At 42.8% G+C, this 71,382-nt stretch overlaps 2 protein-coding genes across 4 annotated transcripts; one reads left to right on the forward strand and one right to left on the reverse strand.

Moving 5' to 3' along the window:
* Positions 1–2,524: 2,524 nt before the first annotated feature.
* On the reverse strand, positions 2,525–23,111 carry ZIC4 (Zic family member 4). 3 transcript variants are annotated; one of them, XM_054585169.1, is made up of 5 exons: positions 22,651–23,111; positions 18,942–19,020; positions 12,196–12,813; positions 7,292–7,610; positions 2,525–5,183 (listed from the first exon to the last, which is right to left on the reverse strand). In XM_054585169.1, coding segments are annotated over exons 2-5 (1,008 nt in total). In that variant the 5' UTR covers positions 19,012–19,020; positions 22,651–23,111; the 3' UTR covers positions 2,525–5,182. The 3 variants fall into 3 exon arrangements, with proteins under 3 accessions (XP_054441144.1, XP_054441145.1, XP_054441146.1); XM_054585170.1 differs by having other exon boundaries at positions 22,985–23,034; XM_054585171.1 differs by lacking the exons at positions 2,525–5,183; positions 7,292–7,610 and having other exon boundaries at positions 11,857–12,813.
* Positions 23,112–25,504: 2,393 nt separating this feature from the next.
* ZIC1 (Zic family member 1) lies at positions 25,505–30,446 on the forward strand. The gene is made up of 3 exons (XM_054585172.1): positions 25,505–27,465; positions 28,956–29,119; positions 29,807–30,446. The coding sequence occupies exons 1-3, from the start codon at positions 26,484–26,486 to the stop codon at positions 30,002–30,004; spliced, it is 1,344 nt and encodes a 447-aa protein (XP_054441147.1). The 5' UTR covers positions 25,505–26,483; the 3' UTR covers positions 30,005–30,446.
* The last annotated feature ends 40,936 nt before the right edge of the window (positions 30,447–71,382 follow it).

Here is a 71,382-nt window from a genome sequence, read left to right on the forward strand (position 1 = left end):
CACAGTAACCATAGAGAATTATAATAAAAATAAATCAACACCTGTGCTGACCAGGCCATTCTATTTACTGCAGTGCTAGTATTTTAACAAGTTGTGGGGGCTAGTGACATTAAAATAATCAGATTTCTCCAGCTTATTTCTGTATCCAAATACACTTGATTCCCTGCATTTTTTCTTGAATCTTTTAAAAATAAATTATTGTCTCTGCTTCAGTGCCCTGCTGCACAGTGATCTGAAACACTCCCAGAACATAAATTCATGCGGTTTCAGGACCCTCGGCTAGTTTCTGGGCTCCCTGGAGAAAAACACCCTGCTACCGCCTGAGATCCCTGGCAATGCCCCATTTTCTAGGAGGATCTGGAGATCTTATTCAGGAAGATGCTACGACATGTGTCTAAAAGATGGAGTCATGTAAATAACAACAACAACAACAAGCACTTAACATGTAGATTTTAAATGCTTCGAAGGTTATCTTATTTAACCCTCAAAACAAACTTTTAAATTCTATATTACTAGATAAGGACACAAACAAGATAAGGAATGTTTCGCACTTATTCTAGGGCACAGAGCCATAGGTGGACAGGCTTGAGAGACTGGCTTCTAGCCAAAGTCTTCCCACCATGCCAGCCTGCAGTTTTTACCTGGCACTCGTATTCTAAGTCAGGAAGAGGAAGGGCCCAGTAGAAATCCTTAGCAGGCTAAGATTTCCCTCCAATTGCCCTCGGGGCGGCCACTGCGGGGTGGAAGGTGTGTAACTTCCCCAGAAGACCAGGGAGTTTGTCTCTGGGGTAAGGCTAGCCAGGGGCACTTGGGAACTAGTGGATTCAGCTCCCTGTCAAAGATCACACCGTTCGAATCTCTGCCAAAAATAGTGGTTCAAAGGAAGCCTGAGCCCTCCCAGGGGCAGGGGCGCTGAGGTGTCCCAGGGCACTTCCTCTTCCTCTCTTCCCTAATCCCTTGATTCCACCGTCCGAACTCTGACTAGACCTGCCCATCTCCAAAACCCACACGGAGGCCCCGCAGCCTCCCTCCGCGGACTGTCTTTTCAGCCCACGTCCGGAAGTGGCCCGGCTCGCCACGCGCGGTGGCCCGGGCGGCAGTGCGCCGTCCTGGGCGGGACGGAGAGGGGCAGGTGGAAGGACGCGCCTGTAGCTCCTGGCGCGGCCCTGTGGACTCGAGGCAGCCGGGCCGCGACGCGGAGAGCCGAGCCGGGGCCTCGGAAGAGCCTTGGCCGGGAACGCCCGGGTCCCTTCCTAATTCCTACTTGCTCCCCACCGCACCGGCTCTGTCGGGGAAAGGGCCTTAAGGAGTGGTCTCTCGCCAAGAGGCCAAGTTGGGGAGACCCACGCAACAGGAGAGAATCCCTCAACTTGTCCCGGAGCCACAGGAGGGGGTGCCTGCAGCGAGAGGGGCCGAAGGGGACGCTGAGCCCAGAGCTAGCGCCCCAGTGACCTCCTCCCTCGAGGCTCCCACCGACCCGAGTGTCACGGCGGTCCCAACGGCCTTCCCCTGGCGGCCGCTTTTTTCACAGCCGCACGTCGCCCTTTCGTCTTTGCGCGCTGGGGTCCCTCCCCCAACCTTGTCTTCAGCCTTGGCACTAGGAGCTGGGTCTCCAACATGTTCTATAAGGACACCCCGCATTCTGAGCCCAAAGCGGCCATCCTTTCGCGAAATGCTGCCCGGACCGCAGCCAGGCCGGCGGGAACCTACCCCTCACGAGTTGAACAGGGGCCAGCCGAGCAGAACTCCGCGCCTGCGCAATGGGAGCGACGAAAGGGGGTACCTGGGGGCCTCAAGGCTCCCTCCCTGCCGGGAAGTGGAGGAATTTGGGGCTTCTGAAAAATCTGAGATCATTTCTCCAGTGGCAGTGCCAGATAAGAGAGCCCCTGCAACAGATGCTAAACCCCACGGAATCCAGGAAAGGGTCGTGAGGGCTGTAGCCACATAATCTGAGGGCTTGGCCCTTCGCAGTCCTTTGAATATCGCTCTTCCCGGAGGGAGTGGGATCCAGCTCGGACCCTGCAGCCAGTCGTGCCCCACATACCCCTTCAGAGGTTAGGCAGGATTGGAGCCAGCCTGCCTGTGTTTTTCTTGCCTGGTTTTTTTTATTCCTGTCAACTACTAGGCTTTTCTCTGGAAAGGTAGAGGTAGTTGGTGAGAGGTGAGAGGATGCCCGGGGAGGCAGGCCTTCCGGGAAGACACTGAGAGCATTCTACCTTTTTTTTTTTTTTTTTTTCCTGTAATGGAAATCTGTTGATGAGTGCCAATGTCACTGGGGTTAAAGTGAGGGTGGGAGAGGTCTCCTCCACGATGGCCATTTTGGTGGGTCTCTCCGATTTTCAATCCCAAACAATTGGACTTCAGATATGTTCCTGTGAAGCCGAGAGGGAAAGCAAGGGAGAGGACTGGATGATGAAGCAATAACAAGACACTCAGATTCAAAAGAGGAAGAAAAACATCACATTCTTTATTTCCAAAGAAAATAGCAAAATGGAGCTCCATGTACACAAAAGGCTTTGGAGGGAAAAGCATCACATTTTAATTTATTTTTACATATTTACAGCAAGATTAAGCCACTGCTTTCAACTGTGTTTTCATTTAACAATCATTTTCCGTCAAATACTATGTAACAACTTTTTTTCTTTGCAGTTAGTTCATAATTTAGGATGCTAAGGGGACAGATGATAAATCACAAACAGCATGGGTAGAGAGGGTACTAAACAGTCTAAGGTTTCAGTCAGGTCTTTGCGTGTGTGAATTATGATTACAAAACATTTGCCTGTCTGTATAATTCACATTTATTGTAATCATTACATTTTCCCATAAATTAGCAATATAAATAAACATATGGGGACCTCAAGTAAGAGACTAAAAATCAATGTAAGATACAACATTTTGCTGCCACTATTATAACAGCATGGGTTACAGCTCGGGGAAACTTCTTACAAATCATTTAGTCAGCACATGAAGTAGAAAGACCAGAACATCCTTGTTTATTTAAACCACCTCTAAAACCACATGAAGGGGGTTTGGGGAAAGATGGACCGGGTAAAAGTTTCTTTCCTGTGTACAATATAACTTGAAGAACTGCATATGTGGATGGGAGGGGACATTTGCATGCATTCTGGGGTCACTATCTTGTAAACTGAATCTTCTGAACTCCAATTGCCACGATTCTGAAGAAAACAGGAAATCATAAGAATGTCTCTCCCCCTCATGCCACTCTCCCTTCTATTAATGGCAGAAAAAGCTTGCTGATTGCTGCTAGTGAGGAAAAACAGAAAATCATTCTATTTTTAGCAGAGATTGTCTTTTAAGGAGTAGGAAATATTAACAATAACTTGGGCAGACTTAGGTTCCAAGGATCCTGGGCAAAAATACTGGGAGCTCAAGGAGGCCCCATAGGAGGCTCAGGTGAGCTGACTTGGACTGATTGAGTGCAAGCCAGAGCATACAGAAGCCTACTTGCATGTGTCAGATACTTTGCAAAGGGTCCCTCAACATCTGCACACCTCCACAGGCCTTGGACCTGACATCTCTGCATTACTTTTGTTTTACCCTTAGCAGGACTTAGTCCTAAGTTATCAGTTAGTGTGCATGTCTTTTTTTTTTTTTTTAAGAAGTTTGATTTTTATCTCTTTAGAAACGGTTTGAAACTAACAGGGCAGACGGAGTTTGACAGAGAGGAGAACAAATCGCTGACAAAGAACCTTTTACGTTTCATCAGCGTTGTTAGGACAACAGGCAGGAATGTCTCAGATAATAACTCCCACTTCAAAGATTTCTCAACTCAATAGAGAGCGGACCATCCTTTTTATTCAACCACAAGGACTGGCACTAAAGAAGACTCCACTGTTTGATTTTTTTTCCACCATGTTTATTTTTCCCCTATTCACTGGGGTACTTGGATAAAATAAACAACATGACAATTAAGGAAACATGGACTTCTAACTTTCCAGCTATCTTCCCTGTTCCCTTGGCCTTGTGCTCTTGAGCTCGTGCCCAGGGCCAGCCCAGGCCTGAGGGGTACCATACACACTACTATAGGGAGAAGTAAGTTTGGGGAGACACAGGAGACTTCTGGGATAGAGGAGATGAATGGGCCGTGCTGGGGGCCAAAGTGGAAATGTCCGAAAGCCACAGTCTGAACTTTCCAGACTCATCCAGGTGGCTCTCTTGACCTGCAAGTCCCATTCAAATTCATACCTCCACCTTGCTCAAGATGCAGAGAGGTGCTTTGCACAAAAACGAGCTGCGGGTGCTCATTTGTTCAGCTTCTGAGGTTGCCCTAAAGTTATTTACTCCTGACCTTGCAGCCTCTTAGAGGAGCAGCCAAGGTGTGCGGAGTCCGGCTCCGCCCTTTCCCGCAAGTGTCGCTGTCACCAAAGCGCCCACCTACATTCAAATGCAGGATGAACCCCTAAACATCGGCGAGGCAGGTCCTAAGGGGGAAGTATACACTGGAGAACATAGTGACAGTATTAAATGGCGTGAAAGCAAAGGTCAGCGCGAATGTATCTTAATAGAGTGTCTGCAGTGAAGTGTGCCGCCTTTGAAGCGGCCGCTCCCCGCGCGCATTTCCATAGCGAGCCTAACGCGGCATGCTGATGCACCGTCAAACTCACACTTTCAACCCCAAAACCCAACTCTTTGAACAACCCGAGCTTGATTAGACCTTTCTCCTTTTCTTTCCCCTCTTACAAACCATTTCCTCGCCTTTAGAAACTCGCCATCAAACCCAAATGCGCCCTCTGATCACCGCAGAAAGCAGAAACAAAGGGGGCTGAGCGGCGATTCAAGCGGCCTTTTTCTTCCCTCACATTATTATCCATTTTTATTATGATCGGGAACAAGTGCCCATTCGCGTGGGTTTTGTTTACCGGAAATTAAATGAAAATGATTTAGTCCGCGTCAAACAAAAATATATACTTGTATACACAAGAAAAAAGGCCTGTTAGACGTAAATATTATGTCCTTAATGAAAAGCCTGGACGGGCTCCAGGCTCGGCCTTTCAGGATTTCAGTGCGACTTGCCCATTGCCATAGAAATCCTAACTTACCATGAAGATGCACCGTGGCGAAGAAACATTGCTTTGTGCGCGGGCCCTTTGATGTCGCAAGCGTGAGATGCGGGCTCTCAGCTGCGCCGGGCGAGATTACCTTGCGAGCAACGAGGTGGACATCTGTAACAAGCAAATGAAAAATTAAAGGCGATTAGTGACCGACCATTTTTATTTTATTTTATTATTTTGGATTGGGGACGGAAAGGAAAATGGGGACTAGAAATAGAAGAGAAAGAAACGAATCCAATTTGGGGATGGGATAATTTTTAAACATTGTCAGAAGATGCAAATTCCCCAGATGCCCTCTGCACCATGGCTGGGGAACAAGGTTTGCTGCCCACCCAGCCCTTGACCATGCAGTCGCACGCTGAGCCCTATTGCAGTGGAGCAAAGAGGGGATTGTAGTCCCCCTCCCACAAGGACACTAAAGATGTGTTGGGAAGATTCTGGGTTTTATTTTTTTGGTTTTTGTTTTGTTTTTTTTAGGGAGGGGGATAATTAAAACAGTCCCACTACAGTTGGGACATTATTTACCTGATGGAACTGTGGGGCTGCTGGGCAGGAATGATATTTGTCTAACATATCTGAAGAGGAGCGAGCAGAAAATCCAGCAGAGTGGCCGGGCCAGGGCTAGTTTGCTGGGCTCAACTTTTAAAATTAAGCTCTTTAGGGGCTCTCCCTGGGTGAGAATATCATAACTCTATTTATATCCAAATTCTTAGGGGACTGAGATGGGTCTACTCATATTTTTTCCCCCTCTTCTTTCTTTTTTCCTCCAAATCTCAACAAGTCTTTCTGGGAACCCCCATCCTCCCCAAAGGTGGCAGACTGGAAAATAGGCTCAAATTTTTCATTCTTGGAAACGACTGCAAATGCTTTCATCTTCCCTGCCCCCAACATCTGGTTCTTTTTTTTTTTTTTTGGAGACTGAGTACCCAGCACATAAAATACACATTCAATCTAGACCCATTAGGTTTTTGCCTTTAAAACATTTATTATTGCAGTTCATTTCAAAACCCCCTTCTTCACTCTTAAAAAAAAAAAAAAAAGACCAATATTGTGCGATTTTTGACCATCACAGAACTGACGCGATTTATCCAGACACTGTCACCTAGGTCGGATCCCTTTGCAGTGGAGACCTCGGCTCAGTGACGTCATTGGCTCAGTGCACTCCCACCGCCAGGCAGCCACAAGATTCCACAAGCGGAGACCGGACAAGCGTGGGAGATGAGGAGAGGGTGATTGCTCTGCGGAAGCCTCAGAACGTGGAATCTTACAGCCCCTCTAGCAGTCTTTTGTCTGTATTTCCACCTCCTGCCCCAAGTATATAATGTATATACTAAACAGGCATACAAGTAGTCTCACATATCTGTGCTCTTGGGCCAGTTCATGGGGAAGGGGCACCAAGGGGTGATGCTGAAATCTTTTTATCTCCTTTATAGAAGTAATTGGAAACATTTGGATCTGAAACTTGCATATTTTTGTTTCAAAAGATAGCTGGGTGATGGGGAATTTTAAGGAAGCAAAAGAGGAAGGAAATAGGAGGTAGTGTATAAGTGATTCGAACTTTGGAGGAGGCTCCAACTGGAAGCTGGGAAAGGAGTGGGGCGTGGCAATCTCAGCGGCCCAGGCCTCAAGGAAAACAGTTCCCATTCTCTGAACTGCGCAAGGTCTTGGTGGTCTTAGTTTTGCCACCTGAACATTCCAAGATTGCACATGAACTCTCCTAATACATTTTTTTTCTTTCTTCCTGTCTTTACCCCAAACACTAGTTCCATGCTACCCAGTCATGGCAGTGTCTATGTGGGTGTGTGGGGGTGGCGGTACTGGGTGTGACTGTAGAAAACATATGAGTACTGTATTTACATTTAAAATAATGGACATTTACCAGCATCTTCAATGAGCTCTAATTATTAGTTGCTCCCTTCCTCCCTCCCTTCCCTTCCTCCCTCCCTCCCTCCCTTCCTCCCTTCCTTCCTTCCTTCCTTCTTTTCTTCCTTCCTTCCTTCTTTCCTTCCTTCCTTCCTTCCTTCCTTCCTTCCTCACCTTCTCTTCAAGCCTCAGAGACCGGGCCTAGACTAACACTCAGTGTACGCAGAGCAGCAACCACAGCAGCAGCCCTAACACCGGAGGCGGCGGCGGCGGCAGCGGCAGGGCCAGGTGCTGGCGCATGGCTTGAGGGTGCGGCGCGGGCAGTCGCTACCCGGCCAGCGCCTTGACACACGTACCATTCGCTCAGTTCCGCGCCACGCGCCGCCACCGCCGCCGAGGAGGCCACCGGGGGTTCACGGCCGAAGTCCGAGGAAGGAGACACCAGGGCGGACGGCGTGGCTGAGTCGAAGCCAGAGCTAGGAGGCGGCGGTGAGCGCCCGTGCACCTTCATGTGTTTACGAAGGGAGCTAGGGTGCGTGTAGCACTTGTCGCAGCCGCGCACTTTGCACGTGTATGGCTTGTCGCTCGTGTGCACGTGCGAGTGTTTCTTGCGGTCGCTGCTGTTGGCGAAGCGCCGCTCGCAGCCCTCGAACTCGCACCTGAAGGGCTTCTCCCCTGGTGGAGGCAACGCAGAGACATTAGTGCGTGTGAGCCGCGGCCGGGCTCGGCCTCACAAACCTCCCCCGATTTCTCTTCCATTATGTGGTAAAGAACCAGTAGAGATTTTCAGAAACCTTTGTGCCCGGCTCCTCAGGCCCGGCACCCCCTTCGCGGCTCGGAGGGCGCCTCCCGTGCGGCCTCCCGCAGACCTCAACCCCTCCCCCTCTCCTGCCTGGGCCTAGGGGAGGGTATGGAGGAGGAGCGAGAAAGACTCCATCTTAGTTGAGTTTTCACCCTGAGAAATCCCCATCTATTCCAATTGTTTTCCTCCAAATTTTCTCCACTCAGAGCCAGAAGCTCGTCTGTCCAGAGAATAGAGTTGACTAAGGAGCTCTCATCTGCTCAATTTAAAGTTGTTGTTCCAGCCAAACGTCTCTGTTTACTGCCCAGGGGTCCACCCCAACATACCCTATTCCTGGCCCAAATTGTTTCCTAAAGTAGGTTTTGTGTAAACGCCAAGGCGATGGGATGATTTAAGGATGCGCAGCCGATGCACACGGCATGTGCATAATGTGGATCGTGCTGTAGAGAAAGGTATTCTGAGCAATGATTCACTTCAGAGGAGATTTTTACAGGAAATGGAGCCCCCTCCCCCTTCCCTTCGACCCCCTGAGGGCAAACATTTAGCAGCATTCTTCAAATCTTGCCTGAACCGTCCGGGATCCCGCTACCTACGCGCGCCACCAATGCTATTTTATTACGCTGCTCCAGCGGCCTCCTGGAGAAGCCACCGTGAGAAGCCAGCTCTCCTAGTCCCACCTGACTAGGAGGTTGATTGGCCTCCCCGGACCAGCAGGTCCGGGAGTCTGGCCTCGCCGGCCTCAGTGGAGAGGCCGGTACGGCAGGATCTGGCCCGGACAAGCAGTGCTCCGCGGTGTATCAAGCAATCGCACCCTTGAGCATGGCGGCTTCGGTGTGACTGCAGATGTTGCGGTCAGGCCAGGCGCGTCCCTGCCGACCGCGCGAGGGCCAGCGGACAGCCAGGGTGCACCCGCGAGGGACTCTGCTCCCGGTGCGATGCCCTGTCGAGCCGCGGGAAGGCGCGAGCGCGCATTAGGGTGGAAATGCTGGCCGAGGACCGAGCTCCAATCCGGGAGCTCACCGCCGGCTGGATCCGCGGGCGAGAGGGGGAAGCAGGAACCCCGAGAGCCCGGAAGCCCCGGTTCCTGCTGGAGCCGCAGATGCTGCGGGATGGAGGGGAGGAAGTGTCTAGGCACGTTAAACAAGTGGATGTCGCCGGGAGCCCTGGGTAGAGGAAACCGCTACCGAGCTTCTGGCTGAGGAGAGAGAGGTGCACGGCTGGAGAACTGTTGCCTTTGTGGTTGCTTCTCCCGCGACTTCCAGGAAAGACGGGCGCTTTGGGGACAGGTTTGAACAAACAAAGCCACTATTCGCAAGTCCTGCCGATGCTCAGGGTGAGCCAGAGGTTTGCGCCCAACCCTCGCCTCCGCGCGGCCAAGGTTTGTGAGCCGGTCACTGCGCCCTCCTCCTGCAGGACTCTTTCTAGTACAGGGGAACACTGAGCGGTGCTGGAGCCTATTTCTGGGACACCGGTACCGTTAATAAATAAATAAATAAATAAATAAATAAATAAATAAATAAATAAATAAATAAAGAGACATGCAGATTAAATCAGTGTCTCTATTTGCCTCTTGTTTTCTTCCCTCTAATCCCTGTTACTATCTGCCAAACTAAAACTTTTCTTCCACCTTCTTTTCTTTTTTAAAATCCTACAAGAACCATGCAATTCAGGGCCTGCAAAAGAAAACAAGATTTGCTAAGAAAACAGAGGGGGAATGGAATTTAAGATTGATTGTGCCCCCTCCCCGGCAAATATTACCCCTAACAACTTATCCCACTTTGTTAGCGCCTCGTTGGACATTCACGTAAAACAAAAACAATAATTTCGTCCCAGACGAGAAGAGGCGGAAAAAGGCAGGGCACTGAAGGTAATTCAGGCAGCCTGGAAGTTCCGAGGCCCCTGGGAGGCCAAGTGAGGCTGCGTCCCCCCGCCCCCGCGGCCTGTCCCCAGTTGCTGGGGGTGCCCGGGTCTCCTTGTCTAACACTAACCCGCATACCTCCCCCCCAACACGCTGCTTCCCGCCCGCTCCCTCCCACTAAGTCTGGGCTCTGAGCCCTGTGGGTGGTTGTGGAGACGCAGGGTTGGTCCAGGGCCCTGCAGCCCGCCCCGAGCAGCCTGGGCTTGGGGCTGAGGGGTGAAAGGCCCGGAGTCTCCTCCCAGAAGCTTAACTACCGAGAGAGGCCCCTTCCCCAACCCCGAGCCAGTCCTGCCCGACAAAGTTCGGCGGCGGCGGAGCAGTTCGCTGGCGCCATTTTCTCTCACTTGTGGCTGAACCGGGTCGTCGCAGCGTCTCCGCCCCCGCGCGGTCTGTTCTCTACCTCGGATCCCCAGCCCTGCCTCTCTCTACGCACAGCCTCGTATGGTGGGGCGAGGCCGCAGCGCAGGGGTCCCGGGAAGGGCGCCAGGCGGTGGGGACGGCCAGAGCGCGGCTGCTGGCCCGGGTATCCCTCGCGGCAGCACCATTGTTCTGGGGTTGCTGTGACCGCCACAAAGTGAAACCTTACGGCGTGTGCTCGGGGCAGCCGCCTCCGAAGCCAGGCCGGGGATTCAGATCTGGAATAATTTTAACTCCGAGGATCATCAGCTCCTATTCGCCACTTCCGCGATTCGAGGAAATGAAACGCCATTAATATTTGAAAAGGCAATTATTTTCCTGTTGAATCGAGAACTGTCTTCATGAATAATTTGCAGTGAGGTCTATTGCCATTTGAGAAACATTTTGTTGGTTTTCTCCCCCCCCCCGCCCTTTTCATTATTTAGGGGAGGGGGGTTGAGAGAAACGCCTGAGTAGACCAAGAGAGGCTCTGTAGATTTTTTTTTTTTTTTAACTCCAGCGATAATGAATCAGGACTGCCAGTGGAAAAGACGCACTTAAAATTCTGTCCTGAATAGAAGTAAACCTGAGCCAGCCCGGGCACACTGAACTTGCTTCTCTGCTGTAGGTCGATTGCACTAAGAATTTAACCATTTTCTGCTTCACGGACTTCAAACAGTAGGCCGGCAAAGAGCAGTACAAGTTTGTTTGTTTAAAACTCCCCTGTCATTAAAAATGAGTTCCTTCTCTGGCTCAGGATTGCGTGTCTACCTCTGCGGTGCAGGACGCCAGGTTGTGGAGTAGCCGGCCTATGGGCAGTGATCAATTCCTCACCTCTTTCCGCCTCTCCCCTCCCCCGATGAAATTTTGAGGTGGGGGCGGAAGGGAAAAATGCTCGGGAGGGAGAGGCATCCTAGAAACAGCTCCGGAAAACCATACGTTTCCACACATGCTCCGGAAATAAACTGAGAGACGAAACGTGGACTTCGGTCTGGCCTCCTCGTGTGCTAAGGTCCTGGCCACCGACCTTCCCCAAGACTGCAGGGTTTGTAGGAGAATGCGGGATTTACCAAGCTTCTTTCCCAGTCATTTCCAGCCTGGGGGAGGTTTTTTTTTTTTTTTTTTTTTTTGGCTCTAATAATTGCCAATTATTTTCACCAATAATAGAGGTGAGTAAAGCAGAGGCCAGGGAGTATAAGTGGGGCACCAAGGTAGAACACCGGTCCCCTTACCCAGCCCCCATTCCCCCACTCCCAATGCAAAAAGAAAAAAAAAACAAAAAATCACAAAAACAAACAGAGGAAGGAGGATGATAACTTCTCAAACTTTGGGGGGGGGGGGCAAGAAAACCCTAGCTAAGTAGAGTACAAACATCTGGCTGCTAAACTAATTAATGTAACTTCACAGTCTGTTCTGGGAAGTGTGAAAACTTTCTCCTTGCAATTGCATTAATTAGAGATGCTTCTGGCCAGAGAAGTTCAACTTTGCAGTCGCTTGCCCTGGCTCCTTTTCTTTCTGTTAACTAGAACTAACAGATGTGGTTGACACATGTCCCCATTTCACTTAACAGCTCGGTAAATGACATTTAGGGCGATGAGTCTCCTTGGATCTCTGCTAAAGCAGAAGGGAGGGTTTCTCAAACGTCCCAAGTGTCGAGTCATCAAGGCTCCAAAACTGGGCCAAAGTCAGGGACGGACCCCAAATCCTAAAGAAGGCACGTAGGGCCTGAGGACCCTCAGTTCAGATGGCGATCAGGTTGTTAGGCTGGAGAAGTGCTCGCCAAAGAAACCAGGAAAAGTTAAATTGTTCCTATGTCTTTAAGACTTTGGGAAACAGTGCTATTTTAAATACCTTAAAATCAAACTCAACCAGCATTAAGCACACATTTGCACGCCCAGAAACCCAAGCACGTTCATCCTCACTCCCCAGAGCAGAAATACTATATTATCCTCTGCACTCTCAGCTTTGGGAACTTCTGTGATTCTAATAGAAGGGTGTAATTAATATTTTATGGACTTGGCTCATGGAAACACCGAAATATCCCCCCTCTCCCCAGATGGAACTTGAGGAAATCCAGCCCGAGGTCCCGGAAGAGGCCGCCTGATTCCCCAGAGGATTCTTCTGAGATAGTACCGAATACTGACCTGTGTGAGTTCTTTTGTGTATTTTGAGATTTTCTGATCTAGCAAAGACCTTCCCACACCCCGGGAAAGGACAGGGGAAGGGCTTCTCGCCCGTATGCACGCGGATGTGATTTACAAGTTTGTATTTGGCTTTAAAGGGCTTGCCCTGGCGCGGACACTCCTCCCAGAAGCAGATGTGGTTGGCCTGCTCCGGGCCGCCGACGTGCTCCACTGTGACGTGCGTGACCAGCTCGTGCATGGTGCTGAAAGTTTTGGAGCAGAGGAGCCGGGGCGCAGGGCCCTCCGCCGCCAGCCACTTGCAGATGAGCTCCTGTTTGATGGGCTGGCGCATGTAGCGGAAGAAGGCGCCGGGACCGTGGGGCGCGGCGAGGTTCATGGTCAGGTTCATGTTCCCGTAGCCGTGCAGGGCCGCGGCAGCTGCCAGGGCGTCGCTGCGGGCCACTGGTCCCGGCGCGAAGGGTTCGGGCCGGCCGTACATTTCTCCGGGGAGCCCCAGACGCAGAAGTCCATTCAAAGTGCCGCCGGCGGAGGCCTGGGGAGGCTGTTCTTGAAGGCCAGGGAACACCGAGGGGCTGGAGGCGGCAGCAAGTTGGGGGCCATGGTGTCCGAAGCTACTACCTGTTGTCGAGACAAATAGCGAGAGTGAGAACGGGTGCCTTGAGCCGAGCGTTCCACCTGGCCCGGGGGGCCGGCCCAGCCCAGCCACACCACGGCCTCTGCCTTCAGCGCGGAGACCTGGAGCCAGACAGCGGCGGCAGCAATCTGGGTAGATCGCGCGAGGCTGAGCGCCTCCGCAGAGACTGGGCTGGGTGGCTGCTGGGTAGAGCCCCCTGCCGCTCCATGAGCTTGAGAGGGATAGATGGTGGCGGCGCGGCAAGTAGAAGGGACGGTGGAACTCGCAGTGCTGAGTCTGTGGACTGTTGGGAGTCCCTGGGCTCTGCTCCAGAGAGGTCCAACCTGCCACCCAAGCACGCTTCGGCGACCAACTCCCTGGGGCGCTCGGGGTCCCAGCACCCTTCGCGGTAGTTGGGATGAGGGGAGTGAGGATGTTGTAGGTGGTGGTGGTGGTGGTGCTGAGGTGCCTGGGCCATATATACTAATTTCAGCGCCCAGCTCCGCTGGGAGTGGGCGGCCTGCTGCATCCGGGCTCACACTCCCCGGAGCTCTCTCTGTCGGCCAGTTCAGGCCACCGTCACCTGACAGTGTGGAGGGAAAGAACAACCACAAAAAAACTTCTGCAAAGTTTTTGGGTTTTTTCCCCCTTCAAGTTTTAGATTGTGACTCCCCCCCCGCCCCCCCCACTCTGTCGGTCTTGAAAGCGTACTTGAAACCCGTACACTACAGACGCTGCAGCGGGGCGCGTGAGGACATGAATAGAGATTCGGAGCTGCGGCCGGGGCCCGCGGAGAGGAACAATCGCCTAGGTCGCCCATTGGCCTGCCGCCCGGCCCGACGTCAGCGATGACAGGTCTCGCCGCGCGCGGACACAAACGCGCACACACACACACACACAACTGCTCCCGCTCCTCCTCCGGCCTGGCCCCCCATCGCCCCTCAGCATGTCCTGCTTCTACTGCTCATGCGCTCTGACCCGAGCACGGATTCTTTTCTCTCCTCCAGAGCCTCCTCCCCCTCCTCTCCCTAAAGCTGGGTGGATCTGCTCTTGGAAGTTAGTGGGTCTTGATTATGCCTCCGTTCTCCACGACTTTGGGGAGGGGATGTTGCGCTGCACACATCCTCTGGGCAGACTTAGTGTACCCAGCCTTGCCTGGGCTGATGGGCAGCGCCTGCTGCACAGGGAAGGTTTCGGCGGTTTGTTCCAGGAGCAAGGAGGAAAGGCAGTTGCACACTAGGCGGCCGGGAGCGAAAGAACTAGACTAGCAGCCCTTGAGCCTAATTTTATTTTCTTTCTCGAAATCTCTTTCTTTCTCACTCTCTCATATGCGCGAGCGCGCGCGCACACACACACACACAAACACACACACATACACACATACCCCTCTTCCAAAGCCCAGACCACATCACGCCTTCCAACTTGTATCTTTTCTTCTCCCCTCCCCCCTCCCCTTCTCTTCACTCCTTTGCTCCCGTTTAGTCTCTGCAGTGACTCTTCCAGGTGCCTGGCGCTCTCACGGAGGCTCGAACCCTAGAATCCCGCCCTGACCAGAGCCAGAAGTGGACCGGAGGAGGGGATGACCTGGAGAGCCTGTCTTCAATCCCACACTGGCCTCCAGAGAGGAGCTTAGAATCCCCCCAGCCACAAATCACACTGACCCGTAGACGGACTGGCCCAAGAAACAAAAGGGAAGGTAGCAAAAAGGGACACTTCCTCACTTCCCCGTCACTCTCCGTCAGGTCTCGAGCTCTGTAAAACCGTGCCGCCAGACGGAGCCTTTGGGAAGGGAGTCTTAGGGGGTCACTTACACTCTCAGCCCCCACCACTTGTTGCCCGTGGCCAGAGTCTCTGCCTCCCTCATGCTTGCTTTTAGGACTCTGAGCAGAGTGGAGGCCACCTTACCCTGCCCAGGCTGTAAAGAGGGACTGTTGGTTCATGGCCTCCTATGGCAGACGCCCTCTCAAGTTTCGGGTTCCACCGTCCTGGGGTGGGGGGTGGCAGGTCGGAAAAAAAACAACAACGTTCATTTCTGGTCCAGCTGAATGTGGCATAAAACGAGGAGGAGGGGTGAATCCTTTGTGCCCACCTGCTAGGGCCGGCTGCATCGCCTGGCAACTTGAAGGGCTGCTGGCCTTTGTCTTTAGCCAAAAATGCCAACTTAAGTATTTGGGCTTCTCTGGTGGCCATTGAAAGCATCCCAACTCAGAGAAAAGGTGTTTTAAGAGGTTTTAAGGCTTGAGTAAAAGACCTTGAACCCCTAGCCAAGGTGAAACATTTGGACAGATTACAGGGAACTCTGACTCAGGGTTCATTGAGCTGCCCCACCCACTCCCAGCAACAAGGTCTAGTTTTATACAGATAATGGCCAGTAAATAAATATTTCTTTTAATTTTAAAAAATAACTTATTTATAAAACTGTCAGATTCTTTGAGACTTTCTTCTTCTAATTCATTGTTTCCCTTTGGGGCACATTTTAGTGAGTGATTAACTTCTGCAACAATTTCCCCTAGCTTTGACAAATGCAGGTCTTTCAGCTCCTCTAGCCAGAGGAGTTTAAGGAATGCTACCAATAGATGCTGTGTTAGCATTAAAAAAAAAAAAAAAAAAAAAAAAAAAAGTTGAAGGAGAGCATTTGACAACCCAAACCTATCTGTTCTTGAAACCAAGGGCTTCCACAGCAGTGCTGAGGCTAGACTTTGAGGATTTGTCTGCTTTCCTGGCTTTTACCCTCTCCCACACAGTCATTTTCTGGGATTCACCCCTCTGCCTATAGGTACCTCCTCCCTTTGCCCTGCCCTGTTTTCCTCCTTTTTCCTCCTTCCTGCCCTGTTTTTTCCCCCTTCCTCTAAGCTGGGTCAGGCATGATCTCTATCTCTTGCGAGGTGTTCCTAATCTCAGTGACTGGTTTCAAGGCTTCCCACTGCGCAGGTGTCTGTTGAATGATGCAGTTTTCTAGGCCAGTAGGGGCTGAACCCATGCAGGGCTCCAAAAATAACAAAGATCAAAACTAAAGACCCAAACACGTGTGTTCCTCCCTGGGACCCCTTGCCCAGCTGTTTCTCCTAAGCATCCCTTAACACAGAGCTTAGTCATCTCCTCCTGTAGCATTCAGACTTAAGTGCAGGGCACATCTGCAGCAGTTGAGCAACTAAAATATTTTTTTTTCCCACCTGAACTTAGCTGATCTACAGCCTACTGTTTAGATGTTTGTCAAAGTCACCACCCATTTTGACTTCCATTAAAAATCTGGTTTGCACAAAAATGTATTTCTTAATATAAACACCGTCACCCCGCTTGCATCACAATCTTTGCATAACTGTACAGAACAAAGGTATTTAAGTCATTTTAGTCTGTCTACACTTTTTGAACCCTGGTGAGTCTAGTGAATTTTAATACTACTGTGTTTGTTGCCCACCTTCATAATACAACAAAATGATAACTTTCCATTAGAAAGTGGTGAAAATAAAGATGCTTTTTTTTTTCTCATCCAGGTTTGCAGACTCCTTGAATACTAAGCACTAACTCTGTGAACTCCAGGAATAAGAAGCAGGGTTTTTGTACACAGACACTGTTGGTACACTACACGCTCTCTCTCACCAACTTTACCTTGAAAAGCTTTGAACATGTGTATGGCTTTCTGTGCCAACAGCAAAAGGGCAGATACGTCTGATTCAGTCAAATTCACCAACAGTTACCTGGCCCCGTGGAACTCCCTCCCAGATGCAGCCTTCTCTTGAAGCACTGAAAACATCTGGACCCATCCTGGGCTGATGTTTCTTGAGTAGTCAGGGGGTCAGTCAACCTGCAGGTCAGTAAGGTTGCCTGATCCTTGCAAGTTCCTTGGAGCCGCAAGGTTCACTCCTTGTTTGGCTAAAGATAGCAATGGGACCAGGCATTCTCCAGCAGGGATATTTCCCGAGGGACAAAGATAGGGAGGGAAAAAGATCCATTTTACCCACTACTATTTATAAACAGGGAGCTTTGGGTGATGCCATAAAGGGTCTTCAAAGCTTATGTCTGGAATTAGCACCACAAAGCAGTATCCAGCTACCACAAAAGACAGGTGGGGCACCAAAGTCAGGGAGGCCTATTTTAGTTTTTAGAGACATTCCTTTTAGTCTCTCAGTGCCAGGTAGCAAGGAGTTCAGGTTTCACTGACAATTGCTTGGGCAGGCTGAGGAGTAGTATCTCCCTCGGTGGTGATCAGAATTTTCCTTTCAGAAAGTTATCTCACCACACTTACTCCCAATACCAAAGGTTTGGCTAGAGTATTCTTTTCCTTACCATTCTGGGGTTTATAGCATTACTGAATCCACTTTCCTGCTTGATTTGCAGAAAAAAGACATATTCTGCAGTCCAGAATCTTTCAGCAGAGGTCAAAGAAGTTCTGGAGCTTTCATGGGGACCTGTTTGAAGAACATTTCACCAACAGACCCTAAACATCCCCCCAGTGCCCAGAATCATGCCCTCACTACCCTTGTTTATCCCAGCCAGGCCAATGCAACAGCATCAACTAAGCTGATTTTCTAGTCCTGTTGTATAGAAATATGACATTTGATGGTGCTACCATCTGCCAGAGAGCTCCTCACATCAGTGGCTCAAATGAGAAAAATGCCTGACCTCTCCCTTGGAAATGAAAGAAATGAGGGAAATTTCAGATCCATAACTGGGCTATTTTTCAATTTTGCTCTCTTAAACAATGCTAAATGATGATTATCTGTGTTAGGTTATGCCCAACGCAGTATTCTATTAGCTAAGTGCTACTGCACAGAGCCTGGCCAAGCATAAGCCTTGTTGCATGGACGTTCTGTGTCTAGATCTGCAGTGATTTGTTCTATTTTTTGTTTGTTTGTTTGTTTCTGACCCCAAACTAGTTACCACCTTTTTACCACCACAAAACTAGTGCCAAATCTCTTCATCAGATTCCTTATTACCACCCCCAAATGTCTTCAGCTTTTCCTTGTTACCACCCCAAACTAGTGCCAAATCTCTTCATAGGCTATTATTCACAGACAGACTTCAGGATTCCTGCAGTGAGAGTTTGTCCCTATTCTTATGGGAAAGTAATTAAATAACTTGAGCCCTCAGAAGCCGCTGTATGTCCAGGCCCAGATTGTACAAAGGAGATGAGATCTATCAGAATTTTGGAGACATTCCTCCCCTTTGCTATGTAAGTTGGGGCTTTAATCATCATTAATGGAACGGACTATGCAAGAAAATATATTTGGATAGAATTTAATTTTCAAGCAATGATTCTGCAAAACATCTTTCAACAAAAGATTAAAAGCGTGGCTAAGAGATCTTTCAGAACAGCATTGAAGAATTAAAGTAACTGAATTTACATAATAGCCACACTTCTCTTGAGAATTCTGCCATCAAATCATCCCAAAATAATAGAAGAGAGCCATTTCCTGAGTTGTCATTTAACTTTTGTTAAGAAGGTTGCTTTTCCTACCAACAAAGAAGCATCTTGGGGGCAACCACCAGCTGGTGGTGTAGTTGAAATGAGGAAAACTAGATGCCTGGAAGGGGAAACACCCAACCCTAAATCATATGCTTATTCTAAATGGAATATTAAATTAAATTGTTCACAATGAAGGCATTCCTGACCAAGCGGCTGTCAGTCACTCCCTGTTCAGACACCACATTGTGGGAATGTCATCACCACCACATTGCAGAAGGCTGGTGTCCCTGGTAAAGATGATGCATATCATGTAAACCCCATCACCAAGATCAAAGTCTGCTTCTTTCATGGAAGCCAATACATGTCAAACCTCATTCCAATCAAATCGTCTGGAAATGAATTCAAGATGAATATGTCATAGAATAATGTGACAGTGGAACTGGAGAAGGTCAGGGGTGGTTGTTTCAATGAGAGAGTCATCAAATATTAATTCTAGAATGTCCAGATGAGTAGGCATTGAGGGAGGTTAGTCAGATACTGGTGGGATGTTGAGTAGCTGATTTGTGTGCAAATGCATGAAACACCAAGGTGGTGTTCGAAGTTTCATTTCAACTTAGGAAACATCCCCAAACACACAACCAGTATAAGCAAAAGATAAAACAAAACTTCTAACTTAAAAAAAAAATAACTTCAACAAAGCAGTATTGAAAAAAGATCTTAACTTACTTGAGTCTTTCAGAGCGTTTCGGTAAAGTCGTAATCGTTTCCTCATCACCAAAGAAGTCTTGAATCTCATTTTCTGAGCCTGTTAGGGGAAAAAAGAAAGAGGGACAGTCACTAGTTGAATAATTTTATATATGTTTGTAAGACAAAATTTTGTGGCCTCCATGTGTAATTGAAAGAAAGTGTTGGTTTGAAGAGTCTTTCAGTCTTTTTCGAACATTTTCAAATTTGGCAGTGAAAAAAAAAAGGGAGAACTTTGCTGGAAACTTCCTTTATTTATTACAAAACCATGTATCTTTGATAAAAATATTAAAGTCATCATCCCCCAATAAAATTTTTATCTGAAACACATTTGTTGATCTCCTTTGCAGGTACAATTAAGAACCTTTTCAGTCAGTCAGTCAGTGTTCAAACATCTCTAACTTTTAGAATTTGAATTTATTTAATGAGAAGCCTCCATTTTTTAAAAGTTTATTGAGTTTAGTGAGATGTAATGGAGAAGGCTGGGAGGCAAGCAGATTAAAAATTGAGTTGTAACTGTTGAAACTGGGAGGAAAGGAATTTCTTTGCAGATGTTGACGTCCTGTTCTGCCCTGGTGGTGCAGAATCCCTCATATGGCTGCTTCTCCCAGAAGCCATCTCTGGTTGATTTTTTTCAAAGTTAATATAAAATTCCCCAGATTGGGGGGGGGTATCATTTCTGTCATCTGGTCCTGGTTGTCTTATTTCTTATTAAAGAAAGTCAGAAACAACCTGTTCCCTCCTCCAAGATATTTACATACTTTTCAGATTCACTTTGCTCATAGAACTACCAAGCGACCTCTTAAAGCCTGAAACCCACCCCAGCGACCTCTGCATCTGTCAGGAGAGGAAAAGCAGTAGAGCAGCAAAACAGAGGCAATCCACCCAGCCCCAGCCTTCAATTTGGCCTAGAAAGACAAACAGTCATTGAAAAGGTCTCAGGCTGGACAAACACAGCAAGCCCTCTGTCAATGAGGAAGTCTGCTTGTCTTGACACTCCAGCCCACAGAACAAGCGGTTGTTTAACTTGTTGAACCACAGGCCAAATGCAAGTGGGGCTCTGCTATCTCAAAGGCTTTCCAGTTCTCTACATTCAAAGATCTCTTTCTCTCTCTCTCAACCCCCAACCCAGGCTTGAGCTAGCTTGGTGTTTTCACCCTTTCCTCTCCCTTCTTTTCTAGATCTGAGCCTGAGGAGTGGGGACTCGGGTAGCGGGGTAGACTCACCGGTTCCCAGAGGGTTTTATTTATTTTCAATTCCCTTTAACCAAAAGGCATTCATCCCCAAAGGTAATAAGCTTCTTCCCGCACAAATCAGGAGAGAAAGGAGGCTCAACTTTGCATTCCTACAGAAGAGTGGCATGCTGGGTGTCTTTACTCTAAAATTTCTTCATGGTAGGATATCTGGTGTGAAAAACATCCTGGTTGTTTGGAACTAATAGAATTTACTTCTTGGCTTCTGAAGAAAATGGGTGTGAATTTCCCTGGAGAGGTCTGTTCACCCACAATGCTGCCCAAACCCTCCATTTAAGAGGCCTGTGTCACTTCTACTCCCGGGTCCTGCAGTCTTTTGTGCATTACAAACCCACAGGCATGCAAACAAGTGTTGCAGAGGCTGGACTTCAGACAGGCAACTGGGACCTTAAACTGCTCTCTGTATCAGCTCCATCACCAGCCAGTTCAGGGAGCAAGGGTAAATATCTTCTCCTTTGGTTCATCCTCTCACCCTACTTAGCAAGCTACTCATCTCATTGAAGGAGGGGTGAGCGAATTGGGGAGTGAATCCAGCAAGGTCCCCTGGGCCTCTGAACCTGAGATCCCCACCAATCTAAGAATTTAAAAGCCTTAAAAATGCTAGATATGGTCCCCCTCCCCCAGTTGATCCTGACTTATCTTCTCATGCCAGCCCCCGCCACTGACTCACTAGTCAGGAGCACAATCTGGAGACTTATTAGAATTTGCCTGCTTTTCCATACCTTGAGAGGATGAGGTGCCAGTGAACCCTAGTATATTAACCGTGCTGGGGGAGAGCCAGGAGGGTAGGCCAGTGGGTACATGCAAAGGCACAATTTTTCTTTGAGGAAACTCAGGCTGCTTGTTGTGGGGTCACCTTAGTCTGTGTAGCTTATTCAAGGTCAGAGGTCACCTGCAGCCTGCTTCCCAAGCTAAGGAATCTAGCCCCCAAGCCTTCAATGCTGCTCCACACTGATTAACCTGTAGGCTCTCCCGAGAAGAAGGCATGCTCCCTTGTCCACCATAGCTCGGCCAGCGCGGGTGCAGAGCAGGTGCCCTTGTAGATGGCCTAGGAGCTCCAAAGTCAAAGCAAAAAGGACTCCCCTCTTTTATCAGCTGCACCCCGCACCCTCTGTTTCCCCTCCACCAGGCCCTCGAATACCAGGAAGTTGGGATGCGAGGATGGGTCTTGTGGCAGCCTTTTCTCATTCTTCTGTTCCCTAGAGGGAAGATCTCCGGTTTCCTCAGCCCGGGGCTGAAGGCTAGGCGACTTCCGTGTGTCCACAGTAGAGTTTGTATTAGTCGCCTGAAGGACCAGCCTGAATATTTAACTATCCCTTGTAACAGTCGCCCCCCGCCCTCCAAATCTGCCCACGGCTAGATGGAGGAAGGGAAGGTGGTACCTCCCTGTGGGTTGCTGTGCCGCCAATGTAGTCTGAAATTTTCTCCCCAAGGGAGGAGAAATATGACCTGGGAATCCAAAGGGGGTTTCCTGGCAGATGGTGCCAGCCCAGGTGCAACCTCTAAGTCCCTTCTCCATTCCTAAGATCTCGCTAGGTCTCAACCGTCCCCATGGACCATTCATCAACCCCAAGCTTTCCCCGTCAAGCCTTTGAGGTAGTGCTAGCTTTCACAGCCAGACCCCGTTCGGGCCTCTCTTGCCCTTAATTTACAGTGTCCCTAGTCGTCTAGGGCAGTGCCCAGAATCTTAGGTGGCTGTGGCCTGCTCCCCAGAGAACTAGTCCTAGCCTTCGTTTGCACTCGAGAGAAAGAAAGCCAAGTCCCAAACCCAAGACAGGCGGCGCGCAGAGAGCGGATCTTAGCGGTCAGCGTCCTGAGGCAGGACCAGGAAGCGCGAGGGCAAGGATCCAGCCCCGCGGCTGACCCAGCCAGCATCCGCGGTCACGTTGGGGCGGAGAAGTTCCATCATCTTTCTGCCAGCCAGGCTAACTTGGCTTCTTTGACCCTGGGGAGGGGAAGCCGAGTTCCTCCTGCCATCCTCCTAGGGGCAAAGCAGAGAAGCTGCCTTCTCGGGTCCCGCTTACTCGGCGCGAGGGAAGTTCAGGGCCACTACTCCCCTTCCTGTGCTCACGGTGGGACACCCAGACAATTTACAAGGAGATGAGGTAGGGAGGGCGGACCGGCAACCAGCTGCCCTTGGTCCCCTTGCGGGTGGGAGCTCCATTCGTTCCCCTTGCCCTCCTCTCCTGGGGAGAAGGAATGGACTCATCCCTATCGCTGCCCCAGCGCAGAAGGGCCCCCTCCTCCCCTCCCTGTCAGTGGGGTGGGGCCACTATACACGGTTGGGGGGCTAAAGAGGGAGGGGATTGGGGAAGAAAGTCTAGAAGGGCCTCTCCCCTAGTGGGGTTTGGGTGCCAGTGGTCCCGATAAGAGAGCTTGTTAGCCAACTGCTGAGGGTACGTGTCCTATCTGTTTGCCCCCTGGACTCACGCACTTACCTCGCTCCACCTGTTGCTGGGATCGCCTCATTTCTGCACATCACTTTGGGGTGGCTGAGGGGGGACCACAAACCCCTCCAAGCCTCTCTTTTGTGGTTCCAGTGAGGCGGTCATCCTTCATTTCTCTTTTTCCAGCTTTCGGGGAGCAGTTAGGGAATGTATGATGAAGCAGAAATGAGCCGTCAGGATGATATTTTAATGGCTTATATGTCACGTTGGTGCATGTGGCTTTGAACTGGAGCCGCTTTGGTTTCCTGCAGAGAGCGCCGCAAATCCCACTTGATAACTTCTACAACCCACAACTTTTTCCCCCTCCCCACACATTCACTCTTACCCTGTATATTTGGACGCGTTTCCTAAAAAACACTGTCTTGTCAACGTCCCCATTGGATTTTCCACGGACTGGAGAGGAGAAGACTGACTTTTCTTTTTTGAAGAATTATTTTTCCTCTCCCCCTCCCAACGACTACCCTTCCCCCTCATGTTCCCTCCCTTGGTTTTTTTTTTTTTTTTCTTTGAGAGGGAGGAGAGGTGGGTTCAATGTTTGTTCTCCCTAGTGAGAGCAGTACAGCCTCTAGAGAAAACTTCTTGCAGATAAGGTTTTTATAACCACATTGGAGCAAGGATCCAGCCTCCCCTGATAGGCAGTAGAAAACACTTTGTTCAAAAAAAGGTACATCCAAGCCACTCAAAGTGTATAATTTTTTTTTTAAACCACCCCTCAAGCCTGAGACCTTTTCTTTCATTCCCCATCCCCGGTCCAGTCAAAGTTGGTGGGGAATGCCTGGCTGCTGCACTCAGACTTGTTGCTGGGAACAAAACATTTGATTTTTGTTTTATTCTTTCTCAAATGTCTATTTCCCAGCACCAGCGCAAATGCTCGGTCAGGTCCCTTCAGACGCAGGTAAACCATCCCAGATACACAAGTCGAATTTAGAGCCCGGAGAACCCAGTGAAAGGGCAGCTCAGCTGGTCAACCCCAGGCGAAAATCTAGACGATGAAAAGACCAGAAAACCAGAAAGGCGAGGAGCAGCCAGCGCGCATCCTGCCTTCTTCCAGCCTGTGCAGCTAGCTAAGGCGGGAGACAGGGCAAAACAAATTCATTTTCATTTTCCTCTCTCCCAAACACTGGTGAGTTTTCTAACTGGGCCGCCAGTGAAAGGATGAGTTGAGGTTTCTTTGTCTGCGAAAAGAGTTTAGGGCTCCGATTCAGCTGCAAAGAAGCCAAATGAAGTTAGAAACAAAGAGCAAATTGAAGGATTCCGACTCTTGGCTTTTTGTGTTTTCCTTACTAGAAAATAATTAGACCTAATGAATATGCAGACACTTGAGCTAAACCCTCAGCCCGGGCTGCTGGGTTTTAAACAGAGCTGCAGAGAAATGCAACCTTTATCCCCGAAACCCCGGCATCCGTGTGCATTTTTTGAAATGCATAAATGTTACTCGCCTTAATTGATTGAGTCACGGATTTTTTTTTTCCTGCTTTTAAGTGCCATACTCTTCTACCTTTCAACAATCATTTTAATATATGGTCAATGGCTCTTTGTGGACGAGACAAAAAGCAACTACGCGCAGTTGTTGAATAGACTTTGCGCTGGGCAAAGACAGGTTAATCGAGGGCCGCATCGCGAAAACAAGCGAGTGTTGTATGTTTGCACTGAATCCAAATGTCTGCATTTTCCTAACTAAATCAAAGGGAGTGTTATTTCTTTTTCTGCTCACTCATCTGAAGGTAAGTAAATTTTCTCTGGCGATCAAAAGCCTGGTCGGCAACAAAGACCGCGCCCGCTTTTTCCACCGTCCTGGTGTGGCGAGTTGCGGAATTTCAATAACTGTGACAAGGGTGACTGATTTGTGAACTAAAAAAGGTTTGAATGTCACAAAATTTACATTGGTTCTATCTATCGGGGATTTAAATGCCAAAAAAGTATTCGGGGATTTCTAGGGAGCTTTGGATAGTCCTGAAGAACAATGGCGCGTTGGGAAATTTACAGTTTTACCTGAATGAAAGGGGCCCCGGTTGGGAACAGGAGTGCAGAAGGAGAGGGTCATCGGGGGGCAGACGAGGGAGACTAGGGAAAAAGGGAGAAAAGAGAAGAATAACACAGGAAAAGAAAAAAAGGAAAATCAGCAACAATGTTTCCAATTTACCATTGAAAAAAGAAACCTCAATAATCTGGAAAGTTAAGACCTTTCATCCACCTGTGCTTGTTTGGGGGTGGAGGAGAGGAGGGAAGCAGGAAACCTGATTGATTTGATAACATTAAGAAAATCAAGGCAATTGGTTATCCTGAAGAATCCCATTTCTTGTAAAGAGAGAGCGGAGTGTCCGTACTCCAAGATCTTAAATTATAAACAGGAGGGGGACAAGGCGAGAGGGAGGAAAACTTCAAAAGGAGCAAATAACAAAAGCCTCCTTTGCAACCCATGAAGAGGGGGGTGCAGAGAGGGGAGAATGAAAGAAAAGAAAGTTGCTGAATCGGGACATTCTGGAAGTGCCTTAGCTGTGTTTACCAGCCCCATCCCCGCCTCCTGCACTGATAGACGCCCGAAGTCGCTAACCGCTCCGCAAGAGCAGGTTTGAGGAAGGACAAGACAGATGAGAGAGAGGGAGAGAGAAAGGGAGAGAGAGAGGGTAGGGGGGAGAGAGGGAGAAACAGAGGATGGGGGGGAGAAAGAGAGAGAGAGAGGAGGAATGGGAGAGGAGGAGGAAGAGGGATAAGGATAGAGAAAACGTATGTGACTGCGAGAAGAAAAAGGAATCGTGGCAAAAAAAAAAAAAATTTTTTCATAGGAAGAGGGGGAAAAATTTTTTTTGGCTAAAAAAAAAAAAAAGTTGCTACTCCTGGCAGCCGGGTTTGTCAAAAGAGGATGTCAAGTGCTTTACAATACCTGGGATTGATGAGGCGGGCGGGCCAATGAACTGCGCGCGGCGTCTCGGCGCGCCCTCAGTTGGCGCGGCGACTGCGGGCGGGGGGGAGTGAGGACGCACCAATGGGCGCCCTCGTCAGCAGCACGTGACACCTCCCCCTGCTCCCATTCATCAAGGGGGGGACGGTGTCTTCCTTTCAATTCATTTATCTGCAGGAATGATTGCTGCTATCAGTCTCGCGCTCACCGCCCGGCTGAGGAGGTGAAAGTTTCTCCCCAGGAAGATAAACCGCAAAAGACAATATTGTGCATGATTTGAGCCTTTTCTTTGGCTTTTTCTTTCTTTCTTTTTAGCTCCCCCCTTTTCAGTATTATTATTTTATTATTATTATTTTTTTGGCAAAAAGCAGAGGGGAAAAAGGAGAGTGAACGAGCGAGAGAGGCGAGCCTGAGAGAAAAGAGAGAGAGAAAAGAAAGGGCGAGGGGCTAGTGGAGAAGTGAGGAGGGGCGTACGGCGCGAGGCGGAGAGAGAGCGAGCAGTTGCGGCTCCTGCGCTCACATTCCTCTATGCCACAAATCCGAGAGGAAGTTTTTTGGGGGGGCTGAGATGCTACATGGCTTTCCCTGGGCAGCTTTGACGCGGGGTACTCTCGGCAAAGACTGAGCGGCGAGAAAGTGCAAGCCCGGCCGGCGGGGTCTGCTTGGCGGGCGCCAGAGCCCGCCTTGCTCGCGGCCCGCAGCCGTCCGGCTTCCCCGCGCTTGACCAGGCGGGCTCCCCCGCGCGCAGCGCGCTGCCTGCGGGCTAGGACTTCGCGAGGTGGGTCGACTCCTCCTCCCTCCTCTTCTTCTTCCTCCTCTTCCTCCGCCTCCCATTCCTCCTCCTCCTCCTCCTGATTTTCCCTTCTCGGCGGGCGAGGGTGGGGGGGGCGGGGGAGGCCGGGGCTCGCCCGGAGCAGCCACGATGCTCCTGGACGCCGGCCCCCAGTACCCTGCAATCGGCGTGACCACCTTTGGCGCATCCCGCCACCACTCCGCGGGCGACGTGTCCGATCGCGACGTAGGCCTGGGCATCAACCCGTTCGCCGACGGCATGGGAGCCTTCAAGCTCAACCCCAGCTCGCACGAGCTGGCTTCCGCGGGCCAGACAGCCTTCACGTCTCAGGCGCCCGGCTACGCGGCGGCCGCGGCCCTTGGCCATCATCACCACCCGGGCCACGTCGGCTCCTATTCGAGCGCAGCCTTCAACTCCACGCGGGATTTTCTGTTCCGCAACCGGGGCTTTGGCGACGCGGCGGCAGCAGCCAGCGCTCAGCACAGTCTATTCGCTGCTTCAGCAGGGGGTTTCGGGGGTCCACACAGCCACACGGACGCCGCGGGCCACCTCCTCTTCCCCGGCCTTCACGAGCAGGCGGCGGGCCACGCGTCGCCCAACGTGGTCAACGGGCAGATGAGGCTTGGCTTCTCGGGGGACATGTATCCGCGGCCCGAGCAGTACGGCCAGGTGACAAGCCCGCGTTCGGAGCACTATGCCGCGCCGCAGCTGCACGGCTACGGGCCCATGAACGTGAACATGGCCGCGCATCACGGCGCCGGCGCCTTCTTCCGTTACATGCGCCAACCCATCAAGCAGGAGCTTATCTGCAAGTGGATCGAGCCGGAGCAGCTGGCCAACCCGAAAAAGTCCTGCAACAAAACTTTCAGCACCATGCATGAGCTGGTCACGCACGTCACCGTGGAGCACGTCGGCGGACCTGAGCAGAGTAACCACATCTGCTTCTGGGAGGAATGTCCACGCGAGGGCAAGCCCTTCAAAGCCAAATACAAACTGGTCAACCACATCCGCGTACACACGGGAGAGAAGCCCTTCCCCTGCCCCTTCCCAGGCTGTGGCAAGGTCTTCGCTCGTTCAGAGAACTTAAAGATTCACAAAAGGACACACACAGGTACGGAAACCTCTGTCCTTGACCCTCCCCCACTCCACCCCCCCATTCATCCCGGGCTTGGGACTTGAAATTCAAAAGTCAGTGGCCGGGGCGCACAAACCGGGCCTTGGTTGGGTCTGGGAGTCAGGTTCCAGCAGGCAGGCAGCGAAAGTTACGCTGGTTTTTAGTTTCGTGCTTGAAATTATGAAAAAGTATAAAAGGAGCAGACAGGAAGGATCCTGGAATATATATATATTTTAAAGAAGAAGTATAAAAGGCCAGGAGAGCAAAGAGACACACCCGGCTTTGCAGAGCCTTGGCGTGCGCGGAACCGGGAGAGGTTGCTGGCTCCCGGAGGCGGCGGCGGCGGCGGCGAAGGCTCCAGCAGCTCCAGCTGCAGGCAAATCTAAATCGAAACGTTTGCTTCCGGCCAACATCCCCCTCTGTGCACCTTAGTGAAGACTTTCCCAAAGGAAGGAATTGAGGAAATTGGAGGATATTGGGTGAAGGGGCACAAAAAGAAACAAAAACGAAAAGACAGAAAGGAGGGAGGAAGTGGTGAAAGCAAGTAAGTCGGCCCAGAGGAGGCTTTTGGAGGCTGTTCATATTTAAAGAGTCCAGTTTTAGTAGTGACCTGTTTGTGAGTAGTCTTGGGGAGTCAGGAGAGTCGGCGAAAGGCAAAGAAGTCCTTTTTTTTTTTTTTTTTTTGTCAGTTAGATTCTATGAGGTGGTTTACAAAACCATCGAATCCCATGCATTGGCCTTTAAAATAGAAACTGGTCGGGAATAGTTAAAAGAAAAGTTAGCGGTGAGCTCATGGCTGTGGTCTTGGTCCAGCAGGCCATTCTGGGCCCCTTGCTCCAACAAGGCCGGGAATCAAGTCTGCTTCCCTATTCTGGTTTTCCCGGGCGATTTCTGACAACCGCTTTGGAATTTTGAGTTTATCCCCGGGAGTCTGGGAAGAATTTGCGGCGCCGAGCTCTCGGCCCAGATTATGTTATAAAATGTGTGTGTAAGGTGTAGGGTGGGGGAGGCGAGGAAGGGGTGCTGAGCGTTAGGGAGGGGGTGCGGGCGGGGTGGGGGGGTGGGGAGGAGAGTAGAGCAAAACAGCAGGAGAGTCAGCCCGGAGTGTGAAAATTAGAAACCAAGAGCTAGGTATTGCCTCCTGAAGTCCTTTGGATAGCCACCGGCAGAAAAACCTGCTAGTACTAAGGGATCAGGGGTGGGGGGGTGAGGGGGGTGGGGGGGACCTACCAATAATAATGCCAGTAGTAGTAGCAATAATAATAGCAGCAACAGCAATAATAAAAATATAGATTTAATTGGATTAGTAGTTAAAATAATTAAGATAATTATAAATCCACTGCATATACGTAACTTTACTGAAGACCCGGGTGTTTGAGCTTGCGACCTTTTTAATATTTAAATTTTTTTCATTTGTTTACATTAAAATCATACAACTGTGGGACTTGTTCTAATCAGCCCTGTCTCTTTCTCGCCTTTCACGCCAGGGGAGAAGCCCTTCAAGTGCGAGTTCGAGGGCTGCGACCGACGCTTTGCCAATAGCAGCGACCGCAAGAAGCACATGCACGTGCACACCAGCGACAAGCCCTATCTTTGCAAGATGTGCGATAAGTCCTACACACACCCCAGCTCGCTGCGCAAACACATGAAGGTAATCGCGCCGCTCCTGCCGTCCGCCTTCGAGCCAGGAGCCCACTCCGCTCTTTGGCCGGGACCGGCAGCTTGTGGCAGCCGGGCTGTGGAAGGAGACGGCGAAGGCTGAAAGGCAACGGTTCCGCTCTGCTGAGTGGGGCTGGGCAGAGAGGGCAGGATCTAGAAAATGGGGTAGGGGAACCCTGACAGTTCTAAATGTGTTATTTAATAAAAAAAAAGTAAAAAGGAAGAGAACACTCGATCAGAAGCTGCGACTGAATTTGAATGTGGCCCAGATCCGGAGCTAGGGCTACGCCAGCTGGAGGACGCGGCCTGAATGTGCAGCCCTTGTGGCTGGCAGCGTTGGCAGAAGAGTTGGGGTCTTGCCCGTAGATCTGAGCAAGCAAAGTAGCGGCTGCGAGGTGGGGTGCGGGGGCACCTGGGGCTCTAGCTTCAAATCCAGTCCTCTCCTTCTCAGATCTGGTTTTCTTTTGTGAGCCCCTGGGTCTCTGTCCCTCTCTGGAGAACCGCCTTAGCAGGGCCCAGGCGGTACAACCAAGCCAAAGTCAAGTTCCACTAGTGAGGCCTCCGCGGAGGTCGAGGGAATGCGGGGCTCCCCGGAGAGGCGGAGCGCGGCCTTCACCCGTCCTCGGCGGCCGCTGCGCTGGCTCTTTATCTCCTTAAAAACTCGACTTTATTCCCGCAGGTCCACGAATCCTCCTCTCAGGGCTCGCAGCCTTCGCCGGCCGCCAGCTCTGGATACGAGTCCTCCACGCCGCCCACCATCGTGTCTCCCTCCACAGACAACCCGACCACCAGCTCCCTGTCGCCCTCCTCGTCCGCGGTCCACCACACAGCCGGCCACAGCGCGCTCTCTTCCAATTTTAATGAATGGTACGTTTAAAATCAGAAACAAAACGCCGATCAAAACCCTATTTAAGAGACTGAACACACACGTATGCAAAATATTACTGAAAGAACACTGCGAATCAAAACAGCTCCCCTATCCCGCAATACTATTTTTTTGAATCTGCCAGTAGACCCGGGACCGAGTAAGAGATAAAGCACCAAATCTTTAATATCCCCCTCTTTTTCCTTTTTCCCCCCGCTCTTGGCATTGGCTTGGTAGCCAAGGGGCGGGGTGGGGGTCGGGGAGAAGGCGGCCGCCTGACCAAATGCTGCCAACCCGGTAGGCCAGTTTCTCATCAGAATTGGAACAGGCTCTCTGGGCTTCGGCTTTTTTTTTCTTTGCATTCTTGTAAATACAGAATTATTAGCTTAAAACTGTACTGTTGGATTCTGTAAATAGTTATATCTCAGTTGGATCGGGAGGGTGGGATTGTGGCGTTGTGGTCTTTGCATTGGGGGGAGGGGCCGGGAGGGCGGGGTTGGGGGAGGGGTGGGCGGCCAAAAGCCAACTGTTTGTACTGAATGGCAAGAATGTTCTAGTAAATGTGTACCAAAATGTGAATTACTTTGTACGATTACAGTCTCCACGTCGACCTAACAGAATATTATTGGTATTAATGTGCTTTTTTTTTTTTTTTGTATAAAGTGCAAACATTTCGTCCCAAAGTCTAAGTACTTTAGTGCAGTAAAATGTTGTTTCACGTTCTGTCAAGAATTCGTATAGTAGAAGCCTGGATCTGCGTGTCAAAACTGTTCCATTTGTTTATGTAAAGTGATATTAAAAAAGATATAAACTATAACTGTCAGTTGCTTTTGGCAAAAGATACAACCACATAATGTATATAATTCCTAGTTTCCATATTTATCCGCATGTAAAGGGCCGGTTTATTCATGTTACAGCTATTCAATATTTATGGCTAGAAGAACTCGTTATGTACACTTTAGTTTCCAGAACTGTTTGGTAACCTTTCGTACCTTATTAAAGATTCTTAAATCTCAGTGATTGTGGTAGGAATTTCTTCTTCACTCCCCCTCTCCCCGCCACCCCAGCAACCTGCTGCCTCTTCTGCCAGCCTTAGTAGTCCTTGGGAAAAGCTCTCCAGTCTCCCTTGCCTTCCCTTTCTGTCATCGCAGGTTGTATAAACGTGATAAATGGACGCTACCCTGCTGGCTCTCCGAGAGGGTGTAATTAGTATTTATATCAAAATTTATGAAACAAATTTTAGGCCGCAGTATAATTTAAATGACCTTTGCAGACGTGGAATAACAACCATAAAAATAACAGAAATAGATTGCGCAGGCGACATCAATATTAATGTAGACGAATTGTCAGAAGCTCAGGGCTCACTCTATAGTGTAGCAAATGAACTTACAGCAGAGGGTTCCACTGCCCCCAAATTAAATTCCCCAGGCTGAAACCAAGTTGCAGATTTACAATATCATATTTTAAATTGCTATCTTCAATTAAGCCATTTATGGCTATAACTAATTTTCAGGATGTCGATGCATGCTTTTCCAGGCTTTCCTTCTTTGTATAAAAGTAAATGTCCTTAAAGCAGTTTACTTATATATCTTTAAACATGATGCTAATTTAAATTAATTACTTTCTATGATATGTTATTATTACTATAATTTTACTGCTGTTATTAGTTCTCTTAAAAATACATCTAGGGAAGAGAATTATTTTATGTAATTTTATTATCTTTCTATCTCTTTTACTTATTTCTCATTTACTTAAGAAATTCGTTCCATTGGCTGGCATTGATACAGTAAATTTGTAAATGAGGAGACAATATAAAAAATCTAAATTACTTGTGCTTAATGACTGTAGCGGAACGCCTTTTCTCTAAATCAGATTGTCTTTCTTGCAGTTTAGTTTGATAGATTTGCAAGCTTTGCTGCTCCCTCGAAGTTAGCTGTGCTGGTAGGAATGGGAGCTTCTTTGTCTCTGGTTGTAGCTTGCATGATCGCCCCATTAAGCAGACAACGTAGTTGGAGATTACAAATCAGGGCCTTGGATGTGTCAGAGCAGGAGTCAGATACTGGCCTCACTGTGGACAAGGAAGAATATGGACCTGCTTCTTGAATATACTATGTGAGTTCAGGAAGTGACTCTGAGGAGAAAAACAAGTGGGGAAACCCCTCAAAAGTATGACAAGCCCTTAAGATCTTAAATCTATTTAAAAGTGACAATTTTTAAGACTATGCAAAACCAAAATGTTGTTTTCTTTAAAAATTATTTGTTGACTTGTTCTTTTATCTTTTGCTATTTGTATTCCTCACTTTTAGTCTACAAAGTTTTACTAGCTGAAGGGACTTGGTGACCTTTCTGTAGCTCATTAAAATCTCGAAATGGTGGTGTTTAACTTAAAAAAAAAATGTTATTGTGATTATAAGAGTAAATATCTACCTTTCATGGAAAGAGCGCCACCTTGCAAGGTTTTGCCAGATTTAAGGAGGTTGAACACTTAAGCAGGAATTGCTGCTCGCTCCAAAAATTTGTGAGACCCAAAGCTGTCAGTGTAGCATCTGAAGTGACTCTAGACATTAGACCAATAGTTAACAAAAATAGAAAGAGGAATAAAGATACCTCGCCTCTCTAGGAAAGACAAACACCTCAATTACTAATCTCTCCCCTTTTCATTACACATCAGAATGCCTGGGAGCATAATATGAGTATGACAATAATAATAATCATAACAACAACAACAATAGTACTTTTGTAACTTTATTAGTGCATTTAGGGAGATAGTAAACAAGTGCATTTTTTCTAAATGCGGTTTACTTCAAATTTGAAAATATGAATGTCTCATGATTTATGTACCCGGTGCCTTTTTAATTTTCATGTCATAGCGTAATGATTAAATATCATACTATGATATATGATTTAAGTAGGGTATTTAAAAATAAATTTTAGGGGTAAATGTATACCTCAAAAATACTTCATATTTTAAACATACTTTTAAGACTTTGAAGGCTAAATACTTTTTTAAAAAAGCATTTGAGAAGTACTGTGTGTGTGTGTGTTTGTGAATAACCTCGCTCACAAAAAAGGAACTTCTATGGTAGAAGCCAATATTTATGCCAACCCGCCTTATGCATTCTCTTCTGTAACATCCACCACAAAGAAAAAGTCATTAATGATGTAGGTCGCCTAAAATAATGCTTCAAACTTCAATGTAGTCTATTATTTTTGCTGGTACCTTTAATGTCTGCTTCTTGAGATGTATTTTTCATACTTTTCTTCATGGGCTATTAGGTTCTGAAATACATGAATGTGAACAGCAAAATATATTGTTAGACCCTATTTAGCAGAAGCTGAAGATGCTGCAAATGACTGGTTTCTGTGTGTAGCTGTGGATTTTGATTTAGGCAGAAAGCCGTCCTGATTCATATTTTGACTACATTGTTTTCTGGGTACTGTCAAATGATTAGAATAGCTAACAAGTTATTAAAAAGTTATATTGTGTCAACAAAAAAAATGCCTGAGTACAAGCAATCATATTTGAGAAATGAAGAGAAATGAGTTGTCGTATGTGTGTACATTTATAAAGTAAGCATATAAATATACAAGCACCATTTATATGGAGGCTAAGTAATTTTCAAACATTTCAGACCCTTTGTTTTGTTCTTCAAAAGCTACCCCCAACTGCTTTAAGCATTTGCAGCTGATGATTTTGATTTTTTAAAGTCAAGCATTCAAGTTAACCTTTAAGAAGCAAACCACCTCCAAAAGAAAGATGTAACCTTTCAATTGCCCCATATGCTTATCCATTTTTTTTTCTTTAGCTGACAATGAAAATAGCACTAACCTTCTTTACTGATGGGCCTGGCATTTAGATGTTTTTATTTGTTGATTGTGAAGTTTTCCCAGAACTTTTAAAGGGCTGGCAACAGAGTCGTACTCCTCACATACTTTGCCCAGCCCTAAAACCTTCCAGATACTCCCTTTTTGAAGTCAAGATGAAATCGCTGTCCTGGACCCCTTGCTAGTCAGTGCTGGCATGTTGGTACCTGAGCACACTGCCTTCCAGGAAGCAGCTTAGAGAAGGCTCAGATCCTTAAAAACATCATCAGTTTATGATAGGTTAGCAACTAAGTGTATGCGGTCTGACAAACTCAAAATGAAGATACTGAGCATGTGCCTTTGATTTTTTGTGGACTAGATATGAAGCCTTCAGATTTCAGACATTTCCTACTTACATTTCTTTCTTTTTTTTTCAAGTTGAAATTACATATTTATCTTCTCTCTAGGTACAGAATTCTCACTTCCTCCTAGCATCAAGTATGGATCCTAGAACTATGTGTTCATATTAGGGAAATAAAAAGTGTTGCTTTCACAAAGATAGTTATAGCTGGTATTCTCTGGTTTTAGAATTCTTGGAAATAGGATGACAATGAAAAGGTGTATCCCTTCTACGCTTGTCAAGCCACTGAAAGTTCACTATTCATGGTGTTCTCTTTTTCAGCTATTTATAACCTATCTCACCCTTAGTAGTATGTACCCATTTAAATTGGTTAGATATAGAGAGTAAGCCTTTATGAGGGTTACTATAAAGTAATCTATTTGGTGGGGGACAAGAAATAAGAAAAATATTAACTTCCTGTAAGACATCACAGTTGGACCTTTTCCTCAAAGTTTATTGCAAGTATAATGGCACAAAATACACAAAATATGGGCAATGTTTTCCATTACTCTATGCAAAGCTGGTTCACTCCAGACTCTCAGCCTGAGCAAGAGGAAACATGATAAGGCTAAGCCAGGGGCTATTTTTACTATGCACGCTGAATTCTGGCATTAGTTCCTAACATTTATTTCCACTTTAGAGCGAGCAGCTAAACTAGTATGAAGTTTTCAATTGATGCTGTACTGGAGGTGGGCTTTTCAAAAATAAGAAATTGGATTTAGCAATCTAATATGGAAATTACATTGGCAGTGAAGATGCTAGAGACTTAAGACTGTCACCAATATTTTGTCTGCCTCTGATGGTTTGCAGGGTATCTCTGCAAGCATATGCAGAATTCACGGCCTGTGAAACTTACACAGTGACACTTTCACTTACAGCATATACAAGAATCAACTATTAAGCGTGAATATAAACACATGGGAATCATATCTTTAAAAAAAAAAACCCCAAATTTTGAAGGTAAACGACCTTAGCAAACATATATAAAATGTGTCTGTCTTTTGTCTAACAATTCCCGTTAAGCTACAGAAAACATAAGGACCTAAAAGAGGTAAAAGAAGCTCACATCTGGATTTCTTTGAATTTTTTTTTTCCTGTTTATCCTGGAAAAATTCTAGCTTCTGGCAAAGAAAACTAAAAGTTGTGGAGGTAGGTAAAACCACGAGAAAGGGGTGGGGTGAGTGATTCTGTGAGTTAAGGGAGGTTTTCGTCCTGGAGAGTTTCTTGAAAATCCATGAACTCAGGCTTTGGGTGTGGGTGTCATAAGGGGGAATAGCAAGACTTCCCTAAGGCACCTCCACAGACGTCCGGATGATCAGCTTTTGAGAAGCTCTTTGCGCCACCCTTCAGCCCGCGGAGAGCTGTCCAAGTCCCTGCTACCCGCCCGAGCTGCTGCTAGGAGGGCAGTGCGCATGCGCGATTCGTGACCCGCTGTTCCACGCGCTGATGAATATTCATATGAAGCCCCGGCCCACGCGGGTGGCAGAAGGAACAGCTCAGAGGCTCTGGCCTGTGAAAGCCGTTGGTCCTGCTGGCAACGTAGTGTGGCGACGAAGCTGCAGGTGTTTCTTTTCAAACCGCGCAGGTTTAAGTTGACTTCACAATGCCTGGCAAACAGAGTGGGCTGGAAAAATCTGCGACTCCCGCCATCGGAATCGCGAGCCCAAAGGCCCCGGCCGACTCCCCATTACAAGAGCCACGGACTGCAAGGTGTGAGAGCCCCAGTCGACCAGTAGTCAGGACACCGAAAATTCCTCTTCCAGTACCCTTCAAAGTTGGAAAATGGCACTCTGGCTGTTCTCATATCCCTTAGCTCCTTGGAGAGGACTTCCCCTCCCACTCACCTGGCACCTAGATAGAACCAAGCCTGACATGTGTGTAAGGGGGTGTGGCACCCTAGGGAAACTCTTTCTTGGCACAGACCCAGGCCTGAGCGTCCGCCTGTCTTTGTTTCTCATCTATGTATCATTTGTCTATTTATGTGTCTATCTATCATCTATCCATCCTTCTATTTATCCACCCATAAATCTATCCATCCACCCATAAATCTATCCATCATCCATCCATCCAGTCATCTATCCATTTATCCATTCCGCTCTCTCTCTCTCTCCTTTTAGTTTCTCTCCTCCTTTCACTTTCTCTGGGTTCCTCTTCCTCTCTCTGGCTGTGTCCTAGGCTTCTCTAGGGTTTTCACTTGACCCTTCCCAAATAATACACACCATCTCTGATGCTTGTGAACTGTTATAAACCTGTTAAGCTCAAACATGCATATGTGATGCAATCATGATGACTAGTAAAGGAAGGGTCCTGGTTCATAGACATGGAAAATGTAGGGATTGGAGGAGTTCAGGTGCCAGACTTTTGCCTTCCTCTCCTGGTGACATTTTTTGGGGTTCTGCATGTTGCAGGGTATTTTGTGGCTAACGTACTGACATTTTCCTGAGTAGTGTATAACGTGTCTGATGGAATGATCAACACTTGTAAACAAAGGGAAGTAGTGGAGAGTCCCTGGGTAATTCTAGTTTTGGGAAGTTTAGTCAAAATCCTAGGGACCAGGGCATCAGAAAATGGCTGCTGACAAGTTCCAATCTTCCTCTGGATGTTATTTTCAACTGAATGAGCAGACCCATTCCATGGTGCCCACCCTCTTGCTTTCCCACTGCCAACAGGAGAGGCCTTGTGTCACTGCCCAGTTTGCACTGCAGTTTAACCCAGGGCCAGCTCCAACCCTGACAGTTTCAAGGGCCAAAGCATCATTTTACCTGACAGCCACCACCTGTCAAGTCTTCAGCTTGGAACCAGAGGGTAAGGCAGAGGGCTTTTGGAAACGTGCCTGCCAGAACAAAACCATTCCTCCTACACATCCTCCTTGTTTCAGAGCTCAATAACAAGAGAATGGTCCCAGAAGACCCGTCGTCATGACCTAGGCTCAGGGAAGCTTGGCAGAAACTCCTCACCCCTACTCCCTCGGACTCGCCTGAAAGGGGAGGGAGCACAAGGGTTCTCTTGTCCAGGGCACTCAGATCGCGGGGAGCAGAAGCCTTCCATCCACTAAATCCCTGCCAGAAGGGCCACCTCTGGGGAAATCCCTTCCCAATTTGGGTTCTTTTGTGTTTGAATATGTTGAGGGGGATGCGATCTAGACTCTAGGGACTCCATGCTAATGACGAAGACAAGAGTCGGGCTCGCTCCGGACAGAAAGAACAAACCCAGCCCGGGTTCCTGTGTTCTTTCCCAAAAGGCCAAGGCCCCAAGAACCTTTTCATTTGGCGAGGGGTTTGAGGAAAGGGAGGGGCAGGGGCGGGGGCGAGAGCGGGCGGGGGTCTGCAAGCCAGCGGACTTGGCCTCCAGTATCCAAACAGGCGGTGCGGTTGCCCTCTCCCGGACCAAAGAGTGGGGACGCCCCTTCTCGGATCCCCCCTTCGCCCCCGCGCCCCTGGGGATGGCGCCGTAGCCCCGAGGCCGGGAGGCTCTGGCTTGATGGCGGCAAAGGGGGCTCTGGGGCCTCCTCAGGCCAGGCCAAGTTTAGTCTGCGGAGACGACAGCGTGGGGCGCAGGCCCATGCCAAGGGAAGAAGGACCCCCACACCAGACAGGCATTTTCCTTCTCCCCACTCTCGCCTTAGTCCCTGCCCAAATTGCGTGTCTCCAGTAGGACTGATTCTCTTCCCGGCCTCTCTCTGCTGCCAACCTTGCCAGAAACCTAGACCCCTGACGTGGTAAGTCTTATTCTCTCCCCACCCCGCCCAGCCACCTTCCCAGCCGACTGGGCCCGCGACTGTGTGCGCGCGCGTGGCCCGAAGCACGCGCCGAGAAGTTGGGCTGATGTGGAGCAGCCACGCCAATCCCGCCTGTGAGGTTGGTGTGTATGAACACCAAGGACCCCAAGGTAGTCAGAAATGTTGCGGGGCTCTTCAGTGAGACGGGAGAGCAATGGATCCAGCCTCGGTCTCCCGGATCCTCTTTGTCCCTGTGGACACCAAAGCTGCCTTTTAAGAATAAGCTTTCTGTTGGTCTCTAAAGTGTGTGTGTGTGTGTGTGTGTGTGTGTGTGTGTGTGTGTGTGTGTGTGTGTGTAATGGGGGGGGGAGGTTGTATCGGGGGAAGGGAATTGTCCCTTTCCCTGAGTTGTTTCTAATCCCTAAAGTCTCCAGAGAAGTTTACTTACTATTTTCATTTCAATTCTGTGAAGTTATTATTAATTATTGTTATTATTACTATTTTAAGTGAAGATTTCTAAGAATCACAGCTTTTCAAGTATTGGTGCTTCTTGAGGACATTTCGACAATTACTTTGCTAACTCCACTCCCTTCTCACTGGAAAAAAATAAACTTAACTTTTTCAGTAGTTTCCTTAGGACACATCGCTTACATGTGAAGAAAGAAGGAAAGAAAAACAACCTTGGCGTTTCTCGTTGAAACTCTGTGAGCTCTATTATTGAAATGTGAAAGATGGATTAGGGCGAGGGGAGTGGGAGGCAGGGCTCTGGAAGAGCGCTTTTGAACCGTGCTGCCCTGTTGCACAGGACTGACCTTTGGCTGACACGGCCACGGAGCGAGCCGTTCGTTAACGAGGATTTGATACATTAGACATTGGAGCTGGGCGTGTAAACCCACACTCTGAATCCAGATTTCGCTTAAATTAGTGTCCTAGGAAATGATCTTTTTAAATCCCGAGGCTTAGCCAAGTGTCAGGAGAGCCAGTCCTTACCTGAAAAGGCCAGTGAAGGACACTGGGTAAAAGGAACATTACTGGCTCCTTTAAAAACAAACAAAATAAAACAAAAATCTTCTTTGAATAACTCCTGAAATCCTCCAAGTTGGCACTTCGAAGCAAAGTTATAAACAAGGCTAATCATTTTGTTCCAATGAATTCTGTTACGTTAATTCCTAATCTCAGACAAGGCTGTGAAAGCAGTGAAACAGTGTGGCAATAATTTTTCTGGGATTCAAAGGCATATATATTCATATTCGGTTTTACTTGCTGAAGATCCTGGAGTGTGACAATTTATATTAGCCAGGCAGTGGGGCACATACAGAGGGGAGTGTCACTGATGTTAAAGCCGGTTCAAAGATGACCTCTCGATTTAATTTGGCTCGACTTGTCTCCAGACTTTGGAGCCCAGAAAGGGAGGGCAGGTGGACCACAGGAACCCCGGCCTGGTGCTCGGTGGCTGAACCTGCGGCTCCTTGGCCTCGGGGGTGAGGTTGGAGCTGGGGATTTCGCTGCAGCCATGGAAATGGGAGGCTAGTCGGAGGGAGGGTGCTGCGGCTCCCGTGGTTATTTATTGATTGACTCTGGAAAGGTGTCATTTTATTTAAGTTGACTTTAAAGCTCTAACTTAAAAAAAACAACAACAAAAAACAAAAACCTAGAAACTGCTTTTCTTCTCCTTCCCCCAGCAACTGACCCCGCTAACTGCTCTCAATTGGAAAGGGGTAGAAATTCGCTCCTGCCAGAGTTCACAGCCAGCCTTAGAGCGCAAGCGGGAGGAGAAGCGAAGTCCTGTTCTTGGTCTGTGCCCCGCAACCCTGCAACCGCTGACTTCCTTCCGCTTCCGTCCTGGAGAGCCGACCGCGGCGGCAGTGGCAGTTTTGTGCACCTGAGTGTTGGCTTTAGCCACCGTGTTTTGCTGGGGCTGGAAAAGGACTGTTCCTGGGACCCGAATTTATTCCAGGCAAAATGTAGCAGTTTTTGGCCTCAAATCTTTGCTTAAGGAGACTCTGCCTCCACTCCCCATTGTCTTCTAAGTGTAGATGAAAAGATGGAAAATAGGGATTCTAGGGGAGAGAAATAGTTCTCTAGGAGCCTAGGTTGAACAAAATCAGATAGGACCCAGGAGAGCTACAGGGTTTATTTCACACCAAGTTCTGTAAACTCCGTCCCACGCACAGGCCCACCGCTGGCCAAACTCGGGTCCCCGACGCTTAGAACAAGGGCAAGTACGCGGGTTGCACACTTTTCTGAAAAGCAGCGGCTCCGGCCGCCTTTGGAAAAATCACAACTTTCCATAATCTTGAGAAATTCTCAGGCTTGAAATGTTTGCAAAAGCTGGTCTAAGGGTGCAGAGGATCGTAGGGGAAAGGAGGAAAAGGTTGGGAGAAGAAGGAGAGAGGAAAAATTGTGGCGATATAGAGTTCATTTCCCCCGGGGGCGGGTCCCAGCGCCCCTCCCCCACCCTGCGATCTCCAGCGACCGGTGTGCAGGCGAGGAACAACCCAGGATCACCAACTTCCAAGTTGTATCAAGTAGAGGTAGGAGTCGTGGGTCTATTTCTATTTAAGGTCCACTTTTTGGAGCCAGTGGAAACAATACAACGTTGACTCTTTAAAAGAGTGGAAGGAAGAAAGCGCTCACCGCTTGCGGACTTACCCTGAATTTCCTGGGCCCTTTCCTCCAGAACCCCACCCTTGCCTAGCTGCGGGAACTACACTTGGGCTTGGACCTTCGGACAGGGTCGCAAGTCTGGCGTGACCGCGAGTTCCTCGGAGCCGAAAACGCGGCGGTTCTGAGACTGGACTTTCCGGTGGGCGTGGAGGAAGCCCCTTTCTCCCTTTCTGGGGTTTCAACCCAGCCTTCCTCCGGGCTCCCTCCCTGCAGCCCCCACGGTTCTGATCCAGGCCACCTGGGGCACGCTTAGGGGAGACCTGACCGAGGCGGGGTGGGGACGGCTGACGTCAGGTGCTACGGGTGGCCGGAACCCCAGCCCCGACCACAGGGCATACTGCACGAGCATCATTAATTATTAGGCACTAAATGCTGAAAAGAAAGCTCGCGCTATTCAGATTCAGATGGGAGCTGATATATACATACATATATGTGTATATATATGTATATGTATATATATATTTTTTCCAGTGGGGAGATGGGCGAGAAAAGTATAAATGGAATGAGAAACAGCGATTCGATTTCTCGAAGCATAGTAACTAACTTCGCACCCTCCTGCGTCCAGGTTAGCCTCCTAGATCCACTCATTTGTAGGTCCGGGCTTCTCACTTTGTATGTGATTTGGGGGATTCTTGGTGGAAGTGTCAATATTTGTTCATGTGGGATCCTCAAATCACTATAACTTCCCTGTAGATTCAAGCTTGAGGAGCTTAATCATCTCTGTCAACCGAGGGGGATGGGCATTGCTTAGAAAACTAGATCTAGTGTGTTCATGTCACCCTTTCCGTTTGGTCAGATCCTAAGCCTGAGATCTGATATTATTATTGTTGTTGTTGAGAAAAAAGGGAGGGCAAAAAACCTCTGCATACACCGATAGGACCAAAATAAATGAACAGTGTAATTTGGTGTCAGGAACAAAACCTTCCATTTGTAACATCAAAAGTAGCTTTCTTTTTTCTTTTGTTTTTAAAAGGAATGATGTTTATATATGGCTTAAAAGAATTTTAAGCATCAATAACTTCTTCAGAATCACAACAGGTCTTGGTTTTAGCTGTAATACATTTTCAAACTCCTTTCTCTGAGTATCACTGTGGAGTAAACACAGGGCACAGCAGGGTCATTTTGAGGAGAATTGTCTCCTGGGCTCTTCTCTGCAAAAGAAAAAAAAATCATGCCATATATGATGGAATTCCACAAGTAATAGTGAGGTGATTTTCTAGAAAAAGAACAGTGCGAAATTAGAATTAAACTAAAAACCCACCCAAATTAAGGTGATTTTTATGTAAGTGGAAATGATAATCCTCAAATTCAAACATCTTAAGTATTATTTGTTATGAACAATTTTCCTTGAAATTCCTTAATTGAATCAGCCACTTGGAATGTCCTGTATATAAAAATAAAACTCACATGTATCACAGCATATAGTCCATAAATAGCAGCTCTCAAAAATATGAAATGTTCTTCATACATATGAATGTAAAATGTAGTTATCAATACCCACAGGGTAGGAATAAGAAGCCTCTCTAGTTATATCTAAAATACTTAGAAACATACTGAAAAGTACATTAAAATGCAGATAATTTGTTTAGTGTTTCACATACAAAAAGAACAACGAACTGAACTTGAATTTTTTTGTTTGGAACTTTGAGAGCAATTGTAGGCTGCTATTGATTGAGAACTGCAATGGTGACCATTTTGTTATGAAATTAGTAATTTATTTTTACCCAATAATTACATGATAAGCAATTAACAAATATATACTGATTCCTCAGAAGTGTGTAATAATTATTTCATAAGATATGAATAACACTGGAGCTCCTTTTTATACAAAGAATAAATGCTTTTATTTGTAGTTTTGAAATATTTATGAACGAGAATTGAAAGTTTAAAAGGTCATACTAATAAATATATAAAATTCTACAAACATGCACCAATAACAATTTCTAGGAGTTTGTTAAAAGTATTAGGAAGAGAGGTAACTACACACAAAGAAAATTGAAAAACAACCTCATTTATGGTAAATAAAAACAAACAAACAAAGGTACAGAGTCCAAAACTTTTTTCTTTGAAAATTATTATCTATTTTTATGGCTTATAATATCTACCCTTATCTAAAGTCCCAGGAATATGTGTTAACTACAATAAAAAATATTTGGAGTTGAGGACAACAGTTAATCAATATTCAACAACTTTAGTGCTGTTTTTCTATTTTATGTACTATTTTTATTGTATACTATAAATTTTTACAGATGGCTCCGATATTTGGTACAGCAGGGTAAAATTTATGGGTCTAAGACATAATTCAGACTATGTTTATAATGCTCTGGCTGAGAAAAATCCCAGGATATTTATTAGATTAAAAAAGTTAGCTAATATTACTAGAGTTTCTGAATCAATAAACGTTTATAGAATTAAGGCAAGAATTAAATGGTCATGTCAAAATCCAAGGTCATTACGTATGTGTATATACCTTCAAATAAGTGATTTGTACAATTTAGACAATGTTCCATGGAAGTTATGTGATTTTTGGTATTGTCTCAGTCATAATTTCACTTGTTGACCTGATAAAGTCAGTTGATATTCTTGGCTCTTAGCTTTTCCACTTGTTAGCCTCAGGGCCCTTGACAAGATGCTCACTGAAGTTTCATATAGTTCTCAAAGCAGTGATTTCATTTACTCTTGCCCAGTTTATAAAAATCAAAACTTTTAAAGGTAAAATTTTATTTGTGAAAAATTAAATCAGGGAAATCTGTTTAACTGGTTTGGTTATAAATACAATTGACTAAATTTCTGTTGTGAAATCTCATTTTATGGTTTTTCACTTTTGAAAGTTCTGTTTCAGAAATATGCATTCATAATACAAGAGAGGATACAGAAAACCTATCTTTCTTAGCTTGAAAAAGAAATAAAATACAATCCTATTGTTTTGTTTATGTGAATTATAAAGAATATTTTTATAAACTGGGAGCAGAATGTGCATAAGAGATGGAAACACCATTAAATTCAATTGTTTAAGTGCATGCACTTGGGAAGTATGAACTTTAAGTTCTGGTCACAGGTAAATAGATGTAAAATATATTTGCTATATGTATTAATTCACTGATAGCTACACAAATCCCACTCTGTAAAGTAACAAAAATAAGGAAAAAACACAATTCTTCTAGGCTCTCTCATTGCTAGTAGATCAGTGTGAGGGGGTTGAATATAGAGCCTATCATTCAATCTACAGGTTCTGCAGCTGATGTTTTTACTTACCTATTCAGTGATTGCACTTGAGTGGACCGATTAATTAATTAACGCAACAGATATTTAAGACAAACATGGTTATTGTTATAGAGACTATGGTATTTCGAAAGTGGATTCCAAATGCTGTCTTTCCTCCAAAAATATAGCACATAAAGTTCACCAAAATATAAGGTAAAATATGGTATTGGTCATAAAAGAGGCATAAACAAAATTTGGGGAATGTTTAACTTTTTGATTCTTTTAAGAATATATCACATATCACTTGCTGATTTAGAAAAATCAAGGCAAAATATCCTATCACAAACTTTTCCTTTTTTTCCTTCATGCTTTCCCTTCTTCCTTTCCCTTCCCCTAAGCTCCTTCCTTTTCTCTTCTCCTCTCCCTTGCTTTGGAACCTAAGGAAACATGAAATTTTCAAAAGAACTTTCTCAGGGTGATGGCAGTGGTGTTGTGAGCCGGCTGCCTGAATCCTCGCCAGGCCTTTGTCATTTGGGGGCAGTTTTGTCCAAATACCCACCTGCAGTCAGCTAGCCTGGGCTCTAAGGGGTCGGCTTAAGCTCTGTAAATTCTGGGCCTTGGTGCTGGGCAGAGCTTTTCAGCATCCAGGGCATCCATTTTTATGGTTGAAGTGGGTCAAAATACACAGAGACCAAGTTCTGACAACTCCAGGCTGATATTTGGAAAGATGACGGTGATTGTTCAGTAGGACACATAGTTTGCAGAACTGTTCAGGATTTCCCCCTCTTCTACTTTTTGTTTGATCTAAATACAGAGTCACTAATGAGTAAGACTTTTTTCTTGTTTTTATTATGGTTCATTTGTTTATTTTTATTCAATTTTAAAAATATTATAAAAAATACAACAGCATACCATTTTGTGTGTGTGTAAGTGTGTGTAATTTTTTTATCTGTTCTGAAATAATAAGCCATGTTTTTCTTTTTCCTGAGGCTATGTTGATTTCCTGGTAGTATTTTCCAAGGAAATTTTATGTCCTCCTTATAACATTTGATGGTCACCCCATGAAATCAAGGAATAATTCATGTTCTCTGAAATGGGTTGCATTCAGCAGCTCTAAATAGGACTAACCTGTAACTAATCAAAGAAGTAGAAATAACTGACCAGTTTATGTATTATTCAGGTTCCTGTACACTTTTCTTTGTTGTTGTTCTTTGGCTCAATTGGAAAGTGGTGCAACCCAGACCAGTCTGATTAGTTCTTGCAGGCTGTTTGGATGAGTTGATTGAGACAGGAGCAGTCACAAAATGTGTTTGAGGACTTTGTTTCATCATTTTCATGTGATTCTTATTTACTTCATTAAAAGTTTTTGTTCTAAACAGTTTCAAACATATACAAAAGTAGAGAATAATATAATAAAACTCCATCACTTAACTTCAACATTTATCAATTTTTAGACAATTTAGTTTTATCTACACTTTCACTCGCTATTCTCCCCCAAGATCATTTTGAAGCAAATCCTAAACATCATATTATTTAACATGTAAATATTTTTTATTTAACTAATATATAGTTAATGTTTGCAACAAAGCAGAATGGCTTTTTTTTCAAGGCAATTAGTGTATTTCTCTGAAACACTGCCTGGTTTGAGCTTTTAGGTTGCTATTCTCGATCCTTTAACAGTTTTGCTTCTAATACCAGAGCTTTTATTAGCCACTGGAATCAAGAAGCTCTATAGTTCTCAAGAGGAAAAGAATAATTCAGTTGATTATCATCACAATCAATGAAGATAGAAACTTCAAGTGGGAAATCTCACAATTCTCAGAGTGCAGTAGTCATAATGGAATCAGAACAATTCACTCAAAAGTTTTTGAGTTTGGGAAAATGTGATGACTAGGAATTCCTTTTATGAAAAAAAATTGCATGATCTTATGCTGATATAAAAAATCATGCATTTCGAAAACTGTCACTAAAACACACTGAATTTCAGCTTCATACCACCCAAGGCAATTTCCCAATTATTGATAAAATAATAAATATGAAATCATGCATTGTGATTTAAATGTATGTTTTCTTATCTAATTAAATTATATGAAGCCATCATTTTTTAAAGAAGAGTACCGATCATTTAGAGATCAGTGCCAAACTATTATTTATGCATGAGATAATATATGTCTGTAATTTGCTCCAATTAAACTTGGGGGGGGTAGTGTGAAAGAGGACAGAATATTGTTATTGCTGGACAATGGATGATTGGGATTCATGATAATATTTTATTTCTGTATATATTTTTGAACTTTTTCTTAATAAAGTTGTAAAAAAGACAGGAAAAACCCTATTAAAGTGTCTATTCATTTATCTATCCTCAGAGAAGTCAGAAGGCAGAATGAAAATGGACTTTAAAATTAAAAAGGTAGACATTTATTTCCTTTATCTTAGACAATCTATCTGTGCACGTGGGAAAGCCAATGAACTTCTCTCAACTTTGCTTTTCACATAAACAAAAATACTCCCTCTGTTTAAATAAACCAGATAATATTTTTCCAGTTATTCTTAAATATCAATCCCTATTACCTCACAAGCAAAAAATATTGCTTAATAATTAAAACCTGTAGTTACTTGCCATCTTACTGTTCTGATATCTATAGAAAAATCTAATTGTTATGTTCTACTTGTAGCTGTTTTGTACATTGATTATGATAGAATCTCAGGATGTGGAGAGAGTAATGATGGCTTCAGATTTTTAAATAAGATAGAATAATGCTGGATCTTCCACGTTCACGATGGGAGATACAGACTCTTGAAGTTCAGTGTTAACTCCTGACTCATTGTTTATTCTTCCATAACACATGTGTCTTTCAGACACATTCATTTCTGGGCTATTCCTGCTGGAGGTAGTAAACAAACCAGCATCCTCAGCTCTAATTCATTATGGAACTTGAGGATGAATCATGATATTCAGACTTGGGTTTTCATAGAGGCCTCTATTTTTAGCTTATTTTACCCTTCCTCATCTTCTAACCAGATCTGGAGTAATAGGAATGAAAATATATAAATCCTTCAAAGTGACAAAATTATCTTCTCTCCAATCTGTCCTGCCAAAGACTGGAATTCTTAGTTTTCTTCCTTCCTCCTTCCCCCCTCCCTCCTCCCTTCTTTTCTCCCTCTTTCTCTCTCTCTCCCCCCAAATTTCCCCAGGGTACAAATGAGACCATATCATGACACTAGGACATTAGAAACACTCTAGGTTTTTCCCCTCTGAGACTAGATCTTGGCCTGTACATTTCTGTTGCAGTGGTTTTTTTTGACAGCACTCAGCAATGATGGCTTTTCTTATCACTGTGTTGTGCTTGTGGTAATGGACCTCTCTGGACCAATGCATATCTGAACATGCCAAACTTTGGAAGCCATCCATTGAACTCTCCGTCCATCCCAGCCCAACCTGTGTAGTAATGTAAACTCTCTAGGCCAGTGTTTTTCAGAGGACTTCTGTCAGAATTGTAATATTTGTAAATTTATATTCCCAGGCTTTACTTCAGGTCTAATAAATCAGAATGTCTGGGTTAGGGTTAGGGTGTTGATCAGGAATCTGTATTTTATCATAGTAAAGTTTAAAAATCATTGACTAAAGCCATAAACTGTGCCCAAGTTTTCTTTTTTCCTCTGCTTCTATTACTGTAATTTAAAATTATTTTTTTCGTTATGGTTTGCCTTCAACATTATTTTGTATTAGTTTTGGATGTACAGCATGGTGGACAAACCTATTGCTATGATTTTAAACTGCCTGATGCCTATACTTTCTACAGTCTAGACTTTTGTAGAGATTCAGAGGGACAACCAACAGTTAACAATATCAACAACAAAGAAACCTCCACAGGACTGGTTCTTAGCAAGCAAATCTGGTTGTCTCAGACAACCAGACATATGAGACATATGAGGGGGGACTCAAAAAAGCCTGGAATTATCTTCTGGAGGATGGGCCCCTTGTAGTAGAGGCTTCCCCTGCGAGAGGAGGGTTCTAGGAACCCTTCTGTATCAGTGTACCAGCTGGCACTGTTGTGAGATGCTGAGTTTGGCTTCAGAGAATTTTTTCTGAAGACTCTTTCAGTGTGTTTGCCCACTTCATGATGGGTGATTTACAAGCACACTTGCCCCCACCATGCTGAGTGTTCAGCATTTTTTGACCAAAAACGGCACGACCCCCATGCCCCACCCTCCCTGTTTACCCAGTCTTACCTATAGCAACTTTTTTTTGTCTGTTTCCCCAGGTGAAAATTGTCCTCACAGGGAAACATTTTGCATATGCAGAAGAGGTGAAACCGAAAACTGTAGAGGCACTAAAAGTCATCAAAATCGATGATCAAATGGTTTGATCAAAAAGTGTTCTGAGCAGTGGGAAAGATGTCTCAATAGGTTTATTGCATCAAATGGAGAGTATTTTGAAGGTGACTGAGGTTTGAACATGTAAGAATAAGTACACAATTTTTAAATAAATAAATTCCAGGCTTTTTTTGTCCAGCAAATGACCTGCCCCTTCAAAGAACATGAAGGTGTTCTGTGAATCTGAAGGAGAATGAACAAGGGGAAGAAGGGGAGTAAGGTCAGAGGTTAAGAGATGCTGGGAGTTGCAACACTAATTATTCAGGTTCTTGTTAACAACTTTAAGGCCTCTGGCTTTTATCCTCTGTGAGGTAGCAGACATTGTAAGCTTTTGAACAAAGCAACATGATCTGACATACAATATTTTAGGTGGATCATTATGGTTTCTGTGTTGTGACTAGCCTGAAGGAGGCTGGCAGAAGTCAGATGTTAGGCGGCTGTTGCTATGATTCAGACAAGAGATCTTGGTGACCTGGACAAGGAAATAGGAGAAAAAATGGTGAGTAATCAAGATTCTTGATTGATTCTGATGGTTGATTCAACAGAGATTTCTTCTGGGTCAGGTATCAATGTGAGTAAAAGAGAGAAGTCAAGGTTGACGACAACCACTTTTTGACCTTGAATAATTGAAAGAATAAAGTTTTCGTTAACCGGACAAAGAAGATTGTGGAAGGAGAAATTTTTTAGGGTATGTGTATGTCTGTGATAATAAGGAAATCAGTTTTGGGAGTGCTAAATTAGAGATGGCTTTAGATGTTTTCATGAAGTGGTTGAGCAGACAGTTGGATATGAGGTATCATCATAGTGATAATATTTAAAACATTAAGATTAAATAAGGCCACCTAGAAGTTGATGTAAAGATAGAGAAGAGGTATGAGGAGGGACCCCCCAAAATGGAATTTGTTTATTAACAATTGTGTATTATTCTTACATGTTTAAACCACAGTCACTTTTAAAGCATTCTCCATTTGATGCAATATACCTCAAGACATGTTTTTTCCACTGATCAAAACAGTGTTTGAACTCATTGATTTCGATGACTTTTAGTGCTTCTCCTTTTTTTTGTTTCACCTCGTCCACCTTGGCAAAATCTTTCCCTTTGAGGACTTTTTTCATATGAGGAAACAACAAAAGTAACTCAGGGCAAGATTGAGTGAATGGGGAGGGTGGGGTATGGGGATCATGCTGTTTTTGGTAAAAAACTGCTGAACACTTAGTGTGATATGGGCAGGTGTGCTCTTAAATCACCCATCATGAAATGGGCAAACACAACTGAAAGAGTTTTCAGAAAAAATTCTCTGAAGCCAAATGCAGCATCTCACAACAGTTCCCCCTGGTACACCAATATAGAAGGGTTCCTAGAACATACCCCTAGCGGGGGAAGCCTGTACTACAAGGTGCCCACCATCCAGAAGATAATTCCTTTCTTTCTCTTTTTTTGGGGGAGGGTCCTCCCTTGTATAAGTTCAAAGCCTTGGACACTCCCATGTTTAGAAGTCATGGAGAAAAGGAAGAACCTGCATAGACAACTAAGAAGCAATGAATGAGAGAGGAGGAAATCCAGGAGAGGGTTGCCTCCAAGAAGCCAAGTGAAGAAAATGTTACAAGAAGGAAGGAGTGGTCAGCTGTGTCAAACTTTGATGACAGGACAGGTCAGATGAGGATGGAAAAGTGATTATTTAATTCGATAATAAAGAGGTTATTAGTGATCTGCTATGAACAGTCAGGGAGTTGTGATGGTGGAGATAAAGATCTCTTTGGAATGAGTTCAAGGAAGACAATGGCAGGAGAGGAATTGAAGTTAATAATTTATGGAACAAAGAAAATGATAACATTATGTATTCTGCAATGTTTTTATGGAGCAGCATGTGCCAGGCAGTCACACTGTTCTTTATAGCTCTGGCCCATATCTCTTAATCATTGCCTAGTTTTAAATTATATGAGTGACCACAAAATGTTTAAGACGATTGCCTAGTACCTGTTTTAGTACCAACAACATCAATCATCCTTACCCTAAGACAGCTAATGTAGGTGAAATGTTCAGTGGAAATCCAGAAATAGTGAAAGAGACCAAAGCATTTTGAATAGCCTCTGTGGGGACAGAAGTGGACCTCACCCAGGCTGTGGTGGAGATTTCGTAGTGGAAACCAATAGGAAATAAAGTCTCTGAAAGTGGTTTCTGATAACCACTTTAATTAGGACCAGCACTAAGCAGGCAAACAGTTCTTTGCCTCACAAGAGATACCAGTTCAGACCATAGATACTTCTGCCAGTAATAGTTTTTAAAAGCATATATGTCCCTAGAAGTTGGTTATAAAGCCAACTATAGCTCTCCATTTTCTTTGTGCAGAAGGGTGACTGTTTATGAAGCTTATAATTAATGAAGATTTTGCTAACAATCACATACCCAGTGATGTTCCTGGCATGCTGAAAGAAACAGGGTGGATAACAGTCATTGGCCTGAGGCCTTTAAATATGCATTTGGCCAGTGGGCTGGAGATTGGCTATTGTCTGTTTTAGTTAGAGAATTTATGGGAGCCCTACTGATATAGTTCTGGCTAAATTACTTTGGGAAATGTGAAATGATCTGAAATATAGAAAAATTACAGAGTAATCTTCTAAATAGAATTAGCTGTTTCTGTTGTGCCTATTTTAAGGTCTGCAAATCTTCAGGAATTTCCATTTTAACTGTCTGGAATTGTCTGGCTTTGTTGATTTTTATTTTCTATGGTTTATAAAATGACAGTGTCTGCAGCCAACTTCACTTTTACTATCCTGATGAAGAGAGCTTGATCTGCAAAGCTTGAAAAGTCAAGTATCTGTAGGAGGCAAACAAGGAATCAGACAGAGCAGCCTAGCATTAGAAGTCACTGGGGAGATATCAAGGACTGAGGTGGACCAAAGAGAGAATATTCTGCTCCAGTCAATTGTTGCCGCATGAGAAAGTCTGCCTACTGTTAATACTCCAAATTTTTTCAAAAATAGCTAGAAATCTGAATTTTAACATGACATCTTTCAGCTTGGAAATGCTGGCAACAAACTAAACGTTTTAAGAAAAGCCATCTGTAACCCAATACATTGCAGGCCAAAGCAAACACATCTGTAGGTTCGATCCAACCTCAGTTTGTGAATTCTGGTCCAGAAAGGTCAGTGGTTATGGCAATGATTTGGGGCTGGTTCTTCACTGAGATGTAGAAAACAACTGGTTGCTAATGATCTAAATGTCCTCAGTTACAAGTTGTTCTCTCCATTTCCTTTTTTTGTAACGAATCTTAAATCATATTAGACTTGTATTTGAAACCTGCTGGTTAAAAGCAGAGTGACCATATAACCTGGGCTACACAGGACAGAAATGACTTAGGCTTGTAGCAGTTGTAATTATTAATATTACTCTCTTTTAGTCCCAGCATATCCTGGTTTGGACAAATTATATAAATACCTTATTTATGTGTCTCTATTGTCCCTATTACCCATTTTCCACTTACTGTTCACTTGTTTTTAATTAATTTATTTTCTTAAAAAGCTATCTTGGAGTATGTTAGATATATAAAAACTGGACAAATATTATCATAAAACTCCATGTAGTCATCATCTAGTTCCAGCAACTATCCACTAATGGCCACTCATATTTCCCTCATATCCTCACCTATTCTCCATTCCTTTATTAGTTTGAAGAAAATTCCAGATTTCATACTATTTCTTTCATCTATAATTTCTTAAAACTTTTAAGCCAATATTATCCCAATACAAGTCTATCATTAAACATTTAATCTTAACGAATTTTTCTTCAAATTGTTCTGACCTTTTTCTAATACCTTGACTTCTCTTTCTCCCCCACTGTCCAGCATGAGCCAGTCCTTTTGTTCCTGAGTACTAGTACTGAGATATTTCACTAGCATTTCCCAAGAACTTTTCAAGAGTCATTAAATATTTGTTATTTCTTAGGGGAATAACATACATTTTTGCCTAAAAACAATTTATTAATCTATTTATTATTATTACCTATATTATTATTATATTAAACTTTATTTTTTCTAGTCCTTCAACTGTATCTATCTTTTCAAATGTTGATTTGCCCATTGGTTTGCCCCTTTAATAATTTTTGGTGAATTTATCTCCTTGTCTTGTGGCAAAGTTGAAAGGTTCTTGCCAGATTCCAGTTCTCTGATTTCTGTTGTCTTTTGTGGACTAATCCTGGGGCTTAGTTTCAAGGATCATTTTATATTTCTGTTGGAAAATGTACATTCTGGTAACTATGTCCTTTGAAAAACTTTATAAATTGCAAATGATCAGAGAGACAGCAGGCATAACTGTTAAACTTTGATAACTTTATTAAGGACTCAAAATGTTTTTATTATGTTAGAATTCTCTTCATAATTTAATTTTTTGTATTAATACCTATTGATGCATGTTATATAATACATATATGTATAATTTTATTATACAAGTAATTGATTCCTCAAATAAACTTATTTTGTTAGTTTTGATTTTATGTATTTGGGAACCTTGAGTGATACATTCACACTCCTTTTTGATTTCCTTTAGCGTTTTATTTATATTTTTATTTTCTATGGTATTTTCAATAACATATTAAGATTTTTTCTTTAATTCAGTCATACTTTTTTTTCTTTCTTTATATGTTGGTAATCTCCATAAGCATTTTTCCCATCATTTAGTCTTTATTCAGATCCAACTTCAAAATTTTCTAGATACATATACTCTCTATAGATTAAAGCTGAAGACTAGACTACCCATATTAAGCTCAACTAAGTGATTCAATGTATCCTTTATTTATATATTTATTTATATTTATTTAATTAAATTTATTGGGGGAAGACCTTGATTCAATGTACTCTTAATAAACATATATCTCTCTTACTAGATTAAAAGCTCCTGGAGACCAGAATTTCAATCTTTTATATTTTTTTATCAGTGTAACAATATAGTGTTTTAAAATGGCGAACTCTCCAAAGATTTGTTGACTTAAAATCTAGGAAGAAAAAAATCATGTTTATTACATGTTTAATTTCCTTGCTGACCATAATATTAATAATTATATATGTAAGTGTTATGGTCTTATGAATTATAAATATTTAAAACATTAGCAACATTAATGGAGTTCTAAATAAAGTATAGAAAAATTTTAGCTAACAGAAAATATATTCCAAAAGTTTATATAAAACAACAAAACACTTTGAATACCCTCAGCAATCTTGAGCAAGAAGAACAAAGTTGGATGTATCACAGTAACTGATCCTGATATCAAATGATGCTACAAGTCCATTATCATCAAAACAGCCTGGTACTGGCTTAAGAGCAAGAATATAGATCAATGGAACAGAACAGAGAGACCAGAAACAAACTTAGGTCTTTATGGTCAATGAATATTTAACAAGGAAGGTAAGAGTCTAAAATGGAGAAAAGACAGTCTCTTTAGCAAATGGTGTTGGGAAAACTGGATAGGTGCATGCAAAAAAATGTAACTAAACCACCAACTTTTATCAAAATAGATACAAGACTTAAATGTAAGTCACAAAACCATAAAAACCCTAAAAGGAAACAGAGACTGTAGAATTTCAGATATTTTTGCTGATATGTTTCTTAAGGGAAACAAAGGAAATAATAAACAAATGAGACTGTATCAAATTAAAAAGCTTCTGCACTGCAAAATAAACCACCAACAAATTAAAAGGGAACCCACTATATGGAAGAACATATTTGCCAGTGATACATCTAATAAGGAGGTAATTGTTAAAATATATGGAGACTTATATGACTCAGCACCAGGAAGAAAAACAATACAATAAAAAAAATGGGTAAAGGACCTGAATAGACACTTCTCCAAAGAGAACATATACATGGCCAATAGACATACGAAAAAATGTTCAACATCACTAATCATCAGATAGGTGCAAATTAAAACCACAATGAGATATTGCCTTACACCTGTCAGGATAGCTATCATCAATAAATCAACAAACAACAAGTGCTGGTGAGGATGTGGAGAAAAGAGAACCCTAGTGCACTGATGGTGGGGATGTAGAATAATGTAGACACTGAGGAAAAACAGTGTGGAGTTTCCTCAAAAAAATTAAAAATGAAACTGCCTTTCAACCCAGCAATTCTATTCTGGGAACATAACCTCAGAATTCCATAACATTAATTAAAAAGAATATATGCACCCCTATGTTCTTGGCTATATACAATGGCCAAGATCTGGAAACAGCAAAAGTGTCCATCGTAGATGAGAGGATTAAAAAAGCTGTGGTGCATTTACATAAGGGAATACTACTCAGCTGTAAAAAAGAAAGGACTCTTATGTTTGTGACTGCATGAATGGAGCTGGAGAGTATTATGCTAAGTGAAATAAGCCAGACAGTAGAATACCAATACCATCTGACCTCACATGTGGAATCAAATGAACAAAATAAACAGCTGAAAAAAATTGAAACAGAGGCATGGATACCTGGAGCAGGCTGCCATTTGTTAGAGGGAAGGCAGGGGGTGGGGAGACTTGATGAAAGAAGGAGAAGGGATTAGCCAAAGAACATATACGCATAGCCCATAGACACAGACAACAGTATGGTGAAGGCCTGAGTGAAGGTGGGGCTAGGGCTGGGTGAAGGTGGGCAAAAGAGGAGGATGGGGACATGTGCAATAGCATAAACAATAAAAATAAAGAAAAAAATTTTAGCCACAATTTCACCATTTATTATGTCAAGCTCCTTTCAATAATCCATTTTCCTTCCAAATTGCTACTTAACTATAAGGGCATATAATTTCTACACAGTTACAATTATTGGCATACTTTGTTTAAAAAATCAACTTTATTAAAGAATAAATTACATACAATGAAATGAATGTATTTTTGGTGTACATTTTGAAAAAGTTTCAAAAGGTTTTGACAAATTTATATACCTATATAACAACCTTTAACAACTGAGATAAAAAAGGCATTCCATCATTCCATCCCAATCAATTATTTTTTTGCAGCCCTGGATCTAGGCAAAACCTGATGAACTCTATATAGATTAATTAGCTTTGACTTTTCTTTCTTTTTGGTATGTGGCTTTCTTTATATGCTCAGCATAATGTTGCTGCTTATATCAGTAATTCATTTCTTTCTAGTGCTGTGCAGTATTCACTTATATGGATACACACAGTTTGTTTCTTCATATATTTGTTGAAAGATATTTGTGTTGTTTACAGTTTCAGGATTTTAAGAATAAAGCTGCTATGACTATTCAGGTACAATAAGTCTTTTTTGGATAGATATATATTTTATTTCCTTTGGGTATATACTTAAGAGTAGAACTGTTGATGGATATGATAAATCTAGGTTTTATTTTATATAAACTATAAAAGTATATACCATTTTAATTGTCCATCAGAAATGTAAGAGACTACTAGTTGCTCTACACCCTCATATGGAACATAATTATTTTTATTTTTTATTTTCTTATTTAATATAATTTTGTAATTCATTTTGGCTTGCATAGTTAATCTTTATATTTTGAAAACAATATGCATTTAATTGAAAAGAAAGTGTTAGAAGGTAAAATAATTATTCTTTTTCTAGTTACTGCTATAAGTGTCTATAGCCTAACTGTATATACATATTTTATGGCCAGGACTAGCCCTAGGTAAAATTTGAAAACAAGTAAATATTTTGCTTTAAATTTCTTCTTTTCTCTTGAAGTGTATCCCTGCTATCTGCACCTATTTTCCACAGTGGCCTATCATTGATAAGTTATATTTCTACTTCAGTTTTTTTCATCACTTTTGAGACAAGGCTTTTTATACCTCACACTCCTGATTTTGTGTTTTATGTGCTAATACCTTTAGTGGTAGTGATTTTTGGTTAAACACATAAATACTCCTTAATTATGTGTTGTTTGAAGACATCTCTCTTATTGATAAAGTTAGCTCTGAAAATGTATTCAGTCATTTCTATGTTTGCTGTGACTTTTTGCAGGTGTTCAATTTGTATCATGCAAAGAGGACATAAAAGGATGAAGCAGTGTGTATGTGAGTGTGGTATGAGGTTTGTTCAGAAAAATTCCAGCCATTGTTAGTATAACAAGTACAGTTTATATGACATCGATGTAACCTGGCGACCAAAGAGAGTGGACTGGAATGCACAAGTGTGAACAATGATGACTTCACTGTTCTAGTAAATGGGGGAGGTAGATGAAATTGAGTGAGCATGTGTACTTTGTGGCTGTCACATTCAAAATGTCTGAGCAAATAGAGCAATGAACCTGCATAAAATTTTGCGTTAAGCCTGACCTTTCCACCATGGAAATTATTTGGATGATTCAGAAGGCGGCAGCTGTGGTCGACTGGTAATGGGCAGCTTCATCACAAGACTGCACCTGGTCATGCATCAGGTCTCATGGGGAGTTCTTTGGTGAAACATAAAATTACCCAGGTGACTAAGTACCCCTATGATCCAGATTTGGTGCCCTGTGACTTCTGGCTTTTCCCAAAGCTAAAATCACCTTTGAAAGGGAAAAGATTTCAGACCATTCATGAAATCCAGGAAAATACGGTGGGGCAGCTGATGTCAATTTGGAGAATTGAGTGAGGTCTCATAGTGCGTACTTTGAAGGGGACTGAGGTATCACTGTCCTATGTACAATGTTTTGTGTGTCTTGTATGTTCTTCAATAAATGTCTTTATCTTTCATATTACATGGCTGAATACCTTCTGCATAGACTTTGTATGTGTGTGTTTACCAACATGTGTTTTATTATCCAGGAAAGAAAGGATATTTCTCTCTAATATCTTTGTAGTATTCTGGTATAGGATGAGTCAGGGAGGACTTTCTTACTTTTTGAAATTTTCTAAATTATCTAGTCCTTGTATATTCCCTCCTTTTCCTGGCTGGGGATAAAGTGTGAGCTTGAAGTGTTTCCCTGCCAGAGTGGCCTTTCATTTCTCAAAGTGGCTTGAATTAGATATTCTAGTCCTCAAACTCTCAATCGCAATTCTTAGTCACAGGCTAGGTCACAGTCAAGCAGTCATCCTTGATGGATGGTCATGTTCAAATTCAGCTCATCAGTACCAGTCTGATCTGTGTATTTTGTTTTTGTTATCAATGTTGTATTAAGGCAGTGCAGAATTTAGGTTGCTTTAAGAAATTTAATCTCCCCTCCCCAAGTTTTTGACTATGGAATAACTAGAGAAGGATGGACTTTGGAGTCATATAGACTCATCTCTGTGTCTGTATTTTCTTTCTTTTTTCCTTCTTCCCTCCCTCCCTCCTTCCCTTCTTTCCTTCCTTCCTTCTTTCTTCTCTCTCTCCCCTCTCTTTCTCCTTCCTTCCTTTCATTCTCATTTATTTATTATTGAAAAGAAAATAAAAGTACTATAAAATTCAAACTATTTAAGAAAGTATGTAATGAAAATAAAGTAAGCAATTCTTCTACCTCACGTCTTTTACACTCCTTTCCCAAAGGCAGCCACAGCTAGCATTGTGTTACATATTTTTCCATAAATTTTTATTCACGATCAAACATGTATTTGTATTTATGCCCTTTAATTTATATCCTTTTATAAAGTTCAGATGTATCTTTATTATTTTCATTTAAAATGTATCTTAAATATTGTTCTAAAATAGCACGTGCATCCCCACCTCATTTAAAAAAAAAAATCTGTGGTTGTCAGCATAGTGTTCTACTGTACGTGAGTATGTATTTCATTGAACCAACTTCCTATGGATGGACCTTAAGTTATTTCCAGTTAAAATTATTTTTGTTATTAAAAATGATGTTGTAGTGAGCATTCATAAAGGTCTATGATGATAGTTATTGTGTCTAAGAATTTAAATTTTGATAGTTATTGCCAAATTGCCCTTCAATGAAGTTGTATCAACTTAGCCTCCGACTAATAGCAAGTGCTGTGAAACTTCCTGGTTTCAGACTATATGCTATGAAAGTTTTCAATCTTTGCCTAAAAATTAGGTTTTTTCAGTTAATAAGAAACAAACAATCCCTTTTCCTTTCTCACTTCTCTGCCACCTTTAATTTTCTTGTTTTTTTAATCATGGAAGAAGATAATGAAGGTTATAATTTATTAGGAGCAACCATAAATTCCAAATGTTGACTATGCAATCACATAGTGATTACAAGGGAGAAAGGTGTTTCTCTTGGCCTACATTCAATTTCTACCTTCAATCCCTCCTTGCTTTAACTTTGCCCTCATGCTGGTGTATGGCAGTGTTAATTGGGCATTCTTCTTTTGGAATCTCGTATAGATTGTACATCAAACTCATGTATTATAAAATTAGAAAAAAAAAGTGAAGAGAATGAACAAAGCCATTACAGTTGCTGTGAGTAATTTGAGTTAAATGTAAGTGCAGAAACAAAATAGAAAAACTACTATTAAGTACATACATCTTGCCCTCCTCAATGGAATAAAATACAAATTTACAATGTTAATTACTTTCACCATCTATCCACTTAAAAGTTGTGAGATTGAAATATGAATATGTCAGGTATAAATACTAATTTGTTTTTTAAAATGTACTTTATTAAAATATCATTATGCATATTTTAAATTTAAAACTCCACACTATGTAGATGTAGAGGTAAAATCCCCATTTATTGTCCAGTGAATGTGAGGGAAATTGGATTTGTCGTGAAGCTGATTGATATCTCTGAAGTGTTTTGTTTTCAGTGACTGGCACTGCCGGGTTACAACCATCTATCATCTAACAGGTAATTAGTCAGATTTCTCATCATGAGCCTTCAATCCTGCTGTTTTATTATTGAAATACCACAAACCAGTAGGCAATTTGAATGCAGATAAAGTTCTCTGTCATGGTCGTTGTAAGGACAAAGACAAGATTTTGCAATTCAGCAGTAGTGAGTTTGAATAAAAGTCACCGAAATGTAATTTTGGATCCTATAGAAAATAAATATAAAAAATTTACTTTGATATCCCATTTATCGTCTAAAGTGACAACCAAGAAATTTGCTGTTTATAAAGCAACCTAATCTTTTAGTATGAACTTAATTTTGCAAGTAGAAGGTTAAGTGAAAAAATATTGATATTATAAAAAAAATAGATAGTTTAAATGAACTAAGTCATGAAATAGCTCTCATTCTTTTTCCAGAATATTTTGAGAAAATGGATAAAGATAATATGTAATTAACAGTAACTAATAATATGAAAAGTTTGCTCTTTTTTAATTGCATTTTCCATAAGAATGTTTGGAAGTTAAAATAACCAGAAACTCTAAAGATGAAACCTTTGGTCATTGTTCCACGTGCTTTGCATTAAACAACACACAAAGACACTTTTGGGGACTTCTGTGGTTTATATATTTGAGGCAACTGATTGATAATTAAATATTATTTTCTTGACTGAATTCAAAACCACTTACTATCTTTTGTAAAAATTGATGTTGAAATAGTTTAGCTTTCCAAAATGTCACAGGACTTTACAGTCACTATTTCTTAATGGAGTTTAAATAGAATGTCTCCTCTGTCAAACTTTTTGATGTGGCAATAAATACTAGGTTGCCCAAAAAAATTTGTTTAGTTTTTTCTGTAAAACAAAATGCACATTTTTCATTTTCACCAATAACTATATTGATTTGGATATTTTAAGTTTCTTGGCCATCTCCCACCTGGTATAACATTGATTGATCTCAATTGGTGTCTCAATTTGATTACTACCAACTTCAACTGCTCTGCCCCACTGTGGAGCATCATCCAGCAAAAAATCACCAGCATGAAACTTTGTAAACCATTTCTTTCTTTTTTTTTACCATTATTATTATTTTTCTTGTTGTTCAAGTAGAGTGGTCTCCATTTTGCCGCCGCCACTTTCTCCTGCCCCACCAACCCATACCTTGAACCCTCAATCCTACCCCACTTGGGCTTTGTCCATGGGTCCTTTATATATGTTCCTTGATGACCCTTCCCTTTCCCCCTCCCCTGCCTGCCCTTAACCCATTCCCCCCTCCACTCCTCTGGTTACTGTCAGTTTGTTTTTTATTTCATTGTCTCTCTTCTGACATCATTCGATCAGTCACAGCTCACAGCGCCTTCTCCATATACTGCACAAATCTTATTTTTATGTTTCAGTTGTGTTTTTACCTTTCTTGAAATAATAAAGCATAATATGCCAGAAATGTTGGATATTTTCTCCTTCTTCAATATTAATATGGCCACACAAAAATTTACCAATTTTGATAAGTTTTTTTTAAAATGCACACTGATAAGGCAGCTGTTACAATACAATCTAACACAATTGTTTTGAATGAAGTTAAAGACAATTAAGTGTTACTAGAACTATCTATGGGAAAAGCCAAATGAACTTTTTGACCAACCCAATATTTCCATGCTTTATCAAACCTGAAATGATAATTTTCTGTACTCAGCAAAATATTATATATGAACCACATACACATTAACATGAACAGGTCAAGCAATTTTTTAAATTTAATATTTATTGGGTATTTTTTCCATTACCATTTAGTCCCCTTATACCCTCCTTCCCACCAGCAAACACCACACTGTTGTCCATGCCCACAAATCCTTTTACCTTTTTGCTCAATCCCTCTACCTCCTCCCCTTCCTCACTAGCTCTCATCTGCTTTCTATCTGTGAGCCTATATCTATTTTGCTTGTTAATTCAGTTCGTTCATTAGATTCCACATATGAGTGAAATCATAGAGTATTTTTTTTTTCTGACTGGCTTATTTCACTTAGCATAATGTTTTCCAGTTCCCTACATACTGTTGTAAAAGGTAAAATTTTATTTTTCTTTTTTAAGGCCCAGTAGTATTCTATTGTGTAAATATCTCATAGTTGTTTTATCCACTCATTTGTTGATGGGCATTTGGACTGCTTCTATATCTTAGCAATTGTAAATAACACTGCAATGAACATAGAGGTGCTTATGTTCTTTCAAATTAGTGTTTTAGGTTCTTTCCGATATATTCCCAGAAGTGGGATCATGAGTCAAAAGGCAGATCCATTTTTAATTTTTTGGGGTTATCTCCACATTGCTTTCCAAAGTGGCTGCACCAATCTGTATTCTCACCAACAGTGGAAAAGGGGTCCCCTTTCTCCACATCCTTGCCAGCACTTGTTTATTGTTATTGATGATAGCCATTCTGATGGGTTTGAGATGGTATCTCATTTCTCTGATGATTAATGATGTTGAGCATCTTTTCATATGTCTATTGGATATGTGTATGTCCTCTTTGGAGGAGTGTCTATTCAGGGCCTTTGCCCATTTTTTAATTGGGTTGTTTTTTTGGTGTAGAGTTTTATAAGTACTTTATAAATTTTGGATATTAATCCCTTATGAGATGTGTTGGCAAATATGTTTTTCCATCCTGTGGGTTGTCTTTTTATTTTGTTGATGATTTCCTTTGCTGTGCAAAAAGTTTTTAGTTTTATGTAGTCCCGTTTATTTTTTCTTTTGTTTCCCTTGACTGGGGAGATAAAAATTGTTATGAGCAATGTCTGAGATTTTGCTGCCTATGTTCTCTCTTAGGATTTTTATGGTTTTGAGTCTGACATTTATGTCTTTGATCTGTTTTAAATTTATTCTTGTGCACAGTGTAAAAAGGTGGCCTACTTTCATTTTTCTGTATGTGTCTGTTCAATTTTCCCAACACCATTTATTAAATAAACTATCTTTAGTCCAGTGTATGTGTTTGCTTCCTCTGTTGAATATTAATTGATTATAAAGTTGTGGGTTTATTTCTGGGCTCTCTAATCTGTTCCATTGATCTATGTATCTGGTTTTATTCTAGTACCATGCTGTTTTGATTACTATGGCCTTGTAGTATAGCATGATTCCTCTAGCTTTGTTCTTTTTTTCTCAGTGTTGCTGCTGCTATGCAGGGCCTTTTGTGGTTCCATATACATTTTTGAAATATTTGTTCTAGTTCTGTTAAATATGTCATTGGAATCTTGGTAGGAATTGTGTTGAATCTATAGATTGCTTTGGGTAGTATGGACACTTTAATGATGTTACTTCTTCCTAACCATGAACATAGTATGTACTTCCATTTATTTGTATCTTCTTCAATTTCTTTCTTAAGTGTCATAATTTTCTAAGTACAGTTCTTTTAACCCTTGGTTAGGTTTATTCCCAGGTATTTAATTTTTTTTGAAACAATTGTGAATGGGATTGTTTTCTTAATTTCCCTTTCTGTTAATTTGTTATTGACATATACAAATGCCACTGATTTCTGGATATTAATTTTGTATCCTGCTATTTTGCTGAATTCATTTATCAGTTCCAGTAGTTTCTTGGTGGAATCTCTGGGGCTCTCTATGTACAGTGTCACATCATCTCCAAATAAAGACAATTTTACCTCTTTATTTCCAGTTGAGATGTATTTTATTTCTTCTTCTTATCTGGTTGCTGTGGCTATGACTTCCAGTACTATGTTGTATGAGAGAGGTGAAAGCAGACATCCCTGTCTTTTTCCTGCTCTTAAGGAAAATGCTTGTAGTTTTTGCCCATTGAGTATGAGTTTGGCAGTGGGTTTCTCATACGTGACCTTTATTACATTTAGGAATATTCCCTCAATTCTTACTTTGCTGAGAGTTTTTATCGTAAATGGGGGCTGGACTTTATTAAATGTTTTTTCTGCATCTACTGATATGATGATGTGGTTTTTATTCTTCATTTTGTTTAGGTGATGAAGCACATTTATTGATTTGTGAATGTTGTACCAACTTTGCATTCCCAGAATAAATCCCAATTGATTGTGGTGTTTTATCTTTTTGATGAATTGTTATATTCTGTTTGCTGATTTTTTTTTGAGGATTTTAGTATCTATGTTCATTTGGGATGTTGGCCTATAATTTTCTTTCTTTGTAGTGTCTTTATCTAGCTTTAGAATTAGGATAATGCTAGCTTCATAAAAGGAGTTTGGGAACCTACACTCGTCTTGAATTTTATGAAATAGTTTGAGGAGGAGAGATGTTAGTTCTCGGAATGTTTGGTAAAATTCACCTGTGAAGTCATTTGGTCCAGGGTTTTTGTTTGTTGGGAGTTTTTAAATTACTGCTTCAATTTAATTAGGTGTAAGCTGTCTATTCAGATTCCCTGATTCTTCCTGATTTATTTTTGGAAGACTGTATGTTTCTAGGAATTTATCCATTTCATCCAGGTTGTCCAGTTTGTTGGCATATAATTGTTCATAATATTTTCTTACAATTCTTTGTGTTTCTTTGGTGTCAGTTGTAATTCCTCTCCTTTCATTGTTGATTTTATTTATTTTGGGTCCTTTCTCTCTTTTTCTTCACGAGTCTGGTTAAGGATTTGTCAATCTTGTTTATCTTTTCAAAGAACCAGCTCTTGGATTCATTGATATTTTGTATAGTTTATTTTAGACTCTATTTCATTTATTTCAGCTCTGATTGTTTTTTTAAAAAAATATTTATTTATTTTTAGAGAGAGGGGAAGGGAGGGAGAAAGAAAATGAAAGAAATATTGATGTGCGAGAGATACATCAATCAGTTAATTCTTGTACACCTACAGCCAGGGATCTTGCCCACAACCCAGGTATGCACCTTGACTGGGAATAGAACTGGTGACCTTTTGGTTGGCAGGCCAGCACTCAATCCACTAAGCCATACAAGCCAGGGCTCTGTTCTGATCTTTATAATAATTTCCTTTCTTCTATTCACTTGGGACTTTCTTTGTTGTTCTTTGTTAAGTTCCTTTAAATGTGAAGTCAGATTGTTTATTTGAGTTTTTTTTTTAAGATAGATCTGTAATACTATGAATTTCCCTCTTAGGATTGCTTTCCCAGTGTCCCACAGATTTTGGATTGTTGTGTCCTCATTTTTATTTTTTTCAATATATCTTTTGATTTCTTCTTTGATCTCATTGTTGATCCATTCATTGTTTAATAATTTTATTTAACTTCCATGTCTCTGCCTGTTTTTCAGTGTTCTTCTCGTGATTGATTTCCAGTTTCATAGTATTGTGGTCAGAGAAGATGCATGATATGATTTCAGTCTTCTTAAATTTATTGAGACTTGTTTTGTGTTTTTGTATATGGTCTATCCTAGAAAGCATTCCACGTGCACTTGAAAAGTATGTATATTCTGCTGCTTTGGGATGAAATTCTCAGAAGATATCAATCAAATCCATTGATCTAGTATGTCCTTTAAAGCTATTATCTCCTTGTTGATTTTCTGCCTGGAAGATTTATCCATTGAAGTCAATGTGGTATTAAAGTCCCCAACTATGATTGTATTTCTGTCAATCTCTCTCTTTACGTCCTTAATGATTTGATTTACATATTTAGGTGCTCCTTTGTTGTGTGCATAAATGTTTGCTAAGGTTATATCTTCTTGTTCAACTGTTTCCTTTATCATTATGTAGTGTCCTTCTTTGTGTCTTACTATAGCCTTTGTTTGAAAGTCTATTTTGTCAGATATAAGTACTGCTACCCAGCTTTTTTTTTCTTTTCCATTTGCATGAAATATCTTTTTCCATCCCTTTAGTTTTAGTCTATGTGTATATTTTGATCTGAGATGGGTGTCTTGGAGGCAGCATACATATAGGTCTTGTTTTCTTATCCATTCAGCTACCCCTTGTCTTTTGGTTGGAGCATTTATGCCATTTACATTTAAGGTGATATTTGATAGTTATGTATGTAGTGACATTTTAATGTTAAACTCTTTTCCTCTGTTTTTTTTCCTCCCCCTTCCTTCTTCTCCTTAAAACAAGACCTTTAACATTTGTCGCAGTACTGGTTTAGTGTTAAACTCCTTTATCTTTGTGTGTGTGTGTGTGTGGGAAGCTCCTTATTCCTCCTTCAATTTTAAATGGTAAACTTGCTGGGTAAAGTAGCCTTGGTTCTAGATCCTTGCTTTTCATAACCTTGAATATTTCACACCACTCCCTTCTGGCCTGAAATGTTTCTGTTGAGTGATCAGATTAGCCAGTCTAATTGGTGCTCCATTGCAGGTAACTATCTCCTTTTCTCTTGTGGTTTTTAGGATTCTCTCCTTGTATTTAAGCCTTGTCATTTGAATTATGATGTGTCTCACTGTAGACCTTTTAGGTTCCAACTTGTTTGGGACTCTTTGAGTTTCCTGGAGTTGTGTGTCTTTTTCCTTCAAGAGATTGAGAAAGTTTTCTATCATTATTTCTTCAAATAGGTTCTCGATCCCTTGCTTACTCTCCTCCTTCTGGTATTTCCCTGATGTGGATGTTGTTATGCTTCATGTTGTCCAAATTGTTTCTTAAGCTCTCCTCATTTTTTAAAAATTATTTTTTTCTTTTTGCTGCTCTGTCTGGGTGTTTTTTTCTACTTTATCTTCCAAAACACTGACTTGACCCTCTGCTTCATCTAACCTACTCTTTATTCCTTCCAGGGTATTATTTATTTCAGATAATGCATTCTTTATTTCTGACTGGTCCTTTTTTATGATTTCTACATCTTTTTTCATGCTGTTGAGTGTCTTTATAATCATTACTAAACTCTATCTGATAAATTGCTTGCCTCCATTTTGTTTAGTTCTCCTGGAGAATCTCTTGCTCTTTCATTTGGAGTCTGTTTCTTTGTGTTCCCGTTTTGGCTGCCTCTCTGTGTTTTCTGGCTTAGTTTTAAACTAATCAGCCATTAAATTGGTCAGCTGTTAATCTAATCAAGCTATAATCAGCTGCCCGGCAGAAGCACCACAGGTTGGGGCAAAATAATTCTGGTGAGCGGGGCTATTGCTTACCCTCAGGCTGATGCCACTTGGAGAGGAGTGCTCTGCCTGAGAAAGATGGCTTCTGCAATATGGGAAATGACTCAGTACCAGGATCCTTGAAGTTGTTCCTTCAGCTCTCTCTCCAGAGCTACCAGCCCCAGACTTTCCCTTAAGCATTTCTAGGCTACTCTGCCCTCTCTCTGCTGGAGTCCAGGGTAAGTGGCTGCATTGATCTTTTAAGGTGTATTCAGCCATCTCTCCTTGGCAGGCAGAAATCCTGCTGCTTTTTTGCAGCTGGATATTATCTACGTTCCTTTGCAGCTCTGATGCTCTAAGCTGGGGAGCCCAGGTAGGGGGTTAAACCCCACATTTCTTAGGAGGAACACCGCACCCCCAGCCACTGAAATATCTCTCCAGAACTTCAGCTGCTGCCCTTGGAAGCCCAGCCAGTCTTCTCACACATGCGGCACACTGTCTACCAGCCTTGTTGTGTTGAAGTGGTCTCTTCTGTCTGTCCTTGGTTATCAGACTTCTTTCCAGCTGGTCTTCACTTGGTTATTCTGGATGATTTGTCTACAATTTAGTTGTAATTCCAGATTGGTCCTGGGAGGAGGTTAGTGTAGCTTCCACTTATTATTCTGCCAGGTTGGATCCAAGTCAAGCAATGTTTTAATTGTTACATAGTCATGTCTTCTGGTGAATAGTAAACTTTTTTGGAGAGAAAGTTTTTCCATAATTGACTTTAATTTTAAAAACATAAACTAAAGTCTAGTATTGTATGAGGGTTAAGCCAATAATTTGGAGATATATACATATATCTCCTCACTCAAGGACACTTTTTCACAGCTTTTAGAGATAGAGGAAGGGAGAGAGGGAAGGAGATAGAGAAACATCAGTGCAAGAGAGAAACATCAATTGGTTGCCTCCTGTAAGTACCCTGCCCACCTACCTGGGGATTGAACCTGCAGCCTAGGTATGTGTCCTGACCAGGAATTGAATCCATAATCTTTTGGTTACAGGATGACACTCTAACCAACTGATCCACACCAGCCAGGGTGAGAGTGGTTATATTAAATAAGTAATCTTGTTAAGTAGATAAATAGAATCTTACATATACTATTGCTCAGTGTAGACAGAACATATGACAAAGTTTCTAGACCTAGGGAAAAAACCCCCAAATCTCTATTATCACACAAATTTCACACAAAATTCAATGTTGCTAGTTGCTTGAGGATTTTATTTAGATAGTATTTATGTAATACCAAATAAACATAAACTGAAACTTTACGTCAAACATCTAGGCTTTTACAGGCCTCAAGATGGAGTACACATGTCCTGCTGGCTTAAGGTGCCTAAGCATTTTAAATTTTGTGTCTGGTTGTAAGGGGATGTAAAGTTTAGATGTTTATATTAATTACTTGAATACACTGTGGCATAATGAAATAGCTGATAGTAGCCAAGATTTGTTGAATGACATGTGATACGCTAAGTAAGGCGGTGGAGCTGGAATTTGGACCCAGGCGCTTTGGCATCAATCTTAAGCACTTAAACACATTATTTCACTTCTTGCTAATACCAAAGCAGAATATCTCTCTCATTCTAAGCACTTCTCTGTTCACTCATTCTGGAGAGGCAATGTTCATGACAGTCTTCGTCTAGGGGCACTGAAGAGTGACCTATGGAATCACCATCTTTGATATGTTTTGACAGCTACTGCCCGCTGCCCTTGCTTCTATATACTTCCCTTGGTCAGCACTGTTGTTTCTTTTTATACACAGTCCTTATCTGAAGTTGAAACCCCCCAAAATGAAAAAAAAACCCAGAAAAAGATCATACAACTATTAAATGGTAGTGCTAGATAATTCTTCGTCATGAGAAGCACAAATCATTTTTTTACACACTCAACTATATTTTATTTAGAATATATGGAAACAATGTGGTATATTGGAAATAAAAATCATTTTTTTTAGTAAAAAAGACCTGGGTTAAAAATATAAATTCTCCCTGTTGCTAGGAAGGTATACAAGGAAGGACCCCTCAAAACACAGAATTTATTCATTAAAAATTATGTATTTATTGTTACATGTTTAAACTTTAGTCACCTTCAAAGTACTTCCCATTTGATGCAATACACTTATCAAGACGTTTTTCCCATTGCTCAAAACAGTTTTTGAACTTGTCAGTTTTAATGCTTTTTAGAGTTTCTGCTGTTTTTGGTTCACCTCTTTCACATTAGCAAAACATTCCCATTTGAGGACTTTTTATATCTGGAGAAACAAAAATAGTTGCTTAGGGTGAGATCAGGTGAACAGGGATGGTGGGGCATGGGGGTCATGCCATTTTTGGTCAAAAACTGCTGAACACTCAGCGTGGAGTGGGCAGGTGCACTCATAAATCACCCATCATATAATGGGCAAACTTGTGGACAGAATCTTAGAAAAAATACACTGAAGCCAAACACAGCTTCTCAACACCACCACCAGTTGGTGCACTGATACAGATGTGTCCCTGTACTACCAGAGGCCTGCCTCCCAGAAAATAATACCAGTTCTCTTTGGGTCCCCCCTCATACAACTTAGTGAATAATTGGACAATTCTGAACCTAAATTTTCACATCTATAAAATGGAGATTGATAAGAATGCCTGTTTTAGCTACTCCGTGTCTGGCATCTGCAGGTGTTAGATAACATATCACCCTCTCATTATGTCCTTGTTTGAAAACTACATTAATTCTTCTTGCTCATATTTCAGTAACTGTAGACATAGCATTAAAACAACAAGAATATTTATTTTGAGTTCTTTGAGGGTTTAACTGTTAAATTGTAGCCAGTAAATTCTTTATTCTCAAGTATGGTCCACTTAATCAAGTGGTTAATATTCATGAGCTTTTGGGATGATACTTAACAATACCGAGATTTTTAACAACAACAAAACAGGGTCCGAGGAAACACTTGGAGGTAATGGATATGATTATGATATTGAATGTGATGATGGTTTCATTGGTGTTGACTCACATCCAAACTCATCAAATTATATGCATTAGATATATACAGATTTTGTGCATCAATTATACCCCAATTAAAGTGGTTGAAAAATATTTTTTAACAGTCAACTGTAAAAATGGTGGATAGTGCATCAAGATATAATTAGACATTGGTTGATTCTAGTATACACCTCCTTGTATTTTTCTTAATAATTGTACTCCATGTCTGATCAAAGATCACTTGTTAGAATCACTGAAAGTGCTGAAAATTCAGATTCCTGGGGCCCTACTTGGGAGCTATTGGATGAGAATCTCTGGAGAAAAGGACCAAGAGTCAATATTATTCAAGAAACATATTATTGTATTGATTGACTTTTTTGACTACACTTTACCAACATCCAAGTATGGGAGCTCATAGTATAATGAAACTGCCAGATACAAAAACAAATTCCAAAACATATTAAAGGTTAAAACAGAGGTATATGAAATGTATGCTAGAAAAGCTTAGAAGGAGAAATGACTAATTTGGCCACTTGGAAAAATCAAAGGGGATTATTTGCCTTTTGCAGTTGAATTGGGTTTTGAAGGATCAGTAGAATTTAACCAACAAGAGATTAGGAGTTGAGGACAAAGAAGATATTCCAAGCAAAAGGAGCTATAGATAAAAAGACATAAATATGAGAATTGCACTTTGAAGGGATGCTTTTATATACAGCTCTTGGAAATATAAATTGTTAAACACCTTTTTAGAGGTCATGTGGGCAGGAAAATAATTTTGTACAAATATTCAATCCTGTGTTTTTACTTTTTTTAAAAATCATCACCTGAAGGTATGTTTACTGATGAGAGAGAGAGAGAGAAAGGGGGGGAGAGAGGGAGAGAGAGAGAGAGAGAGAGAGAGAGAGAGAGAAACAAGTCCAACAGGACTCTCAGGGCATTTGCCTGATCTGCAAGAAGGAAAGTGGAAGCAGTGGGAAAAGTCAGGGGCGCAGGTTTTGGCATGGTAGCTCTGATGACTATTAGAATCCTGTTAGGGATATGAGTAGGCAGTTTTACATGTGAATGTGGTGTTTAGTGGTAAGGTTCAGCTCAGAAACATAAATATGAAAATTGTGAGATGGATAAGATTACCAGTGATTCCAGAATTTGGGATAATATTCAAAAATTAAAAAGAATAAGAGAGGTAGTAACATTGGATTACACTAATAAGCCAATATATACAGAGTTTATTCCCTAAAAAGATTTGTGTTCAAATCTTACAAAATCCTATGAGAGAGGTTATATTATTATTCCTATCTTTCAGTGAGAAAACTGAGGCAGAAAGAAGATTAAGGAGCTTGCTTGAGTTTAAACAGGTGATAAATGGGAAGAGATGGGATTTGACTCTAGGCTTTCTATTCTTAACCACAAACAAAATTAAGTACAAATCAGTTGTAGAATAATGCTATCAGTATGATATAAATAAAAAGGCCTCAAACATCACTTACTTCTGCATATGAATAATGTGAATATAATTGCAGAGGAAAAAATCAAACAGGAATTAGAAGTTTGGGATGACTCAAAGAACCTCAAATTCAGTAACAGGTATAGCTATAACTCTTTTAGAAAATGAAGAATCACTTGGGTATGCCTCAATTGCCTGATAAATAAATAGTGTTTATTCCAAGCTTCTTTAACACTCTTGAACCTAAATGGAATGTTACTTGAAAAAACTTCTTGGGTATAAATTAGAAAAATAATTCTTAAAAATATTGATTTAGGTCAGAAACTATTGGGTCAATTAGTCCCATATTTTTCATGTAATTTTACTGCAAGGAAATGTCACCAAACCCAAATTTGTCATGGATAGACTTTAACCTCAATAAGGCATTACTTGCTTACCTACTCACTAATTTGGATTAGTATTACCTCCTAAAGTCTGACAGATTTTCACAAATGGATTTTAAAATTTCACTCTAGTATGCTCTATTATGCTAATTTTTTAAATATCTTGTGAAGGGAAATTCTAACTCAATCAAAGGATATTCTACTGCTTAAAACCTTGCCCATGCAAATATCCTTTATTATTAATTCATTGATTCATAAATAAAATATAAATTAAATTAATTTTGACTTTGCATTCAGTTTCATCTTAAGGCCACATTCTGCCCTTTTGCATACCAGCTGATGTCCTTGTGAAAGGTTTGCAGCTGTTTCCTTAACCAGCTCTATGACTCACCTGCCAGACCAGCACTGCACTCCGTGTGAGAGGCCAATGGCAGAATATTGATTTCTTTAAAGGCTTTTAACATTCTCAGTGATGGGAAGGTGAAGAATAAAGCAAAGGGAGATGGTAAGAAGAACCTTAGAGATGTTCAGATAAGTCTTCAAAATGGGAGTGTGTAGAGAAGTTAATCTGCTAGTTATCTGACCTTTACGTCTTTGTAGAACACAAGCCTGGTCTGAAAAAATCACTTTACATCAACGTTTCTATAAGATATGGCATCTTCTACTTCAGTAAAATAAACAAAAAATAAATAAATACATAAATAAATAAAATATATATGA

This window comes from Pteronotus mesoamericanus, unplaced genomic scaffold (assembly GCF_021234165.1).
Source record: "Pteronotus mesoamericanus isolate MK-2021 breed Mesoamerican mustached bat unplaced genomic scaffold, CSHL_Meso_final contig_82, whole genome shotgun sequence".
In the NCBI taxonomy this organism is placed as follows: Eukaryota; Metazoa; Chordata; class Mammalia; order Chiroptera; family Mormoopidae; genus Pteronotus; species Pteronotus mesoamericanus.

What these genes read in the sequence shown, in the direction of transcription:
- ZIC4 (XM_054585169.1), bottom strand. Translation starts at nt 19,011, where the DNA reads ATGAGATTCAAGACTTCTTTGGTGATGAGGAAACGATTACGACTTTAC. An exon ending in AAACGCTCTGAAAGACTCAA is followed by an intron (nt 12,814 to 18,941) that starts GTAAGTTAAGAT and finishes TCTCGACAACAG; the next exon opens with GTAGTAGCTTCGGACACCAT. An exon ending in ACACAAAAGAACTCACACAG is followed by an intron (nt 7,611 to 12,195) that starts GTCAGTATTCGG and finishes TGCCTCCACCAG; the next exon opens with GGGAGAAGCCCTTCAGGTGC.
- ZIC1 (XM_054585172.1), top strand. Translation starts at nt 26,484, where the DNA reads ATGCTCCTGGACGCCGGCCCCCAGTACCCTGCAATCGGCGTGACCACC. An exon ending in TCACAAAAGGACACACACAG is followed by an intron (nt 27,466 to 28,955) that starts GTACGGAAACCT and finishes CTTTCACGCCAG; the next exon opens with GGGAGAAGCCCTTCAAGTGC. An exon ending in CGCTGCGCAAACACATGAAG is followed by an intron (nt 29,120 to 29,806) that starts GTAATCGCGCCG and finishes TTATTCCCGCAG; the next exon opens with GTCCACGAATCCTCCTCTCA.